Here is a 70,550-nt window from a genome sequence, read left to right as displayed (position 1 = left end):
TGGCACCCCATAAAATTACGACCTCCTCCATCGAACGGATTTATTTCTTTAACGCCAGTCGATCTCGTCTACGTCGAACAACTCTGCCATCGTTTCTGAACAACCTTTCATCTGTAAAGAGCACTCTCCCAGTCACTTTGCTGCCACCGGCGTACAGTTCGTGCCCATTGACGATGTCCAGTGTCGTTGGCGGTATAAGCGGGTCAAGGCCATTCCATCAGCCATACCGAGTTGTCGAAGGAATATTCGTCTGCTGATGGCGTGTCCTGGGGCTGTCGCTGTCACGAATCTGTTCCGGGGTGGATCTGTCGGCCAGTGCACGGGTATTTGGACCAAAGTCCCGCAATTACGTTTTGCACGTTTTGAAAAATGCACGATTCGTGCGAAGTTTTCGGACAGCTGTTTTGTTATCTCGATCATGTTGCGTTTTGGCGAATGTTTCCTGATTGAGTTCAAACCTGTACCAGCGATTTTGTTATTTATACAATTACATTAAAAGTAATAACTTTCTTTTACCCGGTAGTTTAGTTTGGTAAACATCTTGGAATGAACAGACTTTTCACCCACATGTTTACCTGTACCTTATTAACTTATTGCATTTCCTTAATATCCCGCCATTGAGTGAGTGAGGTAAGTTTTACCACCGGCTCAGCAATAATCCAACTATATCGGCGGTCTGTGAAACATCGAGTCTGGACCAAGCAAACATGTGTCAGCGAAGTCACCGAGCCTGACCACCCAATCCCTTGAGTAAGCCTCTTTACGACAAGCATGGGTTGGTGAAGATCAATCGTAACCCGGATCTTCGCGGATCTTCACGTCATGAATGTTGTGACTACCCATTACCACTTAGAAAGTGGTCAAATGTAACACATGTTATATTTGGGATTACACAACGTCAACCGCCGTAACGACTCGGATGGGACTCAACCCAACAAAAGTACAAGATTCTGATACTTTACTGAGAAAGTGTAATCCCAAATATGACACGTGATACGTCATGAATGTTTGTTGTAGTGATATAGTAGAAATACATTGAATACAATGTTGAAACTTATCTCAGTTAAGATATTGCCCCATATTTAAGAAATTGTTTAACAAATTTTAGATGTGATAATTTTAAACTTACTTCTGAGACCGGTAGATATACTGACTGACTGAGTTTAGTTTTACGCCGCTTTTAGCAATATTCCAGCAATATCACGGCGGGGGACACCAGAAATGGGCTTAACACATTGCACCCATGTGGCCGGTAGATATAACAATGTCCCTTATGTTAATTGAATTGAAGATGAAATACATATTTTACTTTACTGTAAAGCCCACCTAGATATAAGGAATACGTTTCTCGATAAATATATTAAACATCCTATTTCGCGTAATGCTTATCCAGATACCTACTGAGTGCCACTTTAGGTGAAACCCAGGTCTTTGACGACGTCGTTGACTTCAGGCGAGTGTTGCTTGATGGCCGGTAGTTTTCTTATTTCGTCCCACTGCTGGTAAGCTCTCATGCATTGTCTGAACAGTTGGTTGGGCACAGCCTCGACGGTCACTTCCACTTTCGTGATCTTGAGATTCCAAGTGTGTTTGCTGTCTCTTCGAAATGGCTCGTATTCAGCCACGGGAATGATCAAGATGCCTTTCATCAATCAAGCCTGCACGTTCAGGTTGATGTCCCACAACGTGTCCCTCTTGTCCTTGACGATCGTATGGTGCCTCAGGAACACGTGTTAGAAAATGCACCAACATAGCGATTTCCGACCTCGGCGACAGGCGGATTTGACGAAGCCGGAGTCGACCACAAACTTTACATATTGCAACTGAAAAACGGCATTTACAAACGCGTCAAACTGCCGACCTCTACTGCCGCTGGTGGTGGTGGCAACAACCTAGGCGATTTCGTCGATACCGAAGGAGTGGTCAACAACACAAGATACGACATCATCCGCTACGACGAGGACGAATGGATGATAACCCCAGTGTCCCGCGGCAGGCTGTTCCACCTGGACGACGTCAGGACCACGGCCGTCTCCAGAAACACGCAGTACACTCTCATATGGGTATTAGTGCCATCTCAAATCGACTGGAATCTCAACATAACGCTCGACTCATCCCACGTTTTCACGGACAACAAAGATCACTACCTGACGAAAGTCATGAACAACGGAACGCTTCTCGTGGCTTACGACCCTACACAAAGATGCAGCGTGATCGTCAGCACGAGTAGCCCACAGGCTGTCGAGCAAACACGGGACGCAAAACGTGGGATTGCAGATAGTGTCGGAATTCGACAGCGTGGTAGACGTCCTGGAAAATCTGCCAGCAAAATCCACGCTGTACATCCAAGTGAAGTTGAAACGAATGTAGAATTTATAACAGAAGTGTTTTGCCTAGTACTGTGGCATTTCCTTCTGATGTTATGTGTGTAAAATGGTTGTGTCTGGACAGAGTGAGCAGTTACTGGGAGGGGTCAAAGCATTTTTCGGTACAACATATCAGTGCACGAAGCGATTTTCACTTCATCACAGCCAGTGATTATGAATCATTATCAACCCTCTCAGTCAAAGTTAGAATGTGCAAGACAAAGTGGTGTATTAGGGTAAAAGGTCAAATAAGGGTACAGACAATCCTGATGTCAACCATATACATATATATAGACTTTGTTGGTCAGAACTGACTATTGACATATGGCATCGTGTGTATAAACTATCGGGCAAAAGAAAGTTATCACCGACACAAAGATGTATGTGAGATTTATGGATAAATGAATGAATGAACAGAAATTATTTTCCTATAATTTGACTGAAAATTCATTGTAAAGCTGGTCTTTATTCAAGAGTCAAGGGTCAAAATTGAAAATTGAATCAAAGTTCATTCAAAAAGTGCATAAAGAGTCACATAATGATGCAGGAGTCAGGGGGAACGTCATAAATAGCGAGTATGACCACCCTGGCATCCATACACACCAGCACACGTCTCCTCATTGACGTCAGCAGGAATCCTGTTCCATAGGTCCAAAAGAGTCTGTTCAAGTTCCTGTCGGTTCGTTGGAGGTGGTACACGCTGCCAAAGGTGACGATCGAGATGATAACTACTTTGAGAGGCATTTATAAGTTGGAGCAGTAAGGAATATATGGATGAACAACTTCAACTTAAAACAGTGAGAGCGACGTTTCGGTGTAGGTTCTAACACCGTTATCAAGCAAGTGACGAACAGAATGAGGATAGAGACATATATACAAGTGTGAGATGTTTGTACTGTAAAATGGGGATAGAGACATATATACAAGTGTGAGATGTCTGTACTGTACAATGGGGATAGAGACATATATACAAGTGTGAGATGTCTGTACTGTACAATGGGGATTAGGACTAAAATAGCACAGGGAAGCCAGTTAACAATAACACATAGCCTGAGGCAGATGGAAACGTTAACATAAGAAGCCTGCAGTATAAACAAAGGGGTTATGACTGATGGGGATCTTTGATGAATTGATGGAATGTCGGAGGTAATAGCCTTGGTCGCGGTTGATTGATGGTTGGAGTCTTTTGATGTAGATAGTTTCTTGGAGTTTCCTGATATTAAAGTATTTGAGGTTGGTTGTTACGGTTTTACTCTGTCCCATTGGATGCAGTGGTATCGGTTGTGGTCTGATAGAGCTCATTTGGATTCAAGTTCGATACTGACATCTGATGCTTTTTGATCGGGTTTGTGAGGGTTCTTGATGTTTCACCTACATAAGCCTTTCCACAATTACATGGGACCTGGCAGACTATTCCCGGTGGTTGTTGTTTCTGGCTGGCTGGTGGTTTACCAGCTGCTTTGATAGTGTTTAGGATGCTGTTATTCCTCTTGAATACTACATCTATATTTGCCTGGGTATTCCCTTGAAGTAATGAAATATGTGTAACTAAAGTGATATTGATTGGAGGGTGGGGGTGGGGTGGGGTGGGGTGGGGGTGGGGGTTTGTTCTCTCTTGACTTTGTGGCTGACAGTTCCGTAGTAGGGGAGGCTGGCGATACAGGGTGCTGTTTGTTGACGGGTGGATTTCTCGGTTTTGTTGTTAAATATCTGCATGGTGTGTTACACAGGCTGTTCGGGGTAGTTGTACTGTGTGAAGACTTGTTTGAGTTGATGGAGGTCAGTGGCAAGGTGCTGCTTGGTGGAGCAGATTTTGTGGGCATGTCGTACTAGGGTGGAGATGATTCCTTTCTTGACTATATGTGGATGGTTGGAGGTGTAGTGAATCCACCGAAACTAGCTGAGGGACGTTATGGGGGATGTTACTATGGCTTTTTCTTCTAGGTGGATCAAGATGATCCCAGAGATATTCAATGGGATTCATGTCTGGAGGACACGCTGGCCAAGGCAATACGTTGACGTTAACGTTGTGCAGGTATCCGCGAACAAATCTGGCGGTGTGAGGGCTTGCGTTGTCGTGGTGCAAAATGACTCCTCTTGGCTAGTAAGGGCACCACAGAAAGTCTCAACACTTATCCCAGTACCGCTTGGCATTCAGATTTCCTCGGATGACAACCAATCTCATTGTTTTCTGTCCACAAATGGCACCCCATAAAATTACGACCTCCTCCATCGAACGGATTTATTTCTTTAACGCCAGTCGATCTCGTCTACGTCGAACAACTCTGCCATCGTTTCTGAACAACCTTTCATCTGTAAAGAGCACTCTCTCCCAGTCACTTTGCTGCCACCGACGTACAGTTCGTGCCCATTGACGATGTCCAGTGTGCGTTGACGGTATAAACGGGTCAAGGCCATTCCATCAGCCATACCGAGTTGTCGAAGGAATATTCGTCTGCTGATGGCGTGTCCTGGGGCTGTCGCTGTCACGAATCTGTTCCGGGGGTGGATCTGTCGGCCAGTGCACGGGTATTTGGACCAAAGTCCCGCAATTACGTTTTGCACGTTTTGAAAAATGCACGATTCGTACGAAGTTTTCGGACAGCTGTTTTGTTATCTCGATCATGTTGCGTTTTGGCGAATGTTTCCTGATTGAGTTCAAACCTGTACCAGCGATTTTGTTATTTATACAATTACATTAAAAGTAATAACTTTCTTTTACCCGGTAGTTTAGTTTGGTAAACATCTTGGAATGAACAGACTTTTCACCCACATGTTTACCTGTACCTTATTAACTTATTGCATTTCCTTAATATCCACGCCGTGAGTGAGTGAGGTAAGTTTTACCACCGCGCTCAGCAATAATCCAACTATATCGCGGCGGTCTGTGAAACATCGAGTCTGGACCAAGCAAACATGTGTCAACGAAGTCACCGAGCCTGACCACCCAATCCCCTTAGTCGCCTCTTACGACAAGCATGGGTTGGTGAAGATCAATCGTAACCCGGATCTTCGCGGATCTTCACGTCATGAATGTTGTGACTACCCATTACCACTTAGAAAGTGGTCAAATGTAACACATGTTATATTTGGGATTACACAACGTCAACCGCCGTAACGACTCGGATGGGACTCAACCCAACAAAAGTACAAGATTCTGATACTTTACTGAGAAAGTGTAATCCCAAATATGACACGTGATACGTCATGAATGTTTGTTGTAGTGATATAGTAGAAATACATTGAATACAATGTTGAAACTTATCTCAGTTAAGATATTGCCCCATATTTAAGAAATTGTTTAACAAATTTTAGATGTGATAATTTTAAACTTACTTCTGAGACCGGTAGATATACTGACTGACTGAGTTTAGTTTTACGCCGCTTTTAGCAATATTCCAGCAATATCACGGCGGGGGACACCAGAAATGGGCTTAACACATTGCACCCATGTGGCCGGTAGATATAACAATGTCCCTTATGTTAATTGAATTGAAGATGAAATACATATTTTACTTTACTGTAAAGCCCACCTAGATATAAGGAATACGTTTCTCGATAAATATATTAAACATCCTATTTCACAACAAAGCTTTATCAACATAATGTCTTCAACAAACATAAATGTTATGAATAATTTATGAGATTCTGATGTTTTTCAGTGAAACGCATACAATTTCTTATCATATCTATGAATGTATTTTGGGCCAGTGGCCTATTACCGAATAAAATGTCTGTCTGTATGTCTATAGTAATACTGGCGAGTACACGTATATTTATCCCCACTGTTTTCTGCGGCCACGCTATTTGTAACAGTAACTAACTGTAGAATAGAACAAGCGCCGAAAATAATAACAAAGTGAAGAACAAGCAGTTTGTGAGTTCGGATGTACAACTACAGATACCATGTTGACACTAACTGCTTGTACACAAAATTATCTACTAGAGAAAAAAATGTATACTATCCACATAAAGAAACTGTGCATTGTCAAAATATGATCCCAGTTGATAAGTACGATAACAATGTCACAGGTACATATAAACTTTAATGGAGGGATCATGAGACCATAACAAGTCGGGGGAATTTCAATTGAAAAGTCAATCACTATGACGTCACGAGTCCACAAACGGGACAGGGGTCAAAGACCATGTCACAAGCTCAATAACGGGTATGTCCACCATCGGCATTGAGAACAGCAGTGCATCGACGACGCATAGAGCCTATCAAACGTGCAAGGAAGGCTTGTGGGATGTCACGCCAGATTCTCTCAAGTTCTGTTGCAAGCTCAAGGACGTTATCTGGCGGATGAGGAAGACGGCTTAGACGTCGATCCATCTCGTCCCAAACATGCTCTATCGGGGAGAGATCCGGTGAATTTGCAGGACAAGGCAGTAAGTCAACGTTGTGGTGTTGCAAGAAATCCATAGCAACCCTTGCCGTATGAGGGCGGGCATTGTCCTGTTGAAATGTTGACGTTGCAGAAAAGGAATTGCCACAAGTCGAAGCATCTGATCCCTGTAGCCCACACCAGTTAAGTTGCCCTGAACAATCACCAAAGGAGTTCTTTGGCGTGCTGTTATTCAACCCCAAATCATCACGGAACCACCACCAAAGCGATTCCTCTCCAAGACACAGGCCTGTGTATAACGTTCTCCCACGCGTCTATAGGCACGTTGACGTCCATCACTATGGGAAATGTTAAACCTGGACTCATCTGTAAAAACAACATTTCTCCACCAAAACAAGGGTCTGCGGACATGATTTCGGCACCACATTCGGCGAGCTTGTCGATGACGTTGTGTCAGGATAGGCCGTATGGTCTGATCCCGTGATGACGTAAACGTTGTCGAACTGTGTTGGGGTTGATACGGCGAAGTCCTGGGATGGTTCGGGCAGTCATCACTGCAGTCTGAAACCTGTGGCGAAGATGGGTCACCCTTATCCATATGTCCTGTCTTGGCGTTGTTACACGTGGACGTCCAGAACGTGGCCGATCGATGACGTCATTTGTGTTGTGGTAGCGTCTCACCAGTGCAGAAATGGTGTTCCGGTGGCAGTGGAAATGTGCAGCCATTTGTCGTTGAGACATTCCCCCATGGACCATCCCAATGGCCTCATGACGTTGTGCAGACGTGAGCCTTGGCATGCTAAGCGTTTCAATAGCCGTTAAATGTTTTGAACGATCGCAAGGGCAGGGGTTGAGCTTTCCAAAGTTACAGTATTGTGTGGCATTCATTTGCTCTGTTTCTCTTTCCCGGAATGCACGTGCAACAACGTATTGCACGTCTCAAGGACGAACCCACTGACGTCACGGAACGTGGCACGTGCATGCATGTCGGATACATGTCACTAATCTCTGAGTTTAAATCCTTATGTGTCTACACAGGTTTGATCAATTTAGACTTTAAATTTTTGTATGCGCAGTTTCTTTATGTGCCTAGTATATATTCTCCAAATATTCCGGCTGACTACCGACTATGCTGACTACTGACTATGAGTCAGTCTGTGTATACGTTTGTTTCAGCATTTATATTGTGTAACGCTGGTTTGACTGTTTACTCTACTGGAGTAAAACTGGGCTGTGTGTTACTTATCCTATTTTCACTTTTATTAAGGAGTTGGTAGCTGAATTTGTTACGAAATATTATAAGTAGGACAAATACCTCCTTTCAAAATCCATTACATCAAACTGCAAAATATTGGGACATAAAATGAGTTCAATGTCTTGCAAGTGAAATGATCCTGGTTCAGGCATTAACATCCCTATAATGGCTTCAGTGAAATGTGGACAGTACCCACTGTTTATAAACACTTAGATGAAATGCATCACTGAAATGTAGTATGTCTTCAACAGCGATGTACTTAAATTTGAACCTATTTGTAAGATATATTTCTCTGTATAGGACGCACTGTGTGTACTTGGATCTATGACTATTCATACAAAGATGTTCAGTTATTCACAATACATGTTAACTGCACAGCAGCTATTAAGTGTAAACAATGCTGGGCCACCTGGTCTATACAGCGCGTGTTGCAACAGGCATGTCGTGCAGTGTGTTTATTTATTTTTGTTTATGTTCCAAGTCACATTCATTCATACTGGTTTCCCAGAATCACTTATCACATGACTATATCTGTCGCTGCCCATTGTATATATCTTTCAGATCATATATGGGAAATGGTTTCTAGATTTCTGAGAATAACATTTCTGTATCCAAGTTGGAGCTATTATGCTACGTTATGACTCAGAGCGTCATGCATGAGGTATTGATACCAGGCATGCCACGGCATTCTCTATTAATAGCACACGGAGAAAGTATTGCGTAGTAAGTAATGTAATGAGATGATATTTTATAGTCGATGTTTTCTAGGCCTGCTACACCCAATTCTCATTGCAGCCCCACCTGGCGGCAATTGTCCCACCGTCAAGAAATTAAACTTTATGATTGGCCTAACCTTGGGGCAGCTTGGGGTCCGGACTCACCACTTTCTAAAATGTCAGTCAAATCGGATCATTGAAAACGGTATAAGAATTTGTATCGAAACGTCGCACTCATGAAATAAAGCAGTTGTCATCCATAAACTCTGTTCTGAAGTCTGTTTCAGAACAATCAGCTGAAGTGGGTACGGGTTTGCCAGTTAGTGAACACTCAGCTGAAGTGGGTCCAGGTTGGCCAGTTAGTGAACAGTCAGCTGTTGTGGGTACGGGTTTGCCAGTTAGTGAACAGTCAGCTAAAGTGGGTACGGGTTGGCCAGTTAGTGAACACTCAGCTGAAGTGGGTACGGGTTGGCCAGTTAGTGAACACTCAGCTGAAGTGGGTACGGGTTGGCCAGTTAGTGAACAGCCAGCTAAAGTGGGTACGGGTTTGCCAGTTAGTGAAAAGTCAGCTGAAGTGGGTCCGGGTTTGCCAGTTAGTGAACAGTCAGCTGAAGTGGGTCCGGGTTGGCCAGTTAGTGAACAGTCAGCTGAAGTGGGTCAGGTGCCAGTTGAAGTGAACAGTCAGCTGTTGTGGTGGGTACGGGTTGGCCAGTTAGTGAACAGTCAGCTGAAGTGGGTCCAGGTTGGCCAGTTAGTGAACAGCCAGCTAAAGTGGGTACGGGTTGGCCAGTTAGTAAGCACTCAGCTAAAGTGGGTACGGGTTGGCCAGTTAGTGAACAGTCAGCTAAAGTGGGTACGGGTTGGCCAGTTAGTGAACAGTCAGCTGAAGTGGGTACGGGTTGGCCAGTTAGTGAACAGCCAGCTAAAGTGGGTCCCGGTTTGCCAGTTAGTGAACAGCCAGCTAAAGTGGGTCCCGGTTTGCCAGTTAGTGAACAGCCAGCTAAAGTGGGTCCGGGTTGGCCAGTTAGTGAACAGTCAGCTAAAGTGGGTCCGGGTTGGCCAGTTTGTGAACAGTCAGCTGAAGTGGGTACGGGTTGGCCAGTTTGTGAACAGTCAGCTGAAGTGGGCCCGGGTTGGGCAGTTAGTGAACAGCCAGCTAAAGTGGGTACGGGTTTGCCAGTTAGTGAACAGCCAGCTGAAGTGGGTACGGGTTTGCCAGTTAGTGAACAGCCAGCTAAAGTGGGTACGGGTTTGCCAGTTAGTGAACAGCCAGCTGAAGTGGGTACGGGTTTGCCAGTTTGTGAACAGCCAGCTAAAGTGGGTACGGGTTGGCCTGTCATATCATGCTTCACTGAAATACTGTCCCGAGCGGCGTTACACACAACTCACAACCTCATTTTATAATGAAAAAATACCTTTAATTACAACTTCACCTAGTGAAAGTCGACCGAGATCTGGAGCTTATCATATTTCATTAACAGGAATCCGTCCCTTATTTCCGAGAATTCATCATGTTCTATGAATTGAGCGCCGTGGACTTATCGGGACTTCCCAGAATGCCCGCTATCTATTACAAACCAACACCGTAATGGCTGATCAATAGATAGTGAGTTTCAGGGAACGTTTAAAGAAACGATAGTGAACGAAGTTAAAGAAGATCTGACAAATAAACAAATTCAGTGAACAAGTTAAATTCCACTGATGATATTTGAAGCATGGAATTCTCTCAGTCGTGGTACTAATATATAATGTCAAGGCATCAACAATTCACCATCACAGAGAGCTATGCCCTTAGGTCACTGTGACCCAAGTGATACATAGAGGGTCACTACAACAGGACCACTCCAACCTGTAAAGGTAATTCAATTACAAATGAAACATTGTTCTTCCACGATACAATGTTTGTGTGTATTGCTTATCTGATGTTGGGTTGCTGTAGACAATGTCTGTGACACCCAGCATGGCCAGTAAACAATGTATTCTGGGATATCGCCCCGGGACAAATGACATTATCCACTCGCTTTCGGGTATAAGCAATTTTTATCCCATTTGAATAGACTGTGCGCTTCACAACTAGACTGTTCGCTTCACAACTAGACTGTCAGCTACACTAGACTGTCAGCTACACAACTAGACTGTCTGCTACACAACTAGACTGTCAGCTACACAACTAGACTGTCAGCTAGTCTGTCAGCTACACAACTAGACTGTCTGCTACACAACTAAACTGTCATCTACACAACTAGACTGTCCGCTACACAACTAGACTGTCAGCTACACAACTAGACTGTCTGCTACACAACTAGACTGTCTGCTACACAACTAGACTGTCAGCTACACAACTAGACTGTCATCTACACAACTAGACTGTCTGCTACACAACTAGACTGTCTGCTACACAACTAGACTGTCCGCTACATAACTAGACTGTCTGCTACACAACTAGACTGACAGCTACACAACTAGACTGTCTGCTACATAACTAGACTGTCAGCTACACAACTAGACTGTCAGCTACACAACTAGACTGTCTGCTACACAACTAGACTGTCCGCTACACAACTAGACTGTCCGCTACACAACTAGACTGTCAGCTACACAACTAGACTGTCAGCTAGTCTGTCAGCTACACAACTAGACTGTCAGCTACACAACTAGACTGTCTGCTACACAACTAGACTGTCAGCTACACAACTAGACTGTCAGCTAGTCTGTCAGCTACACAACTAGACTGTCAGCTACACAACTAGACTGTCTGCTAGACTGTCAGCTACACAACTAGACTGTCAGCTAGTCTGTCAGCTACACAACTAGACTGTCAGCTACACAACTAGACTGTCAGCTACACAACTAGACTGTCTGCTACACAACTAGACTGTCATCTACACAACTAGACTGTCCGCTACACAACTAGACTGTCAGCTACACAACTAGACTGTCTGCTACACAACTAGATTGTCTGCTACATAACTAGACTGTCAGCTACACAACTAGACTGTCACCAATTGCTCGCATCAATATACATTGTTATGTATTATGAATGGAATATATTGAGATACGTATGATAGGTGGATTATGCATTGATATATTAAGTTGAGCAGCGGAATACATATGATAGGCGGAATATACATTGGTACACGTGATAGGCGGAATATACATTGGTACACGTGATAGGCGGAATATACATTGGTACACGTGATAGGAGGAATATACATTGGTACACGTGATAGGCGGAATATACATTGGTACACGTGATAGGCGGAATATACATTGGTACACGTGATAGGCGGAATATACATTGGTACACGTGATAGGCGGAATATACATTGGTACACGTGATAGGCGGAATATACATTGGTACACGTGATAGGCGGAATATACATTGGTACACGTGATAGGCGGAATATACATTGGTACACGTGATAGGCGGAATATACATTGGTACACGTGATAGGCGGAATATACATTGGTACACGTGATAGGCGGAATATACACTGATATAAGCAGTTGAATATACATTGATGCGTATGAGTGGTGGGATGTACACTGATAGGTATGAGTGGTGTAATATACGTTGATATGTATGATGTACGAACAATACATCGATAGGCGTATGATAGCCGGCCTATACACTGATACGTATGAAAGTCGGAATATACATTGATATGTATGATGTAGCTATACATTGATACGTATGATAGGCGGAGTATACATTGATACGTATGATGTACGGAATGTAAATTGATACGTTTTAAACACGGAATATATATTGGTAGTGTTGTTTTAGTTCTTGCCAAGCAGTATCATATTCAGAAATGTTGCTGAGATGTTTGGAGAGGTCAAATTTCATATAACATTTGACATGTGGCTTAAAATCCCTTAAATGTTTCTCAGTCCACAGTGAAAAGTGATGGCACAAACACAAACAATTATGACATTAATAGACATTAAAACGTTTCATCACATTGCGTGATATACATTGAAAAAAATATCATTTAATTTTGATTATTGCATATGGAGATAGTAAGGCTTTCTATTGTCGTAAGTATTCAATTTTCCTTCTCGCAGTTGAATCCGATTAAAGCGGCTGTAAAATATTTACAGACATCGCAAACTGGGTGACAACTCATAAATCATCATAGCTGCGCAGGGCGAGACGGGAACCAGCTCAGAAGTAAAACGGAAGTTACAAGAGTTACGTATCTTGGTGTCATGCGCATTAGCGTGCATACTTTTCGGGTAGGTAAGGTTTGACATAAGTGTATCGAAATAAACGACAGCAAGAAATTCTAAACAGGTCAAGCGGATAGGACACAACAACACAACCTAGCCATGGCTCATCTTCAGCTCAAGGAGGGAGAGTATACATCAACTATTTATGGATTGGTAAGTGCCTGTAACTAAGGTAAACAGTTGATGATGTTGAACGATTTACCGAATAGTGTGTGAACTGCCTGTCAATTGGGATTTTGTTACCCCATTAAGCTGAAATGAAGTGATATACATTGTGAAGTGCACTGTTAAAACAATACCTCAGTCATATAAAGATGTACGTTATCTTGGTTATGAATAGAAATATTAATTGCATGTAGTATTGTGATTTAGAGAGTCAGTGACCATAGTGACATGCGTGCTGTGCTGTTGATCACGAAATATTTATTGCAGATCAAGGATCAGCGCTATAATGAAGCAGTACAACTGCTCAACAACCAGTTACAGAGTCATCCAAAGGTGGGAATGTGTTGGATCCTACGGTTTTAACTGAAAACCCCTGAACTGTATGATGAATGGAAATGGTCTCTCTTCAAATTAACCCTTCTTTGATCCCCAGAGCATGTGGTTTAACTGTTGACAAAACTAGGAATATTTTATCATCATGTTGATCCGTATTCAACATGTTTTAGATCACTAGGTGTGTTTTACTATAAGTAGAAGATAGGTTATATTCTCCCCATACAATATCAACTGTGATCAAGAGACTGATAGTGTAATTCTTTCTCTTTCCTGACTATTGATCTCAGTGTACTATATTTACAGAGGTGACTTCAAAAATGTGCATGTTTTGTTTCCAGTCTCGGTCAGCCCTGTCCTTGCTGGCCTACTGCTACTACCAGATGCAGGACTTTGTGAACGCAGCTGACAGTTATGAACAGCTGACACTGATGCAGCCGGAAGTGGAGGAGTATCGTCTGTACTATGCCCAGGCCCTGCATAAAGCCTGTCTCTACCAGGAAGCCATGAAAGTGGCCTGTCAGATCGACAATCCAGCTTACCAGGGACAGGTACGCACGATACATTATGTGTGTCTGTGGGCATGCATTCGTGCACATGTGTGTGTCTGTCTGTCAGTAAGGGGGATAATGCTGTACTATTTGGTGTTCTGTTTTGCCTGTGGTGAAGTCATTGTATGTATGTAGTTTAGATGATCACCAGCACTAGCTAACAGACAAAATAAGTGCAGTTTCATTCACTTTGCTGGGCCTGCTAATTGGTCCCTTATGTCTTTTTAAAAAAATAGACTAAAGATGGGTCTTCGGTAGTTTAAGTCATAACAGACAGATTGCTTTAATCTTTTAGATTATGTTGATTTGAATAAGATTAACCTATGTATGTGGTTTAGTGAACATATTACCTTTTATGTGTTATTTATACCACTTATGAAGATAATAACAAGGAAAATCATTGTGATGACTATGTGCTTAGTTTTTCTGTCATAGAGGGCTCCTGCCTCTAGTCGCCTGTAGGCATCCATTCATCAAACAGAACCTGTGAAGGTCCGGGTTGGAATATTGATCTTCAGTAACCCATGCTTGTCGTAAGTGGCGACTAACGGGATTGGATGGTCAGGCTCGCTGACTTGGTTGACACATGTCATCGGTTCCCAATTGCGCAGATCGATGCTCGTGCTGTTGATCACTGGATTGTCTGGTCCAGACTTGATTATTTCAGACCGCCGCCATATAGCTGGAATATTGGTGAGTGTGGCGTAAAACTAAACTCACTCACTCAGGCAGAGTTGTGTCCCTTGAGTATGTTAGCAACTTGCCCTGTGGCTTGACATCCAGATTTTCCCTGTTCATGTTTCTAGGTTTATCTGCACCTTTCCTAGGATTGTTGGTGCTGAGACCTGCGTCAATTAACATGCAATAATCTGACTCAGTGACTGAAATACTGTTCACAAACAAAACTCACAAAAATAAGCTAAAATTGAAGATAACATTTTCTACTAGTTATAATTCTTGACCCATGAGAGTCCTCAAGTCTCATGTGATGCCTGTGAGCTGTTTGTTTTTACAGATTACCAAGCTGCAGGCAGCCATCAAGTATGGAGAGGAGGATCTGCCTGGAGCCAAGGTAACCCTCTTCATGAACCTAGATCACAACAAACCCATCATGTTTATACACAGATCTGGGTGGTGGGTGCTCGGGTTGGGTGCTCGGGTGTGCACCCTCTTTTGTGTTCATACCAAACATTAACCCATTTAGTAATCCAACTGTAAATGTGGGTAAACTCTTGCTAACTAAAAAACATTTGCCTTCTTATTATTTCCTGTGTGTAAAATGCTTGCTCCTATTAAAAGCACTTTGCCTGTTTGTTAGAATCATCACTACAGGTTCAACAAGTGACTATTTTGGGGTGTTAGTGACAAACAGAGGTGGAGACATCTTGTTGATTGTTTCAGAGCTTGGTGGAGCAGTGCCCTGCTGATGACCCTGACACGGAGGTCAACTTCGGCTGTCTCCTGTTCAAGGTGAGTGTCTCATCTCTTGATTCATTCAATTAATCGACAGCCACAGTTTTAATTGCACGAGAAAATAGTATGTGGTTGCAACTTAATCTGTCTTAATCATATCCTTTGTTGTTCATCAGAACCAAGATGTTTTCTCTTCTTAGACAGTAAACAGGTAGAAAAAGGGCCAACTATCTCTTTTGATTCATAAATGTTTCCTTTTGGACAAAGTCAAGTGTAAAGGTGAAAGTTTGTTTGCTCAGGGAACTGGGAGAATGAACTTGTTTTATCCGTAGCTCAGGTCGATTATGACACATGGTTTATTAACAGTCTGCTAGAGCCATAAAATGACACTGGCTTGAACAACTTCAATAAATGTGGAGTTGGCAAGGTTATGCAGAAATTCTTTTGAGGATTGACTGTCTAAAATCGTCATGTTTTTTTTAATTCATGCCGCAATGACCCGAACAAAATACACAGTTGATCCTTGTCACGTGTTATGGCCCTTGTCATGCGTTATGGCCCTTGTCATGCATTATGGCCCTTGTCATGTGTTATGGACCTTGTAATGCATTTCTTGACTTAGTGCATGGTATCCCCAATGGGGACAGATTTGCACAGAAAACCGTTATAGATAGAGAAACCAAATGTGTTATGTGTTTTCAGGACATGAATGCCTTGATGGAGTTCCAAAACAGAAACTGTGTTACAATTTGTTACAGAGTTATGGCCCTTGTCATGCATTTCTTGGCTTAGTGCAGGGTATCCCCTATGGGGACAGATTTTCTCAGAAACCGTTATACATGTAGATAGAGAATCCAAATGTGGTATGTTTTTTCAGGACATGAATGTTTTGATGGAGTTCCAAAACGGAAACCGTGTTACAATTTGTTACAGAGTTATGGCCCTTGTCATGCATTTCTTGACTTAGTGCACGGTATCCCGTATGGTGAAAGTGTGTTTTCAGGACATGTTTGAATGTCGTGGTGGAGTTAAATGTATAAAAACTCCAACCAAATAGGAACAGTGCTCTGTGGTGGGGGTTATTGATGACCAAATCTTCTTGTTAACAATAGCTTAATCAAAACCAATCATTAAATCAGGGATAATCTACAACAGGGATAGGTCACTCGCTTGCTTTCTTTAACATTTGTACTAATTAGCGTGTGTCTCATCATGCTCCAACGCACACAGTGACTTGGTTCGTTCCCAGCGCAACTTCGGCTGCGTTTAACAGTACTTCAGCCAGTTTATTGTATCAGTCGGAATTTTACAATGAATGAATGAATTAAGAGCAAGAATTATATGTGAATGAATGAAAGAAATAAAGAAAAAGAACAAAAGAAAGAAATACATATGTGAATGAATGAAAGAATAAATGATACACTACGGCCATCCCTCCGGGCTACGCCAGTCGCCTATAAGATGCAGAAATTGTTTTGGTTGATTCGACACACATGATCGCATGGTTCGACGACCACCTACAGCTACCTAGAGCAAGATACCAGATGTTCTATTGATTACATTCAACATGAAGGATAGGGACTTGTCAACACTGGTTTTCCACATCCTCAACGAGGTGCGTGAACTTGCATGTAGATAGGGCCAAATTTGTCGAACTCTGCTAGTTTTCAACACCGTGTTGTCCGTTTTTTTGTCACTCGTGTGTAACGTTTGCAAATGGCGGACTACTGTTTGTTTACCGGAATTTTGATGATTAGAGTGACTATTAAGTGCCCTTGCAGACTTGTCTTGGTCCAACGAATCGGATATCAAGTCCAGCCTTTAAATGCTAGTAACAATGAATGGTGCCATTCCCCGGTAAGAGTGATTGTGTCGGGATTTCGACAGTCAGTCGAGAGAGACTGCTTATCGAGGGTGACAGACAGAAACACCCGTGAACGGTTTGACTAGCTCAAGCACTGAGTTCAGAGGTCACTGCAGTTATGCATGGACTGTCACCAGGCAGCGATCTACTACCTTTATCACTCCACCTGGCGAACCATCATTTTGTTCGGCCAACCGAAACGTTCCTGAGGTCGCCGATCGTACGAATTTCTTCAATTCCTTTACAATGTGAACGTTCCTGTAGATTGACTGACAATCTCCATGCGCCGAACATACTATATTCAGCACCCCGTTAGAACTGACATAGTAGCACGACTTATTGAACATTCTTATATCAGGAGATATCTCTTTGCCAGAGGCAAGAATTGTTAGACCTCTCATTTCCCCCCCGACCTGCGAGACGCCTACCTTCACATCCCGATACATCCAGACTATCGGAAGTATCTTCGATTTACTTTCAAGGGGCATCACTGATACCAATGGAGGGTCCTGCTGTTTGGCATATGTACGGCCCCGTGGCTTTTTACTCAGATACCCAGTCCGATAACAAGCTACCTGCATTGTCGAGGCGTGACATTTGAGAACTTTATCGACGACTGTGTTCAAGCCCAGCAGGATCCAGTTGTCTTTCCTCTCCACAGGCCGTTCATCAAGCTGCTCACGCAATTAGGATGGCTGCTGAATTCGGAGAAATCGGAGGTAACACCGACCCGATGATTTCTTTTTATTGGGACAATATTCAACACGACAGGTCATGTTGTTTGTGCCCCAGGAGAGGTGGGACAAGATTCAGTGCAACGCACCACTAGAGCTGGTCCAAACCACAACTGTTCGCCAGTGGCAGAAGTTACTAGGGTGGTTGACGTCGGCACAAGCGCTGACTTACAGGGGCCAGCTGCAGCTTCCTCTCTTCCCAGGATGAGGAATGCCATTGCCGATGCCCTGTCACGTCTCAAACGCCCGTCACTCACGGAGTGGAAACAACTGCCTCTGATATTCCAGTCGATAATCAACTTGTTATCACGACCAGAGGTAGACCTGTTTGCCACTCGGGACAACCATGAGCTTCAGCGCAGATGATCACCAGTTGCGATCGTTTCTGCTTTGTGTACAATCTGAATATTGACTTCAATTTCTCCTCTCAATTTAATTTGAGACTCTGGAGAGTTGCCACCTCACTTATTGTCGTCTGCTCTGTGGAGTAATTACATCAGTGAAGTGAGTCATTCTCGAAGTGTTACACTTCGTAGCGTTCATGCTCCTAAGTACCTATACTCATCTATGTGATCTTATTGTGGTAAGTAGTGGAAGTCATAAGATGATGTTGTGGTACTGAACGTTAAAATTGTGAGTTTTCCGATTCAATTACCCTTTCACCCTCCTCGGAATGGTGTCTGTGGGGGTTGTTTCGAAGCAGGGGCTGGCCCGATACTAGCCATTAGACTTTTATTACAGGGGTACCTTGGAAATTGTGGTAATGCGACTGATTACACTCGCTAAGCTGCGTTCTTTCACTTTCGTGAAGGTAGTGACTGAACACCACATTGCTCGGGAGTCCCGGTCTCTGGGAGCAATTGTTTCGAACTAACCATCGCACGTAGTGACCTTCCCGATTTCCTTATGGATTTCGTAGCGTTCAAGCTCCTAAGTACCTTAGCACACCGTTGTGACCTAACTGTGGTAAGTAGTGGAAGTCATGTGGTGTTGTTTTGGTACTGAACGTTAAACTTGTGAGTTTTCCGATTCAGTTTCCTTTTCACCTGTTCGTGGTTGGGTCTTGGGGGCTGTCTCGAAGCAGGTGCGGGCCCGATTACTAGTCGTAATTACGGGGGTACTCTGATAAATATGGCGAAGCAAGGTGACTTGCCTAGTTGCGTTTTCTTGCGTATGCGAGGGTTGCTGCTGAACACCACATTGCTCAGGAGCACCCACTCCATGGGAGCGATGGTGCCTAGTAAGCCAAGGGGTTCAGGAGAACCCATCACTAGTATAGGTACTATGCTAGTCGGATCCTGCGTCCGAACACCACATTGCTCAGGAGCACCCACTCCTTAGTAGCGATGATGCCAAGGGGTTCAGGAGAACCCATCACTAGTATCGGTACTATGCCAGTTGGATCCTGCGGCCGAATACCACATTGCTCAGGAGCACCCACTCCTTGGGAGCGATGATGCCTAGTAAGCCAAGGGGTTCAGGAGAATCCATCACTAGTATAAGTACTGTGCTAGTCAGATCCGGGCCTCCCTTTTTCATTGCTATCTACGGTTGTCATTAGCCTATACAGTATATACTGTCAGTGTCTTTTGACTTAGGGTAATCTGTGACCCGCCGTCCAACCGTGGGATAAGTGCAAATCGTGAGATAGGATAAGTTTTAAAATTTTAATATAAATTGTATATTTATGTACTTATCCTATCTCACGAGATGGATGCCCACCCAGCCTCCTCTCTACTCAGATTACGACGGTTACGTATAACTGTCATTGGCTCCAAGAAGAGAATGATCACTCTGAGGTAGTCACGTGGGTAGACAGGGGAACGTGCTGCACGCTTAGCCTGGGACTAGGGACCTGTCCAAAAGAAGAGCAGCCTGGGGTACACAGGCGTATGGACAAGAGAGGCCTACAGGAAAAGTTCTCATTCGTTCCACTCAGCGTTCGAAGCAAGAGAGAGAAGTGCAAATCGTGAGATAGGATAAGTATATAAATATACAATTTATATTAAAATTTTCAATTTTGACTTAAAATGGAGTGACAAAATAGGTAACTTATCTTCTACATGTAGGTTTTTAGTTGTCACAACACTCAGCGAATGTAATGAGCTGTTGAAAATAAACCGGGCTCAATCTTAAAAACTAAGCTGCCGCCATATTGGCTACACTAGTCACGTGACGAGCTGAGGCATGTGCTAAGGGGCTTTTTGAGGAGTGACCACTCCCCGTTATATAGTCTCCCTGATTAAATCAAAGCAGACTAATATGACGAGGTTAAAAAACACAGGAATACACACTGTGGTGTGATATGAATAGTGTGACTGTGTAATTCATATACATCATTTGACACAACCACTACGTCAGTAGCCATTCAACAGAAGATGGCAGTACTGTTTCTGGTATGTTTGGTACTAAACATGTATCTAGGCCTGATAACATGGGATTTTACAGGTATTTGGAAAACAGAATTCCTCAAATGTAATTGGGATGAACCGTCACTGTGTTATGATGAAAGTGGTCTGCTTTGGTGGACCTAGCTTAATGTTTTAAGGTTAAAAAATACGCGACCAGTTCAACCAATCAAAATGCAGGAATTAGAATAAAACAACGAAAACTGACTGATTGTTGTTTGACAAGCTGTGGCTAGTGATATGGCTGTGCACTTGTTATTTGTTTTCTTATGATGATGTTTCAGGAAGGGAGATTTGAGGAGGCTTGTCAGAAGTTCTCTACTGCCATGCAGATTGTGGGCTACAAGCCGGACCTGTCTTACAATATAGCTCTGTGTCACTACATGATGAAGCAGTATGCCCCGGCCCTCAAACACATCGCAGACATCATAGAGAGGGGCATCCGGGAACACCCAGGTACAGTACCACAACTTCCACAAGTACCGCAGTACGAGTGTCCAACACCATTCACTAGCGGTTGACTTCTAAATCCTTGGTGTATTGTTTCAGAACTTAGTGTTGGCATGACAACGGAGGGTATTGATGTACGCAGCGTCGGTAACACACTGACCCTCCATGAGACAGCACTGATCGAGGCCTTCAATCTCAAGGCGGCCATTGAATACCAACTGAAAAACTGTGAGTTACATTATCATGCACACATCATGCATACATGTCGGCACAGATGCAGCTTTTTTGATCAGGGAACTGTATGGTTGTGGTGATGTAGATTCAATAAGTCAAGAGTTTCGTCAAAAATACATTCACCAAATTGTTTTGTTGTAGTGTTTGCATATGTTAAGCTTTAGTATACCCGATTACCAATAAAAATCCTGAATGTATAATGCATAGTTTGCTGAAAAATTGTGTAACGATTTGTGTTTAATGTTTTCTTAAATAGTCAACAAAAGTCAGAAAATTCTTGCTATGTTATACTGTGTGGACATGTTTTCTATTCTCTGGTTCTGAAAAATGAACTCTTCTTGTTGTAGTTGAGGCAGCTTGCGAGGCCTTGACAGATATGCCACCACGATCAGAAGAGGAGTTGGACGCAGTGACTCTGCACAACCAGGGTCTAATGAACATGGAGCAGAATGCCACACAGGGATTCCAGAAGATGCAGTTCCTGCTGCAGCAGAACCCCTTCCCTCCGGAGACATTCGGCAACCTTCTACTGCTCTACATCAAGTACGAGGTCAGTACCACAAGTACGATGACAGTACTTTGACTATGAGGTCAGTAGTTCAGGGTGGAGGTCACTTCATCAAGTTCTAGTTTAGTAGTTCCAAGAACCAGTACGAGTTCAGAGATACTAGAAAACTGTTTTCATGCAGCAAATTGTAATTCTTGATCAAGGATGAGATTGATATTTGATGGACTGCACGTGTATTGACTCTATGTTCCAGGTATAATGCTTCAGTATATACAAACCTGCTTCATCAGTGTGCAGCTGTAGGGCTCTAGTTACCATGTTATCTACCTGTTTACCACCAGTATGATCTTTTCTTTCAGTACTATGATCTAGCAGCTGATGTCTTGGCTGAGAATGCCCATCTCACATACAAGTACCTCACCCCGGTAAGCCCTACTTCCTTGTACGAGCTGATAGCTGTAAGTCTCATATTGAGTGCCTGTATTGACCGAGGTTAGCCATCTCACATACAATACCTCAGCATGGCTGGTAAAGCAATCATATATGTGCAATGCACATGACAACTGTATGTATATGCATCTCTAGTTTCACAGAAGCCAAGTCCAAGGTGTATGTCACATGCAGTGCTATCTGCCCCTTGTGTTTAGAGTATTACAGTATTACATAGTCGGTAATGAACAGCATTATTATGTAGCCTGAAGATTGTGAAGGTAATGTTGAAAAATAACTCTCACACTGATTATTTGTCTGTTAGTACCTGTATGACTTCCTCGAGGCAGTCATCACACGACAGACTTCCCCGGAAGAGGCATATCGCAAGCTGGACGAGATGGCCTCCAAACAAACAGAAACACTTCGCAAGCTAACTAAACAGGTAAAGTGAGAGGCACAGTGGCATGCATGTTTGCCCATTTTCTGAAATGAAATTCCTATGTGTTTGTAGACAGTAGATTCAAGATATATGTTGTTCTTTGTGATGTTTTAAATTTTCACCTTGATTTAACCTTCACATTTGAATAATTTAAGTGTCGTTAGTAGTATGTCAGGCTCAGAGTTGAAATATCTTTACCTCCCAAGTTGTATTACACAACTTAATTGACCACAAGCTCACATCCCAGAGACACACAATGGTCTCTCACACCACCCACTTGCAACCCATACAAATACTCTACTTACATAATGACCCCAGCTTACATGTGTTCACTCCAAGGCTATCAGTGCCAGATACAAAGCCTCATGATATGGTATGTGCATGTTGGTGCTAAGTTTAATGTTGTTATGTAGGTCCAGGAAGCCAGACAGAATCACGACGACCGATGCAGTCAAGCGAGCTGTTAACGAGTATGATGAGGCCCTGGAGAGGTGAGATAATTAATATATACAGGTTTCCAATTTGAAGTGAATCATCAGCCGTCAGCTGGGGGTTGATCTAAATAATGAGTACGTGTTTGTGTGTGTATCCTGATGGTGTGTGTCTGTGTATTCATGATCATGTGTGTAACCTGATAGTCTGTGTATGTGTGTGTATCCTGATGGTGTGTGTCTGTGTATTCATGATCATGTGTGTAACCTGATAGTCTGTGTATGTGTGTGTATCCTGATGGTGTGTGTCTGTGTATTCCTGATGGTGTGTGTCTGTGTATTCATGATCATGTGTGTAACCTGATAGTCTGTGTATGTAACCTGATGTCTGTGTATGTGTGTGTAACCTGATAGTCTGTGTATGTGTGTGTATCCTGATGGTGTGTGTCTGTGTATTCATGATCATGTGTGTAACCTGATAGTCTGTGTATGTGTGTGTATCCTGATGGTGTGTGCTGCAGGTATATCCCCATCCTGATGCAGCAGGCTAAGATCTACTGGGACATGGAGAACTACCAGCAGGTGGAGAAGATATTCCGCAAGTCTGTTGAGTTCTGTAACGAGCATGATGCGTGGAAGCTGAACGTTGCACATGTGCTCTTCATGCAGGAGAACAAATACAAGGAGGCAACAGGCTTCTATGAGCCCATTGTCAAGAAGAACTATGACAATGTGAGTGAATCCTTCTCCAAATGTACCTACGTAGTTTCTCAAACCTATCTCTGTGCTATCTTTGAGAAAATCTGTTTCCTTTTTTTTCAGTTTTCAGGCAAAATGGTGATTTGAAAATAAACAGAAAATTATTTCCTGTCCTTTGTAAGTTGTTGAGTTCTCGACTCTGTCAGTGTTCCTCTCTGTTGCAGCTACTGAGTGTCAGTGCCATCGTCCTGGCCAATCTATGTGTCTCCTACATCATGACGAGCCAGAACGAGGAGGTAAGACCACTCCTACCCAACAGCCTGGTCTTAACATAATTGTGTATAACTGTAATCCTGACAAAAAAAATTTGAGAAAAAAACTGGATGTAAGATGTAAGATATAATAACAGCATCTATTTATTGGTGACATCAGCATCATCAGTTTATACATAGCACGTAATGTTAGTTATCACTTGTTAGGGGGGCGGTGGGGTAGCCTAATGTTAAAGCGTTGGCTCGTCACGCCGAAGACCCGGGCTCGAATCCCCACATGGGTACAATGTGTGAAGCCCATTTCTGGTGTCCCCCGCCGTGATGTTGCTGGAATATTGCTAAAAGCGGCATAAAACCAAACTCAGTCAGTCAGTATCACTTGTTAGCTGATACAGGTATGTGCACCTGTCTCTAGCCCTGCATGCAGTGGTATGTGCACCTGTCTGTAGCCCGGCATGCAGTGGTATGTGCACCTGTCTCTAGCCCTGCATACAGTGGTATGTGCACCTGTCTGTAGCCCTGCATACAGTGGTATGTGCACCTGTCTGTAGCCCTGCATGCAGTGGTATGTGCACCTGTCTGTAGCCCTGCATGCAGTGGTATGTGCACCTGTCTCTAGCCCTGCATGCAGTGGTATCTTACCTTGTCTGTAGCCCTGCATGCAGTGGTATGTGCACCTGTCTGTAGCCCTGCATACAGTGGTATGTGCACCTGTCTGTAGCCCTGCATACAGTGGTATGTGCACCTGTCTGTAGCCCTGCATACAGTGGTATGTGCACCTGTCTGTAGCCCTGCATACAGTGGTATGTGCACCTGTCTGTAGCCCTGCATGCAGTGGTATGTGCACCTGTCTGTAGCCCTGCATGCAGTGGTATGTGCACCTGTCTGTAGCCCTGCATACAGTGGTATGTGTGCACCTGTCTGTAGCCCCTGCATACAGTGGTATGTGCACCTGTCTGTAGCCCTGCATGCAGTGGTATGTGCACCTGTCTGTAGCCCTGCATGCAGTGGTATGTGCACCTGTCTGTAGCCCTGCATACAGTGGTATGTGCACCTGTCTGTAGCCCTGCATACAGTGGTATGTGCACCTGTCTGTAGCCCTGCATACAGTGGTATGTGCACCTGTCTGCAGCCCTGCATACAGTGGTATGCCCTGTCTGTAGCCCAGTGGTGGTATGTGCACCTGTCTGTAGCCCTGCATACAGTGGTATGTGGTCCTGTCTGTAGCCCTGCATACAGTGGTATGTGCACCTGTCTGTAGCCCCTGCATACAGTGGTGGTATGTACACCTGTCTGTAGCCCTGCATGTAGTGGTATGTGCACCTGTCTGTAGCCCCTGCATGCTGTGGTATGTGGTCCCTGTCTGTAGCCCTGCATACAGTGGTATGTGCACCTGTCTGTAGCCCTGCATACAGTGGTATGTGCACCTGTCTGTAGCCCTGCATACAGTGGTATGTGCACCTGTCTGTAGCCCTGCATGCAGTGGTATGTGCACCTGTCTGTAGCCCTGCATACAGTGGTATGTGCACCTGTCTGTAGCCCTACATGCAGTGGTATGTGCACCTGTCTGTAGCCCTGCATACAGTGGTATGTGGTCCTGTCTGTAGCCCTGCATACAGTGGTATGTGCACCTGTCTGTAGCCCTGCATACAGTGGTATGTACACCTGTCTGTAGCCCTGCATGTAGTGGTATGTGCACCTGTCTGTAGCCCTGCATGCTGTGGTATGTGGTCCTGTCTGTAGCCCTGCATACAGTGGTATGTGCACTTGTCTGTAGCCCTGCATGCAGTGGTATGTGCACCTGTCTGTAGCCCTGCATACAGTGGTATGTGCACCTGTCTGTAGCCCTGCATACAGTGGTATGTGCACCTGTCTGTAGCCCTGCATACAGTGGTATGTACACCTGTCTGTAGCCCTGCATGTAGTGGTATGTGCACCTGTCTGTAGCCCTGCATGCTGTGGTATGTGGTCCTGTCTGTAGCCCTGCATACAGTGGTACGTGCACCTGTCTGTAGCCCTGCATACAGTGGTATGTACACCTGTCTCTAGCCCTGCATACAGTGGTATGTGCACCTGTCTGTAGCCCTGCATACAGTGGTATGTGGTCCTGTCTCTAGCCCTGCATACAGTGGTATGTGCACCTGTCTCTAGCCCTGCATACAGTGGTATGTGCACCTGTCTGTAGCCCTGCATACAGTGGTATGTGCACCTGTCTGCAGCCCTGCATACAGTGGTATGTGGTTTTCACAAGTGTCTGTTGTCATGTTTTTGCAGGCAGAGGAACTGATGAGGAAGATCGAAAAAGAGGAGGAGCAGGTTGCGTATGAAGATCCAGACAAGAAGATATACCACCTGTGTATTGTCAACCTTGTTATAGGGTAAGAATGAGTCTCCTTGGCAACTGTTTCCATAACCATAGTAACCGAAACCACTAGGCATGTCTTGTATGAAGTTATATACTTCATATCATCTTGCTTATGACAGTACTAATGGTTTTCCCCTCCTTGGCCTAGTTTCCAAATTTGATGGCAGCGCCATGACTGTCATCAGTCATAAGTGTGTATACGTATTGCAGTTATGATGGTCATGGCGCTGTGTCTGTCATGCATCTCTGTTAAAGAATAAGAGTAAAGATCGTTGATGTGCTACAGCTTAACATAAGCATAAGACGTAAGACTTCCACAATGCTAAGATTGCTTTGTGTAGATGGGCCCTCTCTGTGGCATTAGGACAAGTAGATAGAACATGTTCATAGTTTTCTAGCCTAACTTATTCTATTGTATTGTGTTAATTTCCTTAAGAAGGACAGAGATGACAGGTAAAGATGATCTAACAATAAAAGTTTAGTAAGTACAATCTCAAGCCTGTATGTCTCACAGAACTCTGTACTGTGCCAAGGGCAACTATGAGTTCGGCATCTCACGAGTCATCAAAAGCCTGGAGCCATACAACAAGAAGCTTGGCACAGACACCTGGTTCTATGCTAAACGCTGCTTCCTCTCGCTCATAGAAAACATGACCAAACACATGATCATGATCAGGGACTCCGTCATTCAGGAGTGCATCCAGTTCCTGGAGTGCTGTGAATGTAAGTACTGTTGTGTCGTTCAGGAGTTCATCCAGTTCCTGGAGTGCTGTGAATGTAAGTACTGTTGTGTCATTCAGGAGTGCATCCAGTTCCTGGAGTGCTGTGAATGTAAGTGCTGTTGTGTCATTCAGGAGTGCATCCAGTTCCTGGACTGTTGTGAATGTAAGTACTGTTGTGTCATTCAGGAGTGCATCCAGTTCCTGGAGTGCTGTGAATGTAGGTGCTGTTGTGTCATTCAGGAGTGCATCCAGTTCCTGGAGTGCCTGGAGTGCATGTTCCTGAATGTGAATGTAAGTGCTGTTGTGTCATTCAGGAGTGCATCCAGTTCCTGGAGTGCTGTGAATGTAAGTGCTGTTGTGTCATTCAGGAGTGCATCCAGTTCCTCACTGTTGTGGTTCAGGAGTGCATCCAGTTCCTGGGGCTGTGAATGAGTGCATCCAGTTCCTGGAGTGCTGTGAATGTAAGTACTGTTGTGTCATTCAGGAGTGCATCCAGTTCCTGGAGTGCTGTGAATGTAAGTACTGTTGTGTCATTCAGGAGTGCATCCAGTTCCTGGAGTGCTGTGAATGTAAGTACTGTTGTGTCATTCAGGAGTGCATCCAGTTCCTGGAGTGCTGTGAATGTAAGTACTGTTGTGTCATTCAGGAGTGCATCCAGTTCCTGGAGTGCTGTGAATGTAAGTACTGTTGTGTCATTCAGGAGTCCAGCATCTGTGAATGTAAGTGCTGTTGTGTCATTCAGGAGTTCCTGGAGTGCTGTGAATGTAAGTACTGTTGTGTCATTCAGGAGTGCATCCAGTTCCTGGAGTGCTGTGAATGTAAGTACTGTTGTGTCATTCAGGAGTGCATCCAGTTCCTGGAGTGCTGTGAATGTAAGTGCTGTTGTGTCATTCAGGAGTGCATCCAGTTCCTGGAGTGCTGTGAATGTAAGTACTGTTGTGTCATTCAGGAGTGCATCCAGTTCCTGGAGTGCTGTGAATTTAAGTACTGTTGTGTCATTCAGGAGTTCATCCAGTTCCTGGAGTATTGTGACTCTACTGTTGTGTCACGTCACAAAGTCCTAAGCATTTTGAACACTATCTTTAATGTACATGTATTTGTGAATGTGTATACTTCTTGCCTTCTTTAACTGTTCTCTGGATAGGGTAATGAGTAGCCATGGTAAAGTTTGGCCTGCTACTAGGTACTGTACTTGCTGTTGACAGACCATGGTGACAGTGCTACATGGATTATCTGTTCGGTGTAGTCGGACAAACTTGAGCCATCACATTAGAACTGTTTATGTACGTATATTGTTTCAGTTGTGAGAATGATGAGGTTGACTTCACTCTTGACCGTGTCATGTTCTGTTGTAGTGTACGGGCGTGATGTGAAAGCTGTTATAGAGCAGCCGTTGGAGGAAGAACCAATGCATCCTGGGAGAAACACTGTTGCTTTTGAAGCTCGACTTCTCAAAAGTATTCTGCTTCAACTGAACTAGGAGCTATGTCCAGAGAGTTCAGTATGAGGGAGTCCTAGTGTTACTCCTTCAGTGGTCTGCTACTCTGATCCCCAGTAGGTGGATGTGAAACTAACAAACATGCTAATGTTTACAACTCCATAAACCCCAAAGTTTGTAAAAGTCAGTTCATCTAAATGTGCATGCCAAACATAACTGCCTAAGACTGAATATTTAATGATTGACATGCGAAAAACTAGACAAGCATCTTTCAGCGCAATAATTCAAAACAAGCCGCACCGTTTCTATGATCAACCAATTAAGATTCTTAATTATGGCATTCAACATGTGAATTAATACATGTATCCCATTTCCACAGTTTGTCCATGTTGAGACACCTTCTTAACTTTCCTGTTCATATTAACAGAAATATTTGAGTATTGTCATCACCTACTGGGTGATCTAGTACCTATCCCACTGACCATCTGCATTATAGAAATGTAATCCCAGCATGTTAAAACATGGTTAATGGCACTCAGTAGGTGACCTTGGGGGACAACCATCATGAATATTCCGTCCACAGTGTCCTCTACAGCAGCTTTGTGGAGCCGACATGTTCCTGTGATATCGACTTGTACATACAATAAACTACACTACCTAACCTAGAGTCTGTTTTCCTGGTGTCCATGGAGGAACTAGTCCACAGTGACCTCTACGGCAGCTTTGTGGAGCCAACATGTTCCTGTGATATCAACTTGTACATACAATAACCTACACTACCTAACCTAGAGTCTGTTTTCCTGGTGTCCATGGAGGAACTAGTCCACAGTGACCTCTACGGCAGCTTTGTGGAGCCGACATGTTCCTGTGATATCGACTTGTACATACAATAAACTACACTGCCTAACCTAGAGTCTGTTTTCCTGGTGTCCATGGAGGAACTAGTCCACAGTGACCGATAGTGGCTGACGGAAGGCTGTTGGTCGTCTGAGTCAACTACCCTGATTTCTGTGCTCACGCTCAAACACTAGTTAACAATGGATTGTTTGCAGAGATGTCACAGGAATGTTGTTGTCCAAGGAGGTGAAGAGCAATCACACACTCACTCCTGGATATTGAAATCAGGAGGCACCTGATACAGCAAGGTTAAATGACACGGTATCATCACCCTAAGACTTGCTCATGGTGCTGCACTATTATCCAAATAATTGCAGATCATTATTCATTTCAAATAATCCCAGCTTCCTGGGAAGTATATCCCCCAAGCTGCACATTAGGCGCAGAAATGAGTTCCTGGGTGAATAGAGGGCAATGGTTCAACCTATGTTCAGTGTTGGGCAGGCCATGTGTCAGGGCAGGACACGGTGAGAGTGTATACATAACCTTGCAGAGCAGTCAACACCAACTTGCCCTGGAAGCCAAGTTAACTTCATCAAGTTTGAATATACAACACAAAACTGCTTTAGGAAAGTGATAAATATAAAAGTTTATTGCTTTGTGATGGTAGCAGGTATGCTTGAGGTGTATAATAGTCTGACTCACACGTCGATGGAGGAAACCCATGTACACATGTGGTTAAAGCTGACAGATGTCTGTATGTTTCAGGAAACACAGCATTCATAATTGTGTGATACACATAAACATTACTTCTAAGACAGAGATGTATGAGAAATTATTACACTGATTGTAAAATTATGAGGTATGCAAGAATTTAAGTTTAATGTAATGCAGCATCAAAATAAGTACAATTCTGGCAAATACGTTGAGCTATTCAGTGACCATGTCATAACTGGATTTCCAATTAATATTAGAAATATATGCCACTGAAAAACTAGCGCCAATCCTGAATTCACTGCCTCAATCTAATATTTCCTACAACTAAGGCAAAACATGTACGACCATCAACACACATTGGGAGACTGGCAATTCTTAGACACTGCAAACGATAAAGATGACTAGCTACGTACTATATGGACGTATACCTTGTAAAGGGTAAATGAGTGTCTAGTAAGAGCCATGGATACAGAAAGTGAAGAGACTGAGACGACTGCCACAGCATGCTTGAATATTGTATATTATGCACATATATATTCAGATTGCCTTAGTTACAGGTGTTCATAAATGCTGCATATAATATACAGATACATAATGACTAGCATGGTTATAGCCATGCTTAAAACTGTATATAAACAGATATATTGATATTGAAATAGTTACAGCTGTGCTTAAAAACTGTATAAACAGATATATTGATATTGACATAGTTACAGCTGTGCTTAAAAACTGTATATATACAGATATATTGAAATTGACATAGTTACAGCTGTGCTTAAAAACTATATATATACAGATATATTGAGATTGCCATGGTTACAGCTATACTTGAAAGCTGTATATACATGTATATATATATATATAGATATACAGATATAATGAGCGTACATGTACTAAGGTTACAGGTATGCTTTAAGTGGCCCCTTCCCAAACAAGGGAGTCAACTGAGGGAGTAACAACATACCAGTTACTTCTATTGCCAAATTTGGCTGGAATCATATTTGGTGTATATTTCTTGGATTCAAAGGATGAACATAGAGATTTGTTCTGGGTTACATCTTCTTTTTATTCTTGAAACTGAACAGTCAGGGCTTGTTCAGTTTTACCTGACAAATGGGCCAGAACAAGCCCTGAAACATTGTACTCAAGAATAAAAAGAAGATGTAACCCAGAAAAAATCTCTATGTTCATCAAATAGCATCTTCTAAAATGCCAATCAAGCATCTAATTGGACATAGGAGTCTATGAAAACTCAAATCAAAATTGTGAGACGATACTGACATCTGGTTCACAAACAGCCTAGCGACTACCATACAGTTTGGTCGATTCCAGATTAGCAGAGGATGAGGGCGTCACCAAACTTTACATTGCCATGGTTACAGCTTGAAACTGGTTCCTGTATATAAATGGACAAGTACCATGCTAAAACCAAAGCAGGCACGTTTTCTGTAACACTGGGTATATTTACAATGGACATCACTACAGACTAAGATACTAGTGGTTGTAAGGCAGCATCTCAAGCACCACATTTTTCAACTAAGACTGACTTTCTGGGAACAGACAGACCTGAAGCAGTAGCAATTGTAGGCCTGTTTGTATCGGAATGATTATTTGGCAATGCCTGGCACCAATCTTCCCTCCTGTAACAAAATTGAATACCAACTTCTCAGGTCTCTTCTGGTTACTTATATTGTTTACAAATTAAATAGTATATAGATGTAGTGGTGGAAGTAGTGAAGTAGTGGTGGAGATTCTCTCCTCATGAGTGAGACATGCTTTAATAAACAAATCATATTATTAGAGAAGGGTGCATGATGCCTAATTGGGTATAATCATAGTCATCAAGTCACAAAAAACACATTCAAGCCCTGACACAGAAATGGTGAGTATTTTATGCAGTCTGTGCTGGATATACTAAGGTTATTTTGCTGCTGGGTTGATGTGATGCAACAGCAAGTTAACCGATTCTCATGATAAGTACCATCAAAAACAACACACTGACACTTGGATACCAATAGAAATAAGTTAAGATCAAATTATGTGTTAACATATTCTCTGTTATATACATTCAGTCGCCCATCTTGTCTAGCCATTTCGATATAATTTTTGAAATAATATATATGCAAATTGACATGATTTAATTTTCAGTTTGAAAATAATTTTGCATTATCACATACTGACATGGGTATGATTGATTAGTAATTGCTTCTGAATCAGTGAATTGATTTTCTCACATTATAGCATAAAGTCTTTTTAAAGAAAAAAATGACCTCTATTATAAGCATATTACTCCCATGAAGACAGAGGGAGTGAAAATGACTCCCATTTTCAGGACCCTAGGGTAATCCCGTTCATATAAAACACATCCCCAGTTACCAAGTCTCTTATATAAAGCAGTTCTTTTTTATATATATCCTACTCCAACTGACAACCATGGCACAGTGTGTAAGTATTTTTCACCATAGAATGGAGACCTGCCACACTGGACAACGAAGAATAGGCTGTGGCATAAGGACCTGACTCTACTTCATACCCTCCAGACAACATACACTATCTGTAATACTCGGTGACATGACATACCGGTGAGCTAACTGCATATCTGAATCCTTACCTAAGTTGTGTACTATAACACAAACAATACCAACAGAGAAGTCATGTTTACACAGACAGTGATGCCAGGGTATGTGAACATTGTGATATATTACCCTGAAGAATTGAAGGCAGCTAATAATGTTGTCCATACATGAAGGCAAGGGGGGAACCACCTCAAGTCCCTTACACAGAAGGAACGGTTGTACACAATACTGTTAAAAGGATACCAGACTTTAAACTTGATGACTTCTTTCTCTTTTCGTTGGGTGACTGACAAAACGGTTGTTTCATAATATAACATACAATCATGTGTACAAATTTCAGTACAGACACTTCTGTGAAACATGATTCAATGTCTTGTCTATGTACATGGTGTAAAAATAATATAGTTATCATCCAGATTCTACAAGAAAATATCGATATAAAACAACAGTGTGTAAGAAGCCTCTGATTAACGGAGAACATTCTCACTTAAGAACAAAAACAGATAAAAATATCAACATTTCTTACCCATGTAAAAATGAAATTCTCCAACAACCATAAGAATGCAATGTTTCGATATCAAGCATGGTCATGGGTGCTGTGGTTTGCTGCTATATGAGTCGAGGTACCTTCAGATCTTCACCTCTTGGTGTTAAGGCTGTGACAGGGACAACTTGACTTACATGCTTATATTCAAACAATGATGCATTATTGACACGACAGCCGATGGAGGGAGACATGTCACAGTTCTTCATGGCCAGCATCTACCGGCTCCGGAATACGTAGACTGCGTCCTGGTTTGACTCTGAAGCTCTGCATCTCTGGATCAAATTCTATATCCGAGTCCTGACAACAAAGTAACAAAGTCAGTAAACTCATAACCTACAGTAATGACCACTGAAGATGATGGACATCTGGTGACCATAACCCTTAGTGTGGATATATTTGATTTATTATAGGAAGTGTCAGTAATCTTGGCATATTCAATTCAAGGTGATGAAACTAACACTAACCAGATGTGATGGGAATCTCTTTGTGCCTGAGACTCCAACACATGCCATGGTGAGATCGACACAGACTTGCTGTGACAGGTCGAGATAGGAGGCCATGTAGGTGCGGCTGTAATGGCTGACCAGGAGAGGCTCTAGGATGTCTTCATGTGTCTCTGGAAGTGAATGCAGGGGAAACACTCAACATTGTCTGCAGTAACCACATAACACAGCTGATGTATGTAACACTGGCATGATTAGACGTCAAAGAGGTAGTTAGTAGGTAAAGGAATATATCAACACATTCAACAGATGTAATTCTCAAGTGTGATATAACTTGTAACTTATAATGATAACTATAAATATTTACATGGGTCCAAGGTCAGGCTGTTAATCCTGATGTCCTTCTCCATGCCATAATATTGCAGGAATATTGCTGATGGTTTGCAAAGCTTCCTAGAATGATACACATTGATAAACTCCCACCTGTTAAAAATCTGCAGGCCTTTAAGAGATTGTCAGAAGACATTTCTGCCCCACTGAAGTGACTCTTGTCACAAACAGCTTCAATAGCCTCTGCAACTTGAATGTCCAGTGTGTCTGATTCGGATCGTACTTTCAGCAGTTTGTCCAAAGCTGTCAAACAAATTATCAAGGTGATAACATTCCTACTTCTGTTTCAGTGATAAAGTATACAGGGATAAAAATACTAATATATGGGGTATTTCGAAACCTGTATAGGTAAAGAAAAGAATCAACAGAATTTGCAGGGCAATCATTCTAGTAAAGTATGACCAATGTGGAGTTAGAATTTTTTTATGGACAAGTGTCATAAAATGTTTAAAAAAATGTATACAATTTTCACGATGTACTCAACAACCATGTTTCTGATAATTATACAGTTCATCTATCACAATATTATATGAAGAAGATGCATTACCTTTCACTGTGTATTCACACCCTACACAGTAAATTTCTGAAACAAAAGGTACAGAGTTGTAGTGGAACAAAAAATGACAAAACCATTTCCATGAATCTTAAAACCCAAGACCATGTTAAAATTCATGCTATATCATGAATATGTGTTGATGAATCACTGTCAAACAGTGAATGAATCAGTATCAAATAGTAACTGAGTACTCGTGATAGGTTGAGTATATCCTGGCCAAACAGAGGCACCCATCGCAGACACATACAGAGGTAAGTGAGTTGATCACGAAAAAACACATGATACATGTCAAAAGAGACAATTGCATCTGACATTATGTTTTCACTGATGCGTCAATTTGTGAATGTTCTTCAGGGACTGGGATAAAGAACTTTCACAATGGGCCATTTTCAGGATTATTAGCCATTTTCTGAATTTAGAAGGGGACACTGCCCTTGTATTAATAGTATACTTCAAAATTTTAATGGGCCATTTTTTATTCTAATGTGCAAAATGGCCCATGGCCCCTGCCTTTCCCAATCCCTGGTTCTTCATGTGACTACACACAAAGTTTGTGACTTTTGCTGGGATTTTTTAATGTTGCAACCCAATCAAACAACTTTTGAGCAACAATCATATGATAACATGGGCTACCCTTAGGAATATCCTATCCCTAAAAATCGCATATACATGTAATCTGTCTAGCATTTCACATATTTTCTCCGTCAACTTCGAAAGACAATGACTAATTGACTTTCAAATTGGAGGAATTCTCCTGTAAAAAGGTCTGTTAACACGAGCTTTTAGTACTCTTAGCCAGGGATGAGAGCTAGAAACTTATATACACACAAAGCATACACGATCATGTTCACTGAACCGAGACGACAGTCGCATTATTTTCATGTACCGATATCAATATGGACCCCCCTTATCGAATAATTGCAATATTACATCCGTGTGCACCTTTAGAAATGTCCTTTGGCATAGGCGTCTCTTTGGCACCATGCAAAATGCTTGGCACGCATACCCAAGCGAAGACAACCCAAACATAATTATAAATTGCCATTTTCATTCAATAGCTTGATTAGCAGGTTGAAGCGTCTCTTCGCCGGAAGTGTTGTCAGGTGCGCTAAGGGAGGTAACAGGATTGGTGGCAAGTCGCTAGAAATAATCTTGATGGAAACTATATTCGATTATGTCGTATTAGATTCTATATGATTTCGATTCTAAATTGTTACTCGTGTTGAGTTAAAAATACACGAATATTCAAACAGAAGAAAGAAATGTTTAACGTGAAATGATCGACATTCATTGTCTCGGCCCTTACACTTATACCTTGTCCAGATAAGAGATAAGCGTAATCCCTTTAGGTTAATATTCCTTTTGATACTCAATTCAACCTGAAATATTTTTGGAGACACTACAATAATCTGTCTGTCTATGAAATACTATTTTGATAATCATTCCCGTTATATCATACCATGAAATAAAAAAAACAACCCGTTGTTTCATATGACAACATATCTATTAATATCTGAGATCTATATCATTTATTCATTTCCCGATCACTAAATCGATTCTATATCTAAACAGACAACATTGTTATTTATATTGATACTAAATGTGTTATACATACCTACATACATACATACATACATACATACATACATACATACATACATACATACATACATACATACATACATACATACATACATACATACATACATACATACATACATACATACATACATACATACATACATAACATACATACATACATACATACCCAGCTAACAATTTCACGTTGTCGTGCAACGTCGTGTCATGACGTTACCAATCTACAACCTCCCCACAACGTTGTGAAGACGTTGTGTTTTAGCTGGGTAGGTAATCAATAGTAAAAGGATGCCAGACTAAAACCATCTGACCAGATCTACCCGTGAAGATCCTGCTCAGAATTGGTCTTCAGCACCCCATGATTATGACTGGCTTGTTTGATCGTGCGTGTCACCGTATCCCATTAGCGTATACCGATGCTCGTGTTGTTGATCACTGGATTGTCAGGTCCAGTGTCGATTATTAACAGACGGCTGTTATATAGTTAGATTGCTGAGAGCGGCGTTATGCAACAAACAAACAAACAAACAATCTGACAAGATCGACTGAAGCGGACATAAAATATCTACGTATATGTACGTAGAGCACAGAGTGCTTGGCATGCGCCTTCATTCCGAGCTGAACAACCACATGAAAACGCGAGGACATATGATATAGACATATGACAGAACACACTTCAAGAGAACTAAGCTGAAGCTTATCAGCAAGTTTAAATCAGGTCATTCAAACTCCACTCTATTTGTCCGCTAACACGGCTTTATCATCTTGATCACCTGGCAATAACTGACTAACTAAATTACAGAGACAATGTCTCAGTTTCCACAAGGAGCTAATTACAACGTCTAGACCTAGACTGGGCACCAGACCGTGCAGCGCAGGCCTCATAGAAAGTATATCTTAGATTACAAGTTACATTAAACGTTTGCGATATATTCCTGTTCTCCCCTGTCCCAACTTACTGTTTGGGGTAAGTGATAGCACGCCACGCCCACTCCCGGCCGAATATGTCACTTGAGATATGCCAGTTTGACTGACGGTATCAGAAACCAATCTGCCCCACCCTTGCAACAATAGAATGGCAGCCAGGATGGAAACCGATAGGAAGTAAATCAGCCCATGTTTTATACCCGATACCCACTGTCTCAGTGATCGGACTATAGGTCGAGCTCGAACACCCGGGGTGTCAACTCTGTATCTACATATACATCTAGTAGAGCTTTATGACCGTTCCGTCATCTCCACCATAGGACGTACACGTCAAGTAGACCCCGTGTAGGTATTTGCCAACTCTTGATACGTAACATTTATTGAACTCTAGATCTAGTTTATTGCTCAATTCAACGCGCATTATGATACTATTTACCCCACAGCATTGAGTCACATTCGTCAGCATTCGCCTATTTTCCTAACCTGTATTCTTCGGCTTGCGGTGACTGAAGTGGTTACTAATGCATTGTGTAAGTGTCGTCACTGATCTACTGCTGGTAACCTTACGGTATCCTCCCAGTTGTGAGAACTCCCAGTTGTGAAACACATTAATTAATGGTTCAGTGCACATAGGTGGTGCTTCCACATCCCTACAATGAAAGTGGGATCAGCCCAGCCCAGTACCCACAGGAGGTATAGTCCATTGATGAGTTGACTAATGACATAGATTATCAAAGATTATATTTACACAGAAGAAATAGTTCATTAAATATTTTATTTATTCAGAAGAGTATGTAATTATGATAGCACATTTTTATTGACTATTATGAAGTTTGCAAGTCATTTTGGTTTAAACATATTTTATTATTAATTATGAAAATGAATTGGGATTGGTTAACAAGCATTACTGCTTATGTTAACACTGCTCCCATGCAACATAAAATACGAAATGAAATGGAGGATGTGACGTCATCGATATTGACTATTGCATAAATATATTTTTAAGTACATATAAATATATACAGATTACATCAAATGCAACTATTCTCTAAGTAGTCATAATTAGAGAGTTACAGTTGTGTGTGTCTAACAAGCTATTATAGGGATGTAAATCAATCATGAGAAGGTTGCTGAGTTAATTTAAGTATTATCCTGAGAAAATTTGAAGCGTTGGGCCTTGATGATATAATCGTGGACGGATTCAACTATTTTCTGGTTTACACAAGGAGTAAATTCTTTGTTTCCGTTCAAAATGGTATCCAGGTTATTACGGGTAGTGTAAACCACATATTAATTCTTATGAAGTGAGAAAGTAGTGTAGGGCGTTTTCACTCTGATATCCACAAGAGCAACATGGACTGTCTATTAAATGTCTGTTATATACTCATGCCAATAATGGTTGTCACCCCCTTCAATTTTTTAAATTGGAGGGTGTGGGGTGTGGGGTGTGTGTGGGGTTGGGGTGGGGGGGGTGACAACCATTATTGGTATGAGTATACTTATCGGCGTTTGGGCGGCAGTGAACGATTTGACAAAAACAAGAGCCATAATTAAGGTCAATATAAATCTTGTTTTCGGTTTTTGTAATTAGGTTTTTAAATTCTTTGAGACTACATGACCCTTTGGAATTTGGTAGGGCATTCCATAAATTTATTGTGTCGGGTAAAAAGGTTTTGGCATAAGAGACCTACACAAAGTGTTTAATTTTTAAAGACATTTACCCGAGTATGTTAATCAATTTATCTTATAAAGTTTCATTAAGTTAACTCCACAAGATTCAGTTACATAGCAAATCAGTAATTATCTAGGGTTAATCCATTCTATCAAACAGGGAAGTATGGTGTGTTTTCTTTGTTAATTACCAACTATACTGTCTCATAACTGGGAGTCTCACAACTGGGAGTTCTCACAAATGGGAGTAGACCAAACTGACTGTTTAGCGCTTACCAGGCATCTAGGTGATTCTCAGGTTGCAGGTAGATACATAGTCAGTCTCAGGGCTCCTTTTCATTATATTGTATTTTTTTAACTAAGAGCTTTTTTCTGTAAAATATGTTCATTTCAGAGTCTAGTTGTTAGTCTAGTAGATACAGGTCGTCGGTACAGGTGATTCTTGGCCTTTTGGACAAAATATAGTAGTCATCTTTTACAAGTTATCCACCCCAAAGCATCCATAATACATGGCCTGTTACTAAATAAACCGTCACAGGGACACAAGCAATAAATACGGGGCCTACATTAGTACATAAATTTTAACGCAAATGTTATAGTCTGACAAGCAACGGCCAGGCAGCTACTAGTATTCCGATCTGCAAATCGCAGGCAACCAAGTCAAGTTTGGTTTTTTGCTGTCCCAGAATTCTCATGGGTGTTTAAGCCATATTATCCGTGATCATGACCTATCGTCACCAATACTAATCGACACATACACTCAGGCTCTATTCCGCACTGTTTTACGTGTTATAGTATCCATCATGTACGGGGTTATATCTAACAATGGAGTCCTCGATGCCAGAAGCGACAATGTTCCACGGGGGAACAAGCAATGACAACAGGGTCTACTTTGATCTGAAATGCGCATGGTTAGACAAGCAAGGAACCGACAGCGATTCTGATCCTTAAAGTGCAAAGTCAGACAAATAAGGGGTCGTCGTTGCATCCGAATCCTCATAGTATGGTAAGAAACGATATCCCTGATCTATAGTCAGCAATGCAAATACAGTAGTGGGTGTCTCTCCTGAACCGTACGCACCAAGGGGAGGCTACCGAGGCATCTGGGGACAAGTCTGTCTACTGTACTGACAATACCCATTGTCGTTGAGGACAGTCTATTGCCTGACTGCTGTTTTGCTCCTTGAGTCAACAGCTTACTGTGGTGGGGTCCTGTCAGGTAAACTCTACCTACCCTCTAGCAAACTGTAACATAAGAGAATGTTTACTGTAGATGCCTTCAGCAGATTTGTCTCTGATCACGGGGATTAATGGTCTTCACGCCGTAAAGAGAATCCGAAAAGCAAAGAAGCCTTAGATGGCGGGCAAGTTAATCGGTGTAAATGTGGACGGTGGGATTCGGCTTAAAGTCTGGAAGATTCATGTAGACTCGAGTTTGTACACAGAGCTAGGTCGTAGGTTGCTTGCATGGCTGTGTATCGCGCGTCGGAGACACCCACAGCGGCGACATGAGACGCCTGCAGCACGCCCGTGTGGTCATCTGCCGCCAGTGTGCCGCTTCCGTCACTTCCACCCCCTCTAACATGACTGTCTCCGCACGCAGGGCACGTCCGAAAAACACCACAAGACCATCGGGAGTTGGTGCCTATAGAAATACAACCTACGTATACAAACATCTCTTCACAAGGTGCGAAAATAACGATATTTTCAGTGTCCTTATGCCTGTGGTCTGCGGTGTCACCAGTACACTTGTCTAGTATGCCTCTTAAGTAAATCATCTGGCACCCCGAGCTGTGTACATAACGTGAGCAGGGGACGCGTGTTGTCGGATGTAGCAATGTGTATTCCTCACACCATGGCTTAAAGCCGACAAAGGGTCATATTTAAAAGACAGAACACAATGCGTCTTGTTTGTTGTGTTGATCAGGTCAAACATGGCCGCCATTCACTTTGTCCGATGCCCCAAAATCTGTTATTACTTAACCCCATAAGTCTAGCAATACCATAACAGAAGCCCGAAGAACTGGCACGGCAATATGTGCCACAACAGGGAATCAAACGCGGGATACGTGCATGGTTGGCAAACACACTAACCATTAGCCTGCCTCTAAGCGGCGATATGTTGCATGGGATGCTATTACGCATATCTGTTGTTTTACCGGAAGTTGACGAGTATGAGCCATATTACCAGCAACTGCAACAAATCAGCTCGCGTGTTTCTCTGACGTAGGTGTAAGAGGCCTGAGTCCCACTATCTCCATGTCCGCCCCTCATGTAGCGCCAATATTAGCAACATAAATAACTAAAGAGAAATTAGGCATTATAGGCGAATTAAATGTTACAAACCCAGCATCATTATCGAGATACCGACTTGAGTTTTCCTCCAGACTAGACGTATCGCCTTCGTAAACCGTGATCGTATATATGTTGGACCGGATATACGGCATAGACCAATACGAGTTTCTTATCTTTAGATTGTGTTTGTTAGAAGACCGGGGAACAAAAGCCTCCAGTGAATATCTGTGTTTATATGGGTCTGTCTACACTCACTCACTGCCTGTTAAGGTCGATGGTTATCACGGTTGTTGGCATAGTCTTCTTCCCTGTATCTGCCCTAGTCTACTATCCTGTCTACGACCCCGTCTACGATCCTGTTCATATTCTACATTCTCTTCGAGTGACACATTTGCTGCACTCTAGTCTTATTGTACCGGTGTTCATATTCTACACTCTCGTCTATTGAAACAGGTATCTCATGCTACTTTCTCGTCTTCTGATGGAGCTACACTTTCGTCTTCTGATGGAGCTACACCCTCGTCTAATGGAGCTACACTCTCGTCTACTAATGGAACTTCCCTCTCGTCTACTGATAGAACCACACTCTCGTCTACTGATGGAACTTCCCTCTCGTATGCTGATGGAGCTACACCCTCGTCTAATGGAGCCACGCTCTCGTCTACTAATGGAGCTACTCTCGTGTACTGACGGAGCTACACTCTCGTCTTCTAATTGAGCTACGCTCTCGTCTACTGATGGATGTACGCTCTCGTCTTCTGATGGAGCCACACGCTTCGTCTACTGATTGAGCCATACTCTCGTCTACTAATGGATCTACACTCTCATGTAGTGATGGAGCTGCGCTCTCGTCTTCTAATTGAGCTACGCTCTCGTTTACTGATGGATCTACACTCGTCTACTGATGGAGCTACGCTCTCATCTACTGATGGAGCTACGTCTTCACTCGCCTCGTTTACTGATGGATCTACACTCGTCTACTGATGGAGCTACTCTCATCTACTGATGGAGCTACACTCTCGTCTAATGGAGACACACTCTCATCTACTGATTGAGCTACGCTCTCGTCTAATGGAGACACACTCTCATCTACTGATGGAGCTACTCTCCCATCTACAAATGGAGCAATACTCTCGTCTACTGATGGAGCTACTCTCATGTCTACTGACGGATCTACACCCTCGTCTACTGGTGAAACTACACTAATAGAGTTACACTCTCGACTACTGATAGAGCTACGCTCTCGTCAACTGATGCATCTACAATATCGTCTACTGATGGAGCTACACTCTCGTCTACTAATGGAGCTGCACTCTCGTCTACTGGTGAAACTACTCTATCATCTACTGATGGAGCTACTCTCCTGTTACTGATGGAGACACACTCTCATCTACTACTCGAGCTACACTCTCGTGTACTGATGGAGCTGTAATCTCGTCTTCTAATTGAGCTACGCTCTCGTCTACTGATGGAGCTACACGTTCCGACTGCTGATGGAGCCACACGCTCCGTCTACTGATGGAGCTACTCCCCCGTTTACAGATGGAGTTACGCTCTCGTCTACTGGTGAAACTACGCTCTCATCTACTGATGGAGCTACACCCTCGTCTACTGATGGATCTACTCTCGTCTACTGATGGAGCTACATTTTCGTCTACTGATGGATCTACACTCGTCTACTGATGGAGCTACACTCTCGTCTACTGATGGAGCTACACTCTTGTCTACTGGTGAAACTACACTCTCGTCTACTGACGGATCTATACTTTCGTCTACTGATGGAGCTACACACTCGTCTACTGATGGATCTACACTCGTCTACTGATGGAGCTACACTCTCGTCTACTGATGGATCTATACTTTCGTCTACTGATGGAGCTACACCCTCGTCTACTGATGGAGCTACACTCTCGTCTACTGATGGATCTACGCTCGTATACTGTTGGATCTACACGCTCGTATACTGATGGAGCTACACTCTCGTCTACTGATGGATCTTCATTCGTCTACTGATGGATCTACACTCTCGTCTACTGATGGATCTACATTCGTCTACTGATGGATCTACACTCTCGTCTACTGATGGAGCTACACTCTCGCGTACTGTTGGAGCTACACTCTCGTCTACTGATGGATCTACGCTCTCGTCTACTGATGGATCTACACTGGTCTACTGATGGAGCTACGCTCTCTCGTCTACTGATGATCTTCATTCGTCTACTGATGGATCTACTTTCGTCTACTGATGGAGCTACACTCTCGTCTACTGATGGAGCTACACCTCTCTACTGTCCCACTGATGGAACTACACTCGTCTACTGATGGACTACGCCGTCTACCGATGCCTCGTCTACTGATGGAGTCTACTGGATGGCTACACTCGTCTACTGATGGGCTACATCTACACTCGTCTACTGATGAGCTACTCTCGTCTACTGATGGAACTACACCCGTCTAACTCGAAACTACACTAATAGAGCTACACCCTCGACTACACTCGTCTACCTGATACACATGGAGCCAACCCTCCTCCTTACCTAATAACCACCAGCTATACCTCGTCTACTAATGGAGCTACTCTCGTCTACTGATGGATTTACATCTGCCCTCGTCTAATGGCGAAACTATCACCACCCTACAACCCTCCTGTTACCACGCTACACACCACCCGACTACCTGATAGACGCTACACCACTCGTCAACTGATACACACCACGCTCTATCACCACCCGTACAACCCTCCTGTTACACACCCGGCTCTACCACCACCAGTACAACCCTCCTGTTACATACCACGCTCTCTCACCACCCGTAAAACCCACCTGCTACACTACGCTCTAACACCACCAGTACAACCCTCCTGTTACACACTACGCTCTATCACCATCTCTACCACGCCTTCACCACCCCACCTGTACAACCCTCCTGTTACTGTTACCACTACAACCTCCTCCTGTTACACCTCTATCACCACCCGTACAAACCACCCACCCCTGCTACACTACGCTCTAACACCACCAGTACAAACCCTGTTACACTACGCTCTAACACCACCCGTACAACCCTCCTGTTACACACCACGCTCTAACACCACCCGTACAACCCCCTCCTGTTACACTGTTACATACCACGCTCTATCACCTCTAACACCACCGTACAACCCTCCTGTTACATCACCCTGTACAACCCTCCTGTTACACACCTCATCACCACCCGTACAACCCTCCTGTTACACACTACGCTCTATCACCACCCGTACAACCCTCCTGTTACACACACTACGCTCTATCACCACCCGTACAACCCTCCTGTTGTGTACAACCCTCCTGTTACACCGCGCTCTATCACCACCCGTACAACCCTCCTGTTACACACCCGGCTCTACCACCACCAGTACAACCCTCCTGTTACACACCGCGCTCTATCACCACCCGTACAACCCTCCTGTTACACACCCGGCTCTACCACCACCAGTACAACCCTCCTGTTACACACCGCGCTCTATCACCAACGGTACAACCCTCCTGTTATACACTACGCTATATCACCAACGGTACAACCCTCCTGTTACACACTACGCTCTATCACCACCCGTACAACCCTCCTGTTACACACCACGCTCTATCACCACCCGTACAACCCTCCTGTTACACACCACGCTCTACCACCACCCGTACAACCCTCCTGTTACACACCACGCTCTACCACAACCCGTACAACCCCCTGTTACACACCACGCTCTAACACCACCCGTACAACCCTCCTGTTACACACCACGCTCTACCATCACCCGTACAACCCTCCTGTTACACACCACGCTCTACCATCACCCGTACAACACTCCTCTTAGACACCACGCGCTACCATAACCCGTACAACCCTTCTGTTACTCACCATGCTCTACCACCACCCGTACAACCCTCCTGTTACACACCGCGCTCTACCACTACCCGTACAACCGTCCCTTATACACCACGCTCTACCACCACCCGTACAACCCTCCTGTTACACACCACGCTCTATCACCACCCGTACAACCCTTCTGTTACACACCATGCTCTACCACCACCCGTACAACACTCCTGTTACACACCATGCTCTACCACCACCCGTACAACCCTCCTGTTACACGCCGCGCTCTATCACCACCCTTACAGCCGTCGTGCACGCTATCCCATTAAACACAGGCGCAATTATTGAGTCAAGATCACTGAGTTATTGAGTCCCTGCAGTGAGGAGAAGAGCAGACGAGGTGAGAGGTGTGAAATTTATAATCTTACAAGCTGTGTGACGGCGCCGGTGCCGCCGACTGTGAAAAGCGAGCAATAAGAGCGAGAAGTGCTTACAACGTTACACAAATTAAAACATGATTTACTGACAGTCTCGCGAGTAGGATTATCCCTTCCACCTGTGGGGTAAATGTTGCCTTCTTCAGATTGCTGTAGTGTGTGAGTCGGCGCTGTCACATCCACGGGGATCACACACTGTCAACACCAATCAGACATGAATAACCATCTCCCTGTTGACGGCCCACATTCGACGACATATGTTATTACTCTGCCAGTCCAAGAACCATCCACACTCTACTGTACTAGGTTAAAGCAGATATGTTACCTAGAAACAACTTCTCAACTAGTGTAATGGATCAAAGCGAAAAGGTCCTGACTGAAGTCTTTAGATCTCCATAATCATAAGAATAGTAATAGCATTGCCAATTGTTAAGTTCCTACTCCACCAGAAGCATGTGCTAAATGTCAAAGCATATGCAATATTTTGAAATAGTGATGGCACCACGTGTAGTCGACAAGGTGAGCAATGTGATATCAGAGTCCACCATAACTTTTAGAAAGCCATACTAGCCTAGATGCTGCTGAGCTACAGTCAAATGGCGCTCTGTAAAATCTTAGTAAAAAGAGCCTGCTCGAATATACCCCAAGACGTGAACGGTAGACACCATCGGATGGAGCTGTCTCTCTTGTCATACGGCCATGTAGGGAGTGAATCTCTGAGCACAGATCTAAATATGAAGTAGGTGGAGCTGGAATGATAGTTGGAAACGTGATAGTGTCACATTATTTCTTTATGTCCTGTTGATCGGGGGTATAAACAGGTGTAAGATATTGGTGGTCACGTGTCAGAAGGATACAAAAGTAGGCGTCCACAACCCGTACACTGTGATTAAGTATACAGAAGCTCACTGAAGACATACAGACTGGGCGTCCAGATACCGTACACTGTGATTCAGTATACAGAGGCTCACTGAAGACATACAGACTGGGCGTCCAGATACCGTACACTGTGATTAAGTATACAGAGGCTCACTGAAGACATACAGACTGGGCGTCCACATACCGTACACTGTGATTCAGTATACAGAGGCTCACTGAAGACATACAGACTAGGCGTCCACATACCGTACACTGTGATTCAGTATACAGAGGCTCACTGAAGACATACAGACTAGGCGTCCACATACCGTACACTGTGATTCAGTATACAGAGGCTCACTGAAGACATACAGACTAGGCGTCCACATACCGTACACTGTGATTAAGTATTCAGAGGCTCATTGAAGACATACAAGCTAGGCGTCCACATACCGCACACTGTGATTAAGTATTCAGAGGCTCATTGAAGACATACAAACTAGGCGTCCACATACCGCACACTGTGATTAAGTATTCAGAGGCTCACTGAAGACATACAGACTAGGCGTCCACATACCGTACACTGTGATTCAGTATTCAGAGGCTCACTGAAGACATACAGACTGGGCGTCCACATACCGTACACTGTGATTCCGTAGTGGCCAAACATATGTATGGGCTGCAAACCGTACACTGTGATTCCGTAGTGACCAAACATATGTATCATCTGTAAACCCGGTCGTCGTTAGTGACGCCAAACATGTGTATCATCTGTAAACCCTCGTCGTTAGTGACCAAACATGTGAGTCGTTAGTGGCCAAACATGTGTATCATCTGTAAACCCGGTCGTCGTTAGTGACCAAACATGTGTATCATCTGTAAACCCGGCGGTCGTTAGTGGCCAAACATGTGTATCATCTGTAAACCCGGTCGTCGTTAGTGGCCAAACATGTGTATCATCTGTAAACCCGGTCGTCGTTAGTGGCCAAACATGTGTATCATCTGTTAACCCGGTGGTCGTACGTGGCCAAACAGGTGAATCAGCTATAATCGTTTGTTTTGCACGTGAAAAATGTCACCGGGGGCAAACAAATTGAAGGCACAAGTGTGAATCGCTAAAGTCGTTAGTCGTTAGTGGTCAACATATGCGTACCAGATGTCATTAGAGGCGGGAATAAGTGGTAAATGGCCCTTAAAGATGTACACAAAACGTAAATCAAGCGTGTCTCATCTTTATACGGTGACGCCTTTTCGTTGTTTATCGCTGAAAATATTAGATGATAGGTCATATACTCTGAAAAAGAATTCTGACGTTTGATAGCATGAATACCCGCTTTCCCCACAAGGTACGACCACATAGGCTGCTGATGGCCAAGACTACCCGCTTCCCCACAAGGTACGAGCACATTGGTTGCTGATGGCCAAGACTACCCGCTTTCCCCACAAGGTACGACCACATGGGTTGGTCATGGCCAAGACTACCCGCTTCCCCACAAGGTACGACCACACACATTGCTCATAACCAAGACTACCCGCTTTCCCCATAAGGTACGACCACACAGATTACTCATGACCAAGACTACCCGCTTTCCCCATAAGATACGACCACACACATTGCTCATGACCAAGACTACCCGCTTTCCCCACAAGGTACGACCACACAGATTGCTCATAACCAAGACTACCCGCTTTCCCCACAATTTACGACCACATAGGCTGCTCATGACCAAGACTACCCGCTTTCCCCACAATTTACGACCACACAGATTGCTCATAACCAAGACTACCCGCTTTCCCCACAAGATACGACCACACAGATTGCTCATAACCAAGACTACCCGCTTTCCCCACAAGGTACGACCACACAAATTGCTCATAACCAAGACTACCCGCTTTCCCCACAAGATACGACCACACAGATTGCTCATGACCAAGACTACCCGCTTTCCCCACAAGGTACGACCACACAGATTGCTCATAACCAAGACTACCCGCTTTCCCCATAAGATACGACCACACACATTGCTCATGACCAAGACTACCCACTTTCCCCACAAGGTACGACCACACAGATTGCTCATAACCAAGACTACCCGCTTTCCCCACAATTTACGACCACATAGGCTGCTCATGACCAAGACTACCCGCTTTCCCCACAATTTACGACCACACAGATTGTTCATAACCAAGACTACCCGCTTTCCCCATAAGATACGACCACACAGATTGCTCATAACCAAGACTACCCACTTTCCCCACAAGGTACGACCACACAGATTGCTCATAACCAAGACTACCCGCTTTCCCCACAAGATACGACCACACAGATTGCTCATAACCAAGACTACCCGCTTTCCCCACAAGATATGACCACACAGATTGCTCATAACCAAGACTACCCGCTTTCCCCACAAGATACGACCACACAGATTGCTCATAACCAAGACTACCCGCTTTCCCCACAAGATATGACCACACAGATTGCTCATAACCAAGACTACCCGCTTTCCCTACAAGGTACGACCACACAGATTACTCATGACCAAGACTACCCGCTTTCCCCACAAGATATGACCACACAGATTGCTCATAACCAAGACTACCCGCTTTCCCCACAATTTACGACCACATAGGCTGCTCATGACCAAGACTACCCGCTTTCCCCACAATTTACGACCACACAGATTGTTCATAACCAAGACTACCCGCTTTCCCCATAAGATACGACCACACAGATTGCTCATAACCAAGACTACCCACTTTCCCCACAAGGTACGACCACACAGATTGCTCATAACCAAGACTACCTGCTTTCCCCACAAGATACGACCACACAGATTGCTCATAACCAAGACTACCCGCTTTCCCCACAAGATATGACACACAGATTGCTCATAACCAAGACTACCCGCTTTCCTACAAGTTACGACCACACAGATTGCTCATAACCAAGACTACCCGCTTTCCCCACAAGGTACGACCACACACATTGCTCATAACCAAGACTACCCGCTTTCCCCACAAGGTACGACCACACAGATTGCTCATAACCAAGACTACCCGCTTTCCCCACAAGTTACGACCACACAGATTGCACATGACCAAGACTACCCGCTTTCCCCACAAGATACGACCACACAGATTGCTCATAACCAAGACTACCCGCTTTCCCCACAATTTACGACCACATAGGCTGCTCATGACCAAGACTACCCGCTTTCCCCACAATTTACGACCACACAGATTGTTCATAACCAAGACTACCCGCTTTCCCCATAAGATACGACCACACAGATTGCTCATAACCAAGACTACCCACTTTCCCCACAAGGTACGACCACACAGATTGCTCATAACCAAGACTACCCGCTTTCCCCACAAGATACGACACACAGATTGCTCATAACCAAGACTACCCGCTTTCCCCACAAGATATGACCACACAGATTGCTCATAACCAAGACTACCCGCTTTCCCTACAAGTTACGACCACACAGATTGCTCATAACCAAGACTACCCGCTTTCCCCACAAGGTACGACCACACACATTGCTCATAACCAAGACTACCCGCTTTCCCCACAAGGTACGACCACACAGATTGCTCATAACCAAGACTACCCGCTTTCCCCACAAGTTACGACCACACAGATTGCACATGACCAAGACTACCCGCTTTCCCCACAAGATACGACCACACAGATTGCTCATAACCAAGACTACCCGCTTTCCCCACAAGATATGACCACACAGATTGCTCATAACCAAGACTACCCGCTTTCCCTACAAGATACGACCACACAGATTGCTCATAACCAAGACTACCCGCTTTCCCCACAAGATATGACCACACAGATTGCTCATAACCAAGACTACCCGCTTTCCCTACAAGGTACGACCACACAGATTGCTCATGACCAAGACTACCCGCTTTCCCCACAAGATATGACCACACAGATTGCTCATAACCAAGACTACCCGCTTTCCCCACAAGGTACGACCACACACATTGCTCATAACCAAGACTACCCGCTTTCCCCACAAGGTACGACCACACAGATTGCTCATAACCAAGACTACCCGCTTTCCCCACAAGTTACGACCACACAGATTGCTCATGACCAAGACTACCCGCTTTCCCCACAAGATACGACCACACAGATTGCTCATAACCAAGACTACCCGCTTTCCCCACAAGGTACGACCACACAGATTGCTCATAACCAAGACTACCCGCTTTCCCCATAAGGTACGACCACACACATTGCTCATAACCAAGACTACCCGCTTTCGCCAGAAGTTACGACCACACAGATTGCTCATGACCAAGACTACCCGCTTTCCCCACAAGGTACGACCACACAGATTGCTCATAACCAAGACTACCCGCTTTCCCTACAAGTTACGACCACACAGATTGCTCATAACCAAGACTACCCGCTTTCCCCACAAGATACGACCACACAGATTGCTCATAACCAAGACTACCCGCTTTCCCCACAAGATATGACCACACAGATTGCTCATAACCAAGACTACCCGCTTTCCCTACAAGGTACGACCACACAGATTGCTCATGACCAAGACTACCCGCTTTCCCCACAAGATATGACCACACAGATTGCTCATAACCAAGACTACCCGCTTTCCCCACAAGGTACGACCACACACATTGCTCATAACCAAGACTACCCGCTTTCCCCACAAGGTACGACCACACAGATTGCTCATAACCAAGACTACCCGCTTTCCCCACAAGTTACGACCACACAGATTGCTCATGACCAAGACTACCCGCTTTCCCCACAAGATACGACCACACAGATTGCTCATAACCAAGACTACCCGCTTTCCCCACAAGGTACGACCACACAGATTGCTCATAACCAAGACTACCCGCTTTCCCCATAAGGTACGACCACACACATTGCTCATAACCAAGACTACCCGCTTTCGCCAGAAGTTACGACCACACAGATTGCTCATGACCAAGACTACCCGCTTTCCCCACAAGGTACGACCACACAGATTGCTCATAACCAAGACTACCCGCTTTCCCTACAAGTTACGACCACACAGATTGCTCATAACCAAGACTACCCGCTTTCCCCACAAGGTACGACCACACAGATTGCTCATAACCAAGACTACCCGCTTTCCCCATAAGATACGACCACACACATTGCTCATGACCAAGACTACCCACTTTCCCCACAAGGTACGACCACACAGATTGCTCATAACCAAGACTACCCGCTTTCCCCACAATTTACGACCACATAGGCTGCTCATGACCAAGACTACCCGCTTTCCCCACAATTTACGACCACACAGATTGCTCATAACCAAGACTACCCGCTTTCCCCATAAGATACGACCACACACATTGCTCATGACCAAGACTACCCACTTTCCCCACAAGGTACGACCACACAGATTGCTCATAACCAAGACTACCCGCTTTCCCCACAATTTACGACCACATAGGCTGCTCATGACCAAGACTACCCGCTTTCCCCACAATTTACGACCACACAGATTCCTCATAACCAAGACTACCCGCTTTCCCCACAAGGTACGACCACACAGATTGCTCATAACCAAGACTACCCGCTTTCCCCACAAGATATGACCACACAGATTGCTCATAACCAAGACTACCCGCTTTCCCCACAATTTACGACCACATAGGCTGCTCATGACCAAGACTACCCGCTTTCCCCACAATTTACGACCACACAGATTGCTCATAACCAAGACTACCCGCTTTCCCCACAAGGTACGACCACACAGATTGCTCATAACCAAGACTACCCGCTTTCCCCACAAGATATGACCACACAGATTGCTCATAACCAAGACTACCCGCTTTCCCCACAAGATACGACCACACAGATTGCTCATAACCAAGACTACCCGCTTTCCCCACAAGATATGACCACACAGATTGCTCATAACCAAGACTACCCGCTTTCCCTACAAGGTACGACCACACAGATTGCTCATGACCAAGACTACCTGCTTTCCCCACAAGATATGACCACACAGATTGCTCATAACCAAGACTACCCCGCTTTCCCCACAAGGTACGACCACACATTGCTCATAACCAAGACTACCCGCTTTCCCCACAAGGTACGACCACACAGATTGCTCATAACCAAGACTACCCGCTTTCCTACAAGTTACGACCACACAGATTGCTCATGACCAAGACTACCCGCTTTCCCCACAAGATACGACCACACAGATTGCTCATAACCAAGACTACCCGCTTTCCCCACAAGATATGACCACACAGATTGCTCATAACCAAGACTACCCGCTTTCCCCACAAGATACGACCACACAGATTGCTCATAACCAAGACTACCCGCTTTCCCCACAAGATATGACCACACAGATTGCTCATAACCAAGACTACCCGCTTTCCTACAAGGTACGACCACACAGATTGCTCATGACCAAGACTACCCGCTTTCCCCACAAGATATGACCACACAGATTGCTCATAACCAAGACTACCCGCTTTCCCCACAAGGTACGACCACACACATTGCTCATAACCAAGACTACCCGCTTTCCCCACAAGGTACGACCACACAGATTGCTCATAACCAAGACTACCCGCTTTCCCCACAAGTTACGACCACACAGATTGCTCATGACCAAGACTACCCGCTTTCCCCACAAGATACGACCACACAGATTGCTCATAACCAAGACTACCCGCTTTCCCCACAAGGTACGACCACACAGATTGCTCATAACCAAGACTACCCGCTTTCCCCATAAGGTACGACCACACACATTGCTCATAACCAAGACTACCCGCTTTCGCCAGAAGTTACGACCACACAGATTGCTCATGACCAAGACTACCCGCTTTCCCCACAAGGTACGACCACACAGATTGCTCATAACCAAGACTACCCGCTTTCCCTACAAGTTACGACCACACAGATTGCTCATGACCAAGACTACCCGCTTTCCCCACAAGATACGACCACACAGATTGCTCATAACCAAGACTACCCGCTTTCCCCACAAGATACGACCACACACATTGCTCATAACCAAGACTACCCGCTTTCCCCACAAGATATGACCACACAGATTGCTCATAGCCAAGACTGCATTCAATTCCTTTAAGCGATTTACCAGCATAGACCAAACTTCTAGTCAAATCCTCTCAGCTACCCGAAGACATTTTGTCACCGCTTGATCTGTTCACATCTGACACAGAACTAATCTGTTACATTTTACGGATTCTAGATTATCATGTAGGGAATTTTTATGCTGTCGCGGGTGGAAGAAAGTTTATAATTATCAAGTGTAAATAGACGGTGATATGTACAGCCATGTCCTCACAAATGAACTGTTGGGGATGACAAAACTTTATAGATGATCAACTTCATTATTTTCACAATAGCGACGTTTCGGTATAGATCCACATACCGTTTTTGAGCATACGGGGGAAATGAGGGGTACAAGCGGTTATATACAAGATGCATCTACATATGATAATAGGTAACAATAACAAAGGTGGGATAACAAAGCATGAAAGAAAAGTTAGATGATGAGCTACGATAACATGGTGGTGATCTACAATAACATAAATGAGATGAGTGGGATTACCATGACAATTAGTGAATGTAAGTTAATTAAGCAGAAGCTAAAGAGGTGGGGGATGTGTGAGGAGTGTGAGTTAAAAATGTACCTGTCCAACAACTGACGTGTTGATATTCATCAGCCATCATGACCATCCGATACCCTGTTTCAGGACAGTTAGACGATACAGGTGATCCTTTCAGCCCAGAATCTCAATAGTGGTTAACAAATGGGATTGTGTGCGAAAGGGTTATTAACAAATTGCCACATGCAGAAAAGAAATGTAACGCCAATTAGGTTGTTCGTGATTCGGCAACCACGAGCTCTGTGTAATATATTGTATGATCATTGTGAAACACGTTATCTATGAGATATCGAGTATGCGATTACCCTTTCGATAGTCGGGTATTATTTTGTATACATGCTTGCTTCTGTGCAAACAAACCAAGAAACTTTCAAAGGCGATAGCACGTGTCTCTGTTTTAGCGTTGCCATCTGCCCTGGGGTGAACGCGGCGCGTGCCGTACCGGTGCCGTACCGCTGAGAGGCAGGTTGCCGTAACGCTGAGGGAGGGAAGGTCCCTAGTAGGGGCAAGTGTTCAGCCGTGGTAAAGGAAGATAAACAGCGTCTAATTTGCTAATTGCGAAGGTAAACGCTCATTAGAGGTTGCATCAGACTGGTGTTCGCAGCGTGAACTTAGTTAACAAGAGCAAGTATGATGGGGGAGTTTGAAGCTGGCAAACGTGCAAAGAATTCTGGAAATTTGGCGGCGACTTTAATGGGCCAGAAATGATGGCGGCGTGCTTAAAAACTGTTGTGATGAGACGGGTCTCGACGGGCCGTGTTTTCCGCAATGGAACAGCACCTTCACACGGTTAAAGGTGGCAATGAGAGGGTCGGAGTGGGCTGATTAATCGGAGCTCTTGACGCCGCTGTAGTAGGAATGGCGACGTTTCGGAGCCGACGTGGCGGGGACGACTTGGAGGAGATGGGGAGATGCCATCGGGGGAAGCGTTTACTCTGCCCCCTCCCCCGTTTCACTGGTATACCGTCCTGGGAAGGGTCCGCGATTTGGGAAGGGCGTCTGTCTCCCATGGGTCGGCCTCGTTACGTGTACACTGGCGACACCCAGCAAAGCCGGCACGCTTTGGTGGCATAGAGCTTCTCCAGTGCATCTTCACACCTCTTTCTACTGCCTGTGGTATTGTGGTAATCAAACCTTTGAAGCTGACACTTGCAGACTGGGGTACAAAGAACGCCTCTTCTTGGGGGTCGAGTCCGGGGATGCAGGGCACCCTGGGGGGCAGGGTGGCTAGGAGGGGCTCGAGGGGAGAGGGAGAAGGGGTCAGGGGGTGCCTCATCAGGATCAGGATGTGGGAAGAGGTCCAAATACTTGCTGCAGATGAGAGGGAAGGGGAAAGAAAGTCTCAGGTCTGGCGCCACGTGGGATGAGGGAGATGCATCAATTAATACTGACTGGTGGGGTGTGAAATATAGGTCCCACGTATAAAAAGGGCGGGAAGATGACAGCTTACTAAAATTGTTTGAGGAAAGACATACCGAGCAGGCAGTGTTGTGTGCTGTGAAAGACACGTGTTGGACACTCTGTCATTACCGGCCTCTGATCCGGCCCTGTTGCCACAGGTAAGGCTTACAGTTTATTTCATGTGCACCAGTACGTCACCAGGCGCCATACAGACAGGACAACCGCCATCATGAACCTTTCAAAGCACGACATAACCAACTAACCACTGATGTTGATATGACCAACCTGATGTCACCATTGGCATACCCAGGTCACTGTAAACTCTAAAATAACCAACTCACTGTCATCACTGACATAACCAGCCCGTTGTCACCGCTTGCAACCGTCTTAACTAACATAGCCATACACTGTAAACACTGACATAACCACCCACTGTCATCACTGACATGACCACCCACTGCCATCACTAACATAACCACCCTCTGCCATCACTGACATAACCACCCTCTCTCATCACTGACATAACCACCCTCTGCCACCACTGACATGACCACCCACAGCCATCACTAACATAACCACCCTCTGCCATCACTGACATAACCACTAACTGTCATCACTGACATAACCACCCTCTCTCATCACTGACATAACCACCCTCTCTCATCACTGACATAATCATCCGCTGTTATAACTGACATAACCACCCACTGTCTTCACTGACATAACCACCCTCTGTCATCACTGACATAATCATCCGCTGTTATAACTGACATAACCACCCACTGTCTTCACTGACATAACCACCCTCTGTCTTCACTGACATAACCACCCTCTGTTATGACTGACATAACCACCCTCTGTTATGACTGACATAACCACCCTCTGTTATGACTGACATAACCACCCTCTGTTATGACTGACATAACCACCCTCTCTCATCACTGACATAACCACCCTCTGTTATGACTGACATAACCACCCTCTGTAATGACTGACATAACCACCCTCTGTTATGACTGACATAACCACCCGATGCCATCACTGACATAACCACCCTCTGTTATGACTGACATAACCACCCTCTGTTATAACTGACATAACCACCCACTGTCTTCACTGACATAACCACCCTCTGTTATGACTGACATAACCACCCACTGTCATCACTGACATAACCACCCTCTGTTATGACTGACATAACCACCCTCTGTTATGACTGACATAACCACCCTCTGTTATGACTGACATAACCACCCGATGCCATCACTGACATTACCACCCTCTGTTATGACTGACATAACCACCCTCTGTTATAACTGACATAACCCACCCACTGACATCTTCTGTTATGACTGACATAACCACCCTCTGTTATGACTGACATAACCACCCTCTGTTATGACTGACATAACCACCCTCTGTTATAACTGACATAACCACCCACTGTCTTCACTGACATAACCACCCTCTGTTATGACTGACATAACCACCCGATGTCATCACTGACATAACCACCCTCTGTTATGACTGACATAATCATCCGCTGTTATAACTGACAAAACCTCTCACTGTCATCACTGACATAACCACCCGCTGCCATCACTGACATAACCACCCGCTGTCATCACTGACATAACCACCCGCTGCCATCACTGACATAACCACCCGCTGTCATCACTGACATGACCACCCGCTGCCATCACTGACATAACCACCCACTGACATAACCTCTCACTGTCATCACTGACATAACCACTCACTGTCTTCACTGACATGACCACCCAATGTCATCACTGACATGACCACTCTCTGTCATCACTGACATGACCACTCGCTGCCATCACTGACATAACCACCCACTGACATAACCACCCACTGTCATCACTGACATAACCACTCACTGTCTTCACTGACATAACCACTCGCTGCCATCACTGACATAACCACCCACTGACATAACCACCCACTGTCATCACTGACATAACCACTCACTGACATAACCACCCACTGTCATCACTGACATAACCACCCACTGTCATCACTGACATAACCACCCGCTGTCATCACTGACATGACCACCCGCTGCCATCACTGACATAACCACCCACTGACATAACCTCTCACTGTCATCACTGACATAACCACTCACTGTCTTCACTGACATGACCACCCAATGTCATCACTGACATGACCACTCTCTGTCATCACTGACATGACCACTCGCTGCCATCACTGACATAACCACCCACTGACATAACCACCCACTGTCGTCACTGACATAACCACTCACTGTCTTCACTGACATAACCACTCGCTGCCATCACTGACATAACCACCCACTGACATAACCAACCACTGTCATCACTGACATAACCACTCACTGACATAACCACCCACTGTCTTCACTGACATAACCACCCACTGTCATCACTGACATAACCACCCACTGTCATCACTGACATAACCACTCACTGTCTTCACTGACATAACCACTCGCTGCCATCACTGACATAACCACCCACTGACATAACCACCAACTGTCATCACTGACATAACCACCCACTGACATAACCACCCACTGTCATCACTGACATAACCACTCACTGTCTTCACTGACATAACCACTCGCTGCCATCACTGACATAACCACCCACTGACATAACCACCCACTGTCATCACTGACATAACCACTCACTGTCTTCACTGACATAACCACCCTCTGTCATCACTGACATAACCACCCTCTGTCTTCACTGACATAACCACCCACTGTCTTCACTGACATAACCACCCACTGACATAACCACCCACTGTCATCACTGACATAACCACCCACTGCCATCACCGACATCCCATGGCACATGGCACATTGAAAAAGGCATGGAAGTAGGTTAGTATCGCTTCTCCTTGTCGAACCGTCCTCGCGGTCCATGTTGTACACGATGGAACGTCTGAATGTGTCGTGTAATTGTTCTGATCGGAAACGGGCTTCATTAGTCAGACAATTGAGTGTCTTTGCAATATACCGTTCTACCTAGAGTAGTGAGTGACATTGACCCAATACCGCTCCACTGTTAGCATACAAACAAGTGACTATCCGTGCAATACCGCACAACTACTGGTAGGGAGACAAATGACTATCCATGCTCTACCGCTCCACTACTGGTAGAGAGACAAATGACTATCCATGTTATACCGCTCTACTGTTAGTATAGAAACAAATGACTATCTGTGCAATACCGCTCCACTACTGGTAGAGAGACAAGTGACTATCCATGCTCTACCGCTCCACTACTGGTAGGGAGACAAATGACTATCCATGCAATACCGCTCCACTACTGGTAGGGAGACAAATGACTATCCATGCAATACCGCACAACTACTGGTAGAGAGACAAGTGACTATCCATGCAATACCGCACAACTACTGGTAGAGAGACAAGTGACTATCCATGCTATACCGCACAACTACTGGTAGAGAGACAAATGACTATCCATGCAATACCGCACAACTACTGGTAGAGAGACAAATGACTATCCATGCTATACCGCACAACTACTGGTAGAGAGACAAATGACTATCCATGCAATACCGCACAACTACTGGTAGAGAGACAAGTGACTATCCAAGTGACTATCCGTGCTCTACCGCTCCACTACTGGTAGAGAGACAAGTGACTATGCTACCACTACTGGCACAACTACTGGTAGAGAGACAAGTGACTATCCATGTTATACCGCACAACTACTACTGGTAGAGAGACAAATGACTATCCATGCTCTACCGCTCCACTACTGGTAGAGAGACAAGTGACTATCCATGCTCTACCGCTCCACTACTGGTAGAGAGACAAGTGACTATCCATGCTATACCGCTCCACTACTGGTAGAGAGACAAATGACTATCCATGCTCTACCGCTCCACTACTGGTAGAGAGACAAGTGACTATCCATGTTATACCGCTCTACTGTTAGTATAGAAACAAATGACTATCTGTGCAATACCGCTCCACTACTGGTAGAGAGACAAATGACTATCCGTGCAATACCGCACAACTACTGGTAGAGAGACAAATGACTATCCATGCTCTACCGCTCCACTACTGGTAGAGAGACAAGTGACTATCCATGCTATACCGCTCCACTACTGGTAGGGAGACAAATGACTATCCATGCTCTACCGCTCCACTACTGGTAGAGAGACAAGTGAGGGCTATCCATGTTATACCGCTCTACTGTTAGTATAGAAACAAATGACTATCTGTGCAATACCGCTCCACTACTGGTAGAGAGACAAGTGACTATCAGTGCTGTACCGCTCCACTACTGGTAGAGAGACAAGTGACCATCCATGCTATACCGCTCAACTACTGGTAGAGAGACAAGTGACTAATGACTATCTGTGCAATACCACTCCACTACTAGTATAGAAAGAAGTGACTATCTGTGCAATACCGCTCCTCGACTAATTGCGAGATTTGTAGGGCACAGAACTGATAGTTAATAGGTATAAATGATATTTACTTTTCTTCTATATATATATATATATTTGTTTGTTGTGATTATACACCTCTTTATCCTATGTTTATGTGTACATTATCTTTTCGAAAACAGTTCTGCGACAAGGTATATTTACTATAAGACTGAGTGTATTAATTAGCTGCGAGCGTGGTGCCGCGGAGTAGGGAGTATGGTGTTCCCCTACACAGCAGGCTCTGGCAGCAGGTGGGGAGCCAGCCCGGGCCGCGTGCCAAGCTATCTGCAATGGCGACTCAATGTCGTCGGTCTGAGACAACATGGCAGCCAAATGAACGGCAGGAAAGAAGACTTTTACAGGAGAATCTCTCGCCATCATGTTGGTGTGTTTTTGTTGAGACTAGTCATAACATAATTAGTTGAGTTTTGATCGAATGAGCGTTCGTCTGTGTAGGGGAATGTGTCTCCAAGCGCCACGCCAGCGTGGGGTCCGTCCGACGTGATAGATCTGTATACTATATCTGGGGGACTTGTCAGTACTCACACTGGTCTGCCCACTTGAATACATCTACATCTGTGCAGCCAGGCCTGGACTCGGGGTGTTACCGCTGATGCATTCTAGGTCTAACTTCCAGACACAACAGACTTAGCCAAATGGTGGGAGGACATGGTATCATACCTGAACGTATCACTCGCCACATACAGACAGTACGGGGTAATGCTGTTACATAAGAGTGAGTGAGTGAGTTGGGTTTACGGCACTTACTATATCATGCATATTAGGATATTAGACCAGTGAGCATTAAAGAGTTGTCCCAACTTAGTGAGCATTGAATAGTTATCCCGACTAGCGAGCTTTGAATAATTGGCCCGACAAGCGAGCTTTGAATAATTGGCCCGACAAGCGAGCTTTGAATAATTGACCGGACTAGTGAGCATTGAATAATTGGCCCGACTAGTGAGCATTGAATAGTTTTCCAGACTAGTGAGCATTGAATAGTTGGCCCGACTAGTGAGCATTGAATAGTTGGCCGGACTAGTGAGCATTGAATAGTTGGCCCGACTAGTGAGCATTGAATAGTTGGCCCGACTAGTGAGCATTGAATAGTTGACCCCACCATAGAGCATTGAATAGTTGGCCCGTCTACTGAACATTGAATAGCATATCATGACATAAGTGATGTACTGCTGGCTATCGTGACATAAGAGATGTACTGCTGGCTATCGTGACATAAGTGATGTACTGCTGGCTATCGTGACATAAGTGATGTACTGCTGGCTATCGTGACATAAGTGATATACTGCTGGCTATCGTGACATAAGTGATATACTGCTGGCTATCGTGACATAAGAGATGTACTGCTGGCTATCGTGACATAAGTGATGTACTGCTGGCTATCGTGACATAAGTGATGTACTGCTGGCTATCGTGATATAGGTGATGTACTGCTGGCTATCGTGACATAAGTGATTTACTGCTGGCCAGCAGGACATAAGTGATGTACTGCTGGCTATCGTGACATAGGTGATGTACTGCTGGCTATCGTGACATAGGTGATGTACTGCTGGCTATCGTGACATAAGTGATGTACTGCTGGCTATCGTGACATAAGTGATGTACTGCTGGCTATCGTGACATAAGTGATGTACTGCTGGCTATCGTGACATAAGTGATGTACAGCTGGTTATCGTGACATCAGTGATGTACTGCTGGCTATCGTGACATAAGAGATGTACTGCTGGCTATCGTGACATAGGTGATGTACTGCTGGCTATCGTGACATAAGTGATCTACTGCCGTCAGGAGTGATGTAGGATATTCACTTTTGTGATTGTTGATATACGTGGGGCAGAAAAGGTCTGAGTCTGATGTACGTTGATGGAGTTGGTTGCTCAATAGTTTTCAACATAATAAAAAAACCCACCCCCAACCCCCACCACCCCATCGGAACACGATTTACCTTCTTGGAAGCATAAGAGGGGTTGAGTGGGTATTAGATGTGTCCACTGCTCTGACAGTTGTTTAGTCTGTGACTGATGGGATAATCACCCAAGTCTGACCCATCATTACAATTTGTTTTACAAAATCAGCTGGTCTGCTTTTAAACGACGTAAAGTCCCATGAGAAACACGAGAAACGTAACGTGATCAGGAGTCAGAAGTCTAATGATCCAGCTTGCTGAAACCTTCGTTATGCCCAGCTCATTCCCCATAAGGCGCGGTTGGGTAGTCCAGTGGTTAAAGCTTTCGATCGTCACACCAAAGATCCGGGTTCGATTCCCCACATGGGTACAATATGTGAAGCACATTTCTGGTGTCCTCCGCCGTGATAGTGTTGGAATATTGTTGAAAAGTGGCGTAAAACTAAACTCGCTCATTCCTCAGAATGTTCTCAACCCCCTCATGTTTTGCCTACGTGGCGTGTGGTTAGGCACCCACCATCTATAATCGTATCACGTATTGCATCAACTAGTGCCTTAGTGGTAGTTGAGTTTCTTCAGTGGTGGAGGTTGGAGGGCTTCCTGATCTTGGATCATCTTCACGGCGCCTCCTCCCCGTTGAGTTCCCCTGTCCGGACTTCACTGTGGCATCATCCCCTGAAGACAGCAACAATGAATGTCTGATCACACTTGGGCTGGAAGAAACATGCTGTCTGCGTGGTTGTGTGTAGTCGTATACTGAAGCCTGATAGTATGGGTTGTTATTGTACTGAATAAATATGCAAGAATATGGTAAACTTCCTGGTGACCCATAAATCGTAATGCAGCAACTTTAAAACCCTAAAGTCTGACTGACCAAGTCTCCACTCTATATCCAGCCCAATTTTCCCCTAACCACACACAAGACCAGGCCCCCATTACCTGCCCCCGGGGCAATATACCTACGTATACCTACCCCCCTACACGCGTTAGCTCGGGGCAGGAGGTTGTCAAGAAGGGACAAGTGAGTGACAGCCTCGTCACTATCGTCAACGACAGTAGTTAGCGTTTCAAGCTAGTAATAGACACAGTCTCTATCCCGGGAACATGAACGGAGACAGGTGCCCGTTAAGATCATCATAAAACTCCCCTACTCGTCCTTCTTGTGAACGGGATATAGTCAGGGTCCTCCAACAACAAAGATGTCCGTTGTCACCTAATCCGTCAGTTGGAGACTGATCAAAGTGTACAACTATTATGTGCCTGCCTCGGTGCCAGACCTTGGCAGACTTCCTGCTGCCCTATCAGGCATGCTCCGTTACGTATTTACGAAAAATACAACAATTTGGAGTGCGAACCAATTCGTAATCATCGACTTCCTAATAACAGTGACAGGGTAGTAGTTGTCTGATGCACTGGGGTGGCGGTGTTCCAGGGTGGGGGTAAAGATGTACTGGGAGGTGGCGATGTTACAGGGTTGGGGTAACGATGTACTTGGGTAACGATGTACTGAGGGGTGGCGATGTTACAGGGTGGGGTAACGATGTACTGGGGTGGCGATGTTCCAGGGTGAGGGTAACGATGTACTGAGGTGGCGATGTTACAGGGAAGGGGTAACGATGTACTGGGGGTGGTGGGGTGTTCCAGGGTGGGGGTAACGATGTACCGATGTACTGAGGGTGGCGATGTTACAGGGTGGGGGTAACGATGTACTGAAGTGGCGGTGTTACAGGGTGGGGTAACGATGTACTGAGGGGTGGCGATGTTACAGGGTGGGGGTAACGATGTACTGAGGTGGCGATGTTACAGGGAAGGGGTAACGATGTACTGAGGGGTGGCGGTGTTACAGGGTGGGGGTAACGATGTAATGGGGATGGCGGTGTTCCAGGGTGGGGTAATGATGTACTGAGGGGTGGCGGTGTTCCAGGGTGGGGGTAACGATGTACTGAGGGGTGCCGGTGTTACAGGGTTGGGGTAACGATGTACTGAGGGGTGGCGATGTTCCAGGAAGGGGTAACGATGTACTGAGGTGCCGGGGTTCCAGGGTGGGGGTAACGATGTACTCGGGGGTGGCGATGTTACAGGGTGGGGGTAACGATGTACTGAGGGGTGGCGGTGTTACAGGGTGGGGATAACGTTGTACTGGGGGCAGGCGATGTTCCAGGGAAGGGGTAACGATGTACTGGGGGGTGGCGATGTTCCAGGGTGGGGGCGACGATGTACTGAGGGGTGCCGGTGTTACAGGGAAGGGGTAACGATGTACTGGGGTGGCACCATCTCAATGTGTTTTATGTGAATACTATCCGTGGAATGATTGGCAATGAACAAACCATGCAGACTAAAATATAATTTTGGAAGTTCAAGAAAAGAGAGGTAGGGATTTTACGAGAGCCTTTTTCGACTGAAGATTGCTAAGAGGTTCGAACCATTTCCCAGTCGTTGGCCAACAAACCCAAGATAGTCCTGAGAATTGCCTTCCGTATGTAGCATGTGTGGTGAACGTTTATATGGTATATAGCATGTGTGGTGAAAGTTTATATGGTATATAGCATGTCTGGTGAACGTTTATATGGTATATAGCACGTCTGGTGAACGTGTATATGGTATATAGCATGTGTGGTGAACGTTTATATGGTATATAGCATGTGTGGTGAAAGTTTATATGGTATATAGCACGTCTGGTGAACGTTTATATGGTATATAGCACGTCTGGTGAATGTGTATATGGTATATAGCACGTCTGGTGAACGTTTATATGGTATATAGCACGTCTGGTGAACGTTTATATGGTATATAGCACGTCTGGTGAACGTCTATATGGTATATAACTCGTCTGGTGAATGTTTATATGGTATATAGCACGTCTGGTGAATGTTTATATGGTATATAGCACGTCAGGTGAATGTTTATATGGTATATAACACGTCTGGTGAACGCCATGGTATATAGCATGTCTGGTGAACGTTTATATGGTATATAGCACGTCTGGTGAACGTTTATATGGTCAATAGCACGTCTGGTGAACGTTTTTATGGTATATAGCATGTCTGGTGAACGTTTATATGGTATATAGCACGTCTGGTGAATGTTTATATGGTATATAGCATGTCTGGTGAATGTCTATATGGTATATAGCATGTCTGGTGAACGTATATATGGTATATAGCACGTCTGGTGAACGTTTATATGGTATATAGCACGTCTGGTGAACGTTTATATGGTATATAGCACGTCTGGTGAACGTTTATATGGTATATAGCATGTGTGGAGACAGGCTCCTTCAACACAGGTGTTTACCCAGGAGTCGGCGAAGGAGGGAGAAAGTCAAAACCATGTCAATTTCACTTCAAGTTAGTGTTAGCACTCAAATGATGCAATTTAGCAGTAATTAGACCACAGGAGAGATGTGGTGGCTCTGTCAGCTTACCATTGTGTAGTTACAAGGTAAAAGACATATTCTACAACCGGTGTTTTAGGACAACACTGCTGTGTGTGTGTGGAGCTTTAACTAGGCACAGGGCGAATATAGGAGTTTTGGACGCCCAGCGTATTCGAAAAGGTACGATACACATGACATACTGAATTCTTGGACTTGATTAGGTTATCAGTATGCATCCATTAAATAAAACAGTTATTTATATATAGTTCTGGTGTTGAGGGGGTGGTGGGGTAGCCTAGTGGTTAAAACGTTCGTTCGTCACGCCGAAGACACGGGTTCGATTCCCCATATGGGTACAATGTGTGAAGCCCATTTCTGGTGTCCCCCGCCGTGATATTGCTGGAATATTGCTAAAAGCGGTGTAAAACTAAACTCACTCACTCTGGCGTTGAAAACATGGCCGCAAATGATTCAGTTTGATTGTTTACACATCAACAAGATCAGTGTGCTTGGACGGGTGATCCTTCCTCTGAATCTCGTATGGGGTTTGGGGAATTAATGTACCAGGCGCTTGTATTGTCGTGTGAACTGAATACACTGATCGTGAAGAACACTTGGACAGTGACACACAATATTAACAACAAACCTCTTACTACCAGGCACCGGTGTGTGGGGGCCAAGCTGACCCAGCTGTACTATTCCACACCAGGGCAAGTATAGCCTATTTTCAAGCGAACACGAGGACAGTAGAACCCTACTGTCTATGTGTTATAATGTAACCACATTTCACGGAGAGTGCAGCTCATTCTGTATTTTTTGTTTGTTAATGTAACACGTCAGTAAAATATTCTATTTGGATATTCTTGATTGAATTGACACTACTGTAAAAGGTTGGTGGGGTGAGATGACGACCCAATCTGGCGCCGAGGGGGCGTCTCCCTCCCCACCCCATCACACAACACCGTCGACATTACCTGCGTGAATACGGTCAGCTGGGCGGCAGGATCAAAGAATGCAATGAGACGTGACGATATGTATGTAAACACGGTAACGTTCCTGTCTGCCGCTGTAGTCGGAAATCACTACACCTTACATCGCTACCGGGAAAGCTTAAGGCAGATATTTTAATTGGTTTATTCAAGTACTCGTCTATTGTCATGTCATACCAATTTCCATTCATCTTTTTCTCATCAATATTTGTCAAGAGACACTCATGTATAGCACAATTTGACTGACACCATGCATAGTAAACCAGATTCCGCGATGATAGTCCACCGAATGCGGAGTAACTACATTTAACTTGATTTTAAAAAGGAGTAAAACTTGCAAGTCAGCTTTTTAAAATTAAGGTCCCTATCGTTTTCTAAACAGTGACATTTATTGTGCAATAACATAGCAAAACAGTACATGTGTTGGTCAACGGTTTTGTTTATGTCGGTAAAGGCTTGAACAAACCTTGGATAAAATGTTCGTGTTTTGATAACATGACTGGCGTACCTTTACCAGTGGCCTCTGGGTTAGAAATGTGTGTTTGAAAGTAACAGTCATTGTGCAGTGTTGTTGACGATGTTGCTGTCGTCAAGGAGTGGTTGTCGTGAGTACTACGCCAGCAACGCTATGCCCAGACGACCACGGAATCCCGACTACAAGTCGCTGTAACAAAGCCTGTGAACATTTCAGGTGTCTGATTACCTCTGCAACCTGAGAAAATCTTGATTAAAAGCAGCAGGTGCCCCTCCCCCTTCAAGGCGGCGATCCCGGCGTCAGAGCGAGACTGCAACCCAGTGAGGTGCCACCCAGGCTCGGCCCTAATCCTGGGATCACTGTCACCAGAGTCCAGTCAGGGTCTGCAGGCTTCATTAGCTTCTACTGTAACATCGGGTAATGCGCAGACGTCAGACGCTCAACTCGGTGAAATAGGGATATTAGATGGAGGTATTCTAGACTCTCAACTGGGGAAGATGGAGGTATTCTAGACTCTCAACTAGGGAAGATGGGGATATACTAGACTCTCAACTCGGGAGGATGGGGATATACTAGACTCTCAACTAGGGAAGATAGGGATATACTAGACTCTGAACTCGAAGAGATGGAAATATACTAGATTCTCAACTAGGGAAGATTGGGGATATACTAGACTCAAAACTCGTAGAGATGGGGATATACTAGACTCTCAACTCGGGAAGATGGAGATACACTAGACTCTCAACTCGGGAAGATGGAGATACACTAGACTCTCAACTCGGACAGATGGGGATATACTAGACACTCACTTCGGGAAGATGGAGATACACTAGACTCTCAACTCGGAGAGATGGAGATACACTAGACACTCAACTCGGACAGATGGGGATATACTAGACGCTCAACTCGGGAAGATGGAGATACACTAGACTCTCAACTCGGAGAGATGGGGATATACTAGACACTCAACTCGGAGAGATGGGGATATACTAGACTCTCAACTCAGGAAGATGGGGATACACTAGACTCTCAACTCGGACAGATGGAGATACACTAGACTCTCAACTCGGAGAGATGGGGATATACTAGACACTCAACTCGGAGAGATGGGGATATACTAGACTCTCAACACGGGAAGATGGAGATATACTAGACACTCACTTCGGGAAGATGGAGATACACTAGACACTCAACTCGGACAGATGGGGATATACTAGACACTCAACTCGGGAAGATGGAGATACACTAGACTCTCAACTCGGAGAGATGGGGATATACTAGACACTCAACTCGGAGAGATGGGGATATACTAGACACTCAACTCGGAGAGATGGGGATATACTAGACACTCAACTCGGAGAGATTGGGATATACTAGACTCTCAACTCAGGAAGATGGAGATACACTAGACTCTCAACTCGGACAGATGGGGGTATACTAGACACTCAACTCGGACAGATGGGGATATCCTAGACACTCAGCTCGGGAAGATGGATATACACTAGACTCTCAACTCGGACAGATGGGGATATACTAGACACTCAACTCGGAGAGATGGGGATACACTAGACTCTCAACTCGGGCAGATGGGGATATACTAGACACTCAACTCGGAGAGATGGGGATATACTAGACTCTCAACTCGGGAAGATGGGAATATACTAGACTCTCAACTCGGGAAGATGGGGATATACTAGACTCTCAACTCGGGGAGATATATTTAATGCTCGATTCATGGAAATGGGGACACACTCGTCGCTTAAATCGGAAGAGAAGAAAGATCAACAGGACGTTTAGGTCGGAAGAGACGAACCAGACAATCAAGTCGAACGAGAGCCTCTCCGAAACAGATCGAGTCAGATTAATCACGGTATTAAATAGAGCTACTGTACATACAATAGAGCTACTGTACATACAACAGAGCTACTGTACACACAATAGAGCTACTGTACATACAATAGCGCTACTGTACATACAGCAGAGCTACTGTACATATAACAGAGCTACTGTACATACAATAGCGCTACTGTACATACAGCAGAGCTACTGTACATACAATAGAGCTACTGTACATACAATAGAGCTACTGTACATACAATAGAGCTACTGTACATACAATAGAGCTACTGTACATACAACAGAGCTACTGTACACACAACAGAGCTACTGTACACACAACAGAGCTACTGTACATACAATAGCGCTACTGTACATACAATAGAGCTACTGTACATACAGCAGAGCTACTGTACATACAGCAGAGCTACTGTACATACAATAGAGCTACTGTACATACAACAGAGCTACTGTACACACAACAGAGCTACTGTACATACAACAGAGCTACTGTACATACAATAGAGCTACTGTACATACAACAGAGCTACTGTGCATACAATAGCGCTACTGTACATACAATAGAGCTACTGTACATACAGTAGAGCTACTGTACACACAATAGAGCTACTGTACATACAGCAGGGCTACTGTACATACAATAGAGCTACTGTACATACAATAGAGCTACTGTACATACAATAGAGCTACTGTACATACAGCAGAGCTACTGTACATACAGCAGAGCTACTGTACATATAACAGAGCTATTGTACATACAATAGAGATACTTTACATACAATAGAAATACTCTACATACAATAGAGCGTTCATGTCTCGTGCTTGCTGAGAGTCTATTGCCAAATAACGTGGACTGGTTCGCATGAGGGCGTCATTGTATATACATAGATAATGCTCATGCCATCGCTCACTGGTTTGTTTGGTCCAACTAGAACTGCGCCGTAAAACAATGCATGCAGATCGCCGCTCCAAAATGAAAGAGGAATGACTATGATGTTATAGATTAGTGCGCCTTGAACACTGATGGGCAACAGGGTTGTATTGGGATTACAAGGTCAACATGGCGACACTTCGAGGTGTTGCGTGCCGGGTTGTAAACAGTGAAGACTAATTAATGACTGACAGCGGCTTACCTGACGCCACAGAGACAAGGGAACATGGCAGACCACGAAGCTCCACAGACAAGCAACTTAGCGGCCTGCTCCGACTCTCCACGCCAGGTCCTGATGTATCACGTTCAGCAAACACGCTGATCCCCCACAGCGTGACTCTAGGCAGGACGGGGTCCTGGTGGTTGGGGTGGACCTGTGGGCTGGATGGGGGGTGTCCTAAGTTTTGAGTACTGGAAAGGTTTATGCCATTATTTCATCTAAAACCTCACAAGAACAGTCAATAATTTTCGTGAACAGAACATTTTCTGAATATATAATACTTTACATCATTCAGATAAACAGAGTGAATCTGCACTTTGTTATGGCATAACTTTCATCAATAAGCTTGCTGTAGTACACAGGTTGACTTTCTCTGGATTGGAGAATTGTATGCCCCTCCTGTTCTCAGGCTGTGGTACCCCGTGCCAACCATGGATTGTGCCCCCCCTCTTAGACAAATGCTTAGTCTCTGAATATATATAAATTTGGGGAGTACTGCAGTTTACCGGGCGCACTTTTTCCCGGGTTCCCTAACTCTAAGGATCGTAAAAGGTGCCTTACCCTAAGGATCGTAAAGAGTGCCCCTAAACCCTAACCCTAAAGATCGTAAAGGGTGCCATACCCTAACCCTAAACGTTAACCCTAAGTATCGTAAAGGGTTGTTTGACTCTAAAGATGCAAGTGAAGGGAGACGGCTGCGCCCGGCAAAGTGCATTCTAGCCTAATTTTGATAGTAACAAACAAGCCCATTTAAATTGAAAAGGAGCCCCAGGGAGACCAGAGATTCAGATTTTCCTGAACCTGAGGAAATCTAGACTTACTTTATTTAGGGCTTTAGCACTGCAGAGAAGGCTAGGCAATATGGGAATGTGGTTCAGGGTCTGTGAGACAGACTACCCCCTCTGTACTCAGGCTGTTGTACCCTGGGTCACCAGCGGTTTACGGCTCTGTGTCCTTTTCATCTAACGGGTAGACTTTCGTCGTCTTGTGGATCGCGCATCCCCCAGCACATCCTCAGGATTGACCTCATAGCTTTTTGATGAAGTAGTTTCTCATTTTACTTTTTTTTATTTCCGGGGAGCGACATATTGTCTCCTATTGTCTGTATTGAGTACTGCAGTGTAATC

The 70,550-nt window shown here is 44.4% G+C and overlaps 3 protein-coding genes across 3 annotated transcripts in view; 1 reads left to right on the top strand and 2 right to left on the bottom strand.

The window, feature by feature from the left end:
• The first annotated feature begins 10,305 nt into the window (after positions 1-10,305).
• Positions 10,306-29,284, top strand: LOC124290234 (tetratricopeptide repeat protein 30A-like). The gene is given in 18 exon segments (XM_046726948.1): positions 10,306-10,543; positions 12,791-13,072; positions 13,352-13,417; positions 13,759-13,968; positions 14,984-15,040; positions 15,370-15,438; positions 20,672-20,843; positions 20,937-21,065; positions 21,419-21,621; positions 21,939-22,004; positions 22,334-22,453; positions 22,864-22,893; positions 22,895-22,941; positions 23,403-23,613; positions 23,805-23,876; positions 26,127-26,230; positions 26,732-26,940; positions 28,295-29,284. Coding segments are annotated over 17 exon segments (1,944 nt in total). The 5' UTR covers positions 10,306-10,543; positions 12,791-13,018; the 3' UTR covers positions 28,420-29,284.
• A 2,250-nt stretch (positions 29,285-31,534) lies between these two features.
• Positions 31,535-35,540, bottom strand: LOC124290239. The gene is made up of 5 exons (XM_046726953.1): positions 35,386-35,540; positions 34,435-34,470; positions 33,981-34,130; positions 33,519-33,670; positions 31,535-33,351 (listed from the first exon to the last, which is right to left on the bottom strand). Exons 1-5 carry the CDS (start codon positions 35,492-35,494, stop codon positions 33,247-33,249), a joined length of 552 nt encoding a protein of 183 aa, XP_046582909.1. The 5' UTR covers positions 35,495-35,540; the 3' UTR covers positions 31,535-33,246.
• Positions 35,541-63,415: 27,875 nt separating this feature from the next.
• Positions 63,416-70,550, bottom strand: part of LOC124290215 (mucin-2-like) — an 8,064-nt gene continuing 929 nt past the window's right edge. The window contains exons 3-4 of the mRNA XM_046726928.1: positions 69,406-69,614; positions 63,416-63,834 (exon numbers count right to left, since the gene is read on the bottom strand). Of these exons, the coding sequence (XP_046582884.1) occupies positions 63,416-63,834; positions 69,406-69,614 (628 nt within the window). The remainder of the gene's footprint in view (positions 63,835-69,405; positions 69,615-70,550) is intronic.

The sequence above is a fragment of the Haliotis rubra genome, unplaced genomic scaffold, assembly GCF_003918875.1.
Source record: "Haliotis rubra isolate DU_JTF1 unplaced genomic scaffold, ASM391887v1 Scf46, whole genome shotgun sequence".
Classification (NCBI taxonomy): Eukaryota; Metazoa; Mollusca; class Gastropoda; order Lepetellida; family Haliotidae; genus Haliotis; species Haliotis rubra.
Note: the sequence above shows the minus strand (reverse complement) of the source record. Positions and strands in the feature narration are given on the sequence as shown.

Bases quoted from the DNA above. Each gene is read 5' to 3' on its own strand.
- LOC124290239 (XM_046726953.1), bottom strand. From the start codon at position 35,494: ATGAAAATGGCAATTTATAATTATGTTTGGGTTGTCTTCGCTTGGGTA. The intron at 34,131-34,434 runs GTAATGCATCTT...TTTGTTTGACAG, and splicing joins GTGTGAATACACAGTGAAAG to CTTTGGACAAACTGCTGAAA. The intron at 33,671-33,980 runs GTGGGAGTTTAT...ATTCACTTCCAG, and splicing joins GGCCTGCAGATTTTTAACAG to AGACACATGAAGACATCCTA.